The sequence below is a fragment of the Sturnira hondurensis genome, unplaced genomic scaffold, assembly GCF_014824575.4.
Source record: "Sturnira hondurensis isolate 20B ecotype Veracruz unplaced genomic scaffold, ASM1482457v3 Scaffold0025370, whole genome shotgun sequence".
NCBI lineage: Eukaryota > Metazoa > Chordata > Mammalia > Chiroptera > Phyllostomidae > Sturnira > Sturnira hondurensis.
In genome coordinates this window covers 10,640,309-10,712,397 of record NW_028098001.1, presented here as the reverse complement: position 1 = coordinate 10,712,397, position 72,089 = coordinate 10,640,309, and the positions used below count along the sequence as shown (strand labels likewise).

At 38.9% G+C, this 72,089-nt stretch overlaps 1 protein-coding gene across 1 annotated transcript; it reads left to right on the top strand.

Annotated features, from left to right (window-relative positions):
- Nucleotides 1–14,967: 14,967 nt before the first annotated feature.
- Nucleotides 14,968–58,923, top strand: LOC118982304 (uncharacterized). Its single transcript, XM_037039345.1, is given in 5 exon segments — nt 14,968–15,042; nt 25,969–26,485; nt 26,488–26,577; nt 26,580–26,762; nt 58,646–58,923. Coding segments are annotated over 5 exon segments (1,143 nt in total).
- Nucleotides 58,924–72,089: the final 13,166 nt, after the last annotated feature.

Below are 72,089 nucleotides of genomic sequence, written 5' to 3'. Positions count from 1 at the left end.
TTTTAAAAAAGAAAAATCATACAGTATGTGCTCTCAGACCACAATGAAATTAAACTAGAAATAAATCACAGAAAGATAGCTAGAAAACCCCTAAAATACTTGGAGGTTATATAGCACAGTTCCAAATAACAAATAGGTTAAAAAAGAAATCTCAAGGATATTTAAAAAATTTTGGAAGTAAATAAAAATAAAAATACAACTTATCAAAATTTGTGGAACATAGTGAAAGCAGTATTCAGTGGAAGATTTATAACACTGAATGCACATTTTATAAAAGAAGAAAGATCTAAAATCAATAATCTAAGCTTCTACCTTAGTAAACTAGGAAAAAAAGAGCAAATTAAGTCCAAAGTAAGCAGATGAAAAGAAATAATACAAATTTGAGCAGAAATCAATAACACTGAAAACAGGAAATCAATAAAGAAAAACAACAAAAACTGAAGCTTTGAAAAGATCCATAAAATTGATAAACCTCTAGCCAGACTAACTAAAGGGAAAAAAAGAGAGAAGATACAGATCACTAATACCAAATCTGAAACAGGGGACATCACTACAGATCCCATGAACATTAAAAGATAGTAAGGGAATATTTTTGTTATTATTTTTTATTTTTTATTTTTTGTCTTTTTTAGAGAGGAAGGAAAGGAGAGAAGGAGAGAAATATCAATGTATGGTTGCCCCTTGTGAGTCCCCCGCTGGGAACTGGCCTGCAACCAAGGCATGTGGCCCAACTGGGAATCAAACCTCGATCGTGTGGTTCACAGGCCCGCGCTCAATCCACTGAACTACACCAGCCAGGCCAAGGGAATATTTTTAAAAACACTACATCCACAAACTTGACAATTTAGATTAAATGAATTGATCCTTTGAAAGACACAATCTACCAAAACTCACATAAAAAGAAATAGACAATTTGAATACACCTATATCTACCAAAAAAAAATCAAATCAATAATTGCCATTCAAAGAAGAAAGTACCAGGACCAGATATGTTCACTAGCGAATTCTACCAGCACTTCAGGAAAACATTATTATCTAAAATCTCTAAAGTCTTTTCCAGAACATAGAAGTAGAGAAAATTCTTCTTCACTCATTCTATGAGGTCAGCTTTTTCTACTACCAAAACCAGACAAGGACATTATGAGAAAAGAAAACTACAGACCAATATTCCTCATGAACATAGATGTAAAATCCTCAACAAATAAAATGCAACAATATATTTTAAAACATGCACTATAATTAGAGGAGATTTATTTCAGGTGTGCGAGGCTGGTTTAACATTTGAAAATCAATTAATGTAATCCATCACACCAACCAACTAAAATAAATCACATGGCTATCAACAGATGCAGGAAAGATATTTGGCAAAATCTAACGCTCACTCATGATCAACTCTCTCAAAAAACTAAGACAGAAGGGAACTTCCTCAACTTAATAAAGAACAGCTATAAAAAAACCTATGGTAACCATCAGACATTAGATTTCCTGCTAAGATCAGGAAGAAGCAGTAATATCCCCTCTCACCACTACTTTTCAACATCACACTGGAAGTCCTAGTTAGTGCAATAAAAAAATGAAATATAAGGTATATAAATTAGAAAGGAAGAAATAAAACTCATTATTTACAGATACCAATGGTCTATGTAAAAAAATTGAAAGAAAAATATCTCCTGGAACCAATTAACAATAACAACAAAGTTGCAAAATACAAGATTAATGTACTATAGTCAACTGTTCTCCTATACAGTAGCAATGAAAAATTGGAATTTCAAATTAAAAACAAAATACCATTTCCATCAACATCTTCCACTCCAAAATAGGTATAAACCTAACAAAATGTATATAAGATCAACATGAAAGTAACTACAAAACTCAGAAGAAAGGAATAAAAGAAGAATTAAATGAGAGAATTAAATATGGAGAGATATTCCATATTCATGTACAGGAAGACTGACTATCGTTAAAATGTCAGTTTTTTTCCAACTTGATATATAGATTGTATACAATCCCAATCAAAATCCTAGCAAGTTATTTTGTGGGTAGCAACAAACTGATTCTGCAAAAGACCCAGAATAGCAACACGATATTGAAGAACAAAGTCAGAACTGATATTACTCAACTTTAAGACTTACTATAAGGCTACAGCAATCAGAACAGTGAAAGAATAAACAAATAGATCAATGGAACAGAGTACAGAACCCAGAAATAAATCCAAAATACAGTCAACTGATCTTTGACAAAGAAGCAAAGGATATTCATTGGAGAAAGGATAATCTTTCCAACAAATGGTGCTGAAATGGCTAGACTTTCACAAGCAAAAAACCATTAATCTAAACATAGCCTTATATCCTTCAAAAAACACTCAAAATGGATCATAGGCCTAACTGTGAAATGCCAAACTACAAAACTCTTACAAGATGACTGGAGAAAATATTGATGACCTTTGGTTTGGCAATAACTTTTTAGATATAATACCAAAGACGTGATCCATGAAAGAAAGAATTAATAAGCTGGACTTCTGTAAAATGTCTTCTTTGAAAAAACAAACAAACAAAAAACTTCTCTTCTGTAAAAGGCACTGTCAATAAATGAGAAAATGAGCCACCAACTGGGAGAAAACCTCCACAAAAGGCATATCTGATAAAAAACTATTACACAAAGTATACAAAAAACTCTTAAAACTCAACAATAAGAAAATGAACAACCTGATTTTTTTTAAATCGGCAAAATCTGTAAACAGACACCTCTTCAAAGAAGATATACAGATGCGGGTATGCATATAAAAAGATACTCAACACATTACATTATTAGGGATTATGATTTAAAGATACAATATAAACCTATCTGAATGGCTCAAATTTAAAACACTGACAACACCAAATGCTGACAAGAGCAACAGTAACCCTCATTCATTGCTGATGGGAATGCAAAATGGTAGAGCCACTCTGGAGAACAATTCGGCAGTTTCTTACAAAACTAAACATAATCTTTATTATATGACCCAAATGAGTTAAAAACTTATGTTTACACCAACATTCACAGAGATATTTATAGCAGCTCATAATCATCAAAACTTGGAAGCAACCGAGGCACCCTTCAGTAGGTAAATGGATAAACTTTGGTACATCCATATAATGGAATTAAATTTAGCACTAAAAATAAATGAGCCATCAAGCCATGATAGGACATGGAGGAACCTCAGATGCTATTACTAAATGGAAGAGACCAATATAAGAAGGCTACATACTGTATAATTATAACTACCTTACATTATGGAAAAGGCAGAACTATGGAGACAGTAAAAAACAAATCAACTGTTGCCACAGGTCAGAGGGACAAGCAGCACAGAAGATCTTTAGACAGTGCACTGTTCTATTATACTACTAGACACATGCCATCATACATTGGTCAAGACCCATAGAACATTAAATACCAAGAGTGAACCCTCACATAAACTGTGAACTTTTGGTGATTATAATGTGTTAGTGTTGGCTCATGGGTTGTAACAAATGTACCACTCTGGTGTTCAATATGGACAGGTGGGGAGGCTGTATATGTGAGGGGAGAAGAGGTATGCAGAAACTCAGCGTACTCTCTACTCAACTTTCCTACAAAACTAAGACTGTTTTGAAAAATAAAGTATATTGAGTGGGAGGGAAGGAAGGAAGGAGGGAGGCAGGGAGGCAGGGAGGGAGGGAGAACTGTCAGATCCTTGGAGGACTCCCTGAGATCCAGACAGTCACATCAGTGTATAGTGCCTTGGTTACCACTGCCTGGAGAGGAATGGGGCCAGGAGGAGTGATAAAGGGCACTAATCAGATACCTAAATTATATGACATGGAAAGAGACTCCATGTATCAAAACGAGTTAGAGGTCACTTCATATCTATGACCTCGATGAGTCACTGAGCTTCCATTCCCTTGTCCTTATGAGAGTTATCATGAGGATCAAGTCAGTAAGCAGTGAGGAAGTTCTCAGTAATACAAATCACCATTCTTACGGGAGACTGAGACCATAAATGGGGCCAGTGCAGAGATGGGTGAAACAATCCGAGTGTGTCAAGAAAAAGGGCCTGACAGGCCCAGGTGGTGGGAATGCCTATTGGAAGAAAGAGTCAACTAGTCTGGATGAGTGATTACTTAAGGAGCAGCTGGGAATAGGAATAAGTCAATGGTGACCTCTGGATTTTCTATTTATGGAAAAATACAGGAAAAAAGGAGGTGAATGTACCTCAGAAACAGAACAAGTTAAAAGGGGCAAGTAGTTTTTCATGGAAGATGATGAGTTAGTTACACAAGTTTTAGTCTACAAGTGGAAACATCCACTGAGTAATTTTAAGTGGGTGACAGAGACTCAGAAAAGAGATTAAGGCCAGAGACATGGAGATGGAAGCCGTGTGCTTTCAAGCTGATAGATGAAAACACAAGCACCAATGAGCTCAGGAGGCAGAGAGCAGAGAGAGAAAAGCAGGGGCCTGGGAAGAAACACCTTCCTGGCGGACGCTGCCTGGATGGCTCAGTCACCTGGATGGCTGGCGGGAGGGCTGTAAGACAGCAATGCAGGCCTTTAAATCTTCCTCCTCCAATTTCGATCTAAGGTAATTCGTCAAAGGAGATAAAAACATTCCGAGATTTGTTCTTTTTCTATACTAATCCTCTGTCCTCTCCAAGCTGTTCTCCAAAGTCTGCACTAAATGGTTTACTCAGCCTGCTTGGGGTTTTCACTAGCTGTCACCTTTGGTAAATGTCTGCCAAGGAAAGTCTTCAAGTGTGCGATGCCTAACAAGAGACTTAAAAGCAGTTACTGAAACAGGACCCATGGACACGACAGCTTGTGATAACTGCTCCAGAGTATTACAGCCACACATTTTAAGGCTTTTCCCCAGGTTTTCTTTTTAATTCTTGGACCACTGACCTCATTAGCTCTGAGTCTTCCCCCCGCATTGTCAGAGTTAACAATAGTCCTGGACTCTCTGGCCCGATTGTGTCAGGTTTTTCTGCCATGGATACATTCACAATCCTTTACGTTTCAAGAAAAACAAATGTCTACAATTTGACCACTCAGAGAGAAGTTTGGATTTTCTTTTATTAGTGATTCTTGTTCCTTAGAGCTTTGCTAATTTATACTCATATTGTGAGCTAACATGGCTTCTGGGATTTGATTTAGTTTGGTTTATTTGGCCTCTGCCTTGAGTGAATGAACAAAGCAAATTTCACCCACACTTCATTCCCCTGTGCTCAGGCTCACATCTACCAAAAGCATGTCTTGATGCCAGCTGCCCTGTACCTCCTCAGTAAAGAGGCATGGATGGGGGTGCTCAGAGGAATGGAATCAAGTGCTCCCATCACCCAGCAAGGCATCCACATGGGGTCCTTGGTTACATGCAGGCCCACAAGTGTGAACTTGGGAAAAGCTCTCATCCAGAAATAAATACCAGTTTCCAGTGTGCCCCCAGCAACACCCTTACACTTCCTATAAACTAAAAAGACGCCCCAAAAGAGGCTCAGGAGCATCATGTGAACTACAATCTTTATTTTAGATGACTCAGAATCCCTTTCTACTTTCTAAACATCGACTTATCCAAACACATTTAATAATTTCCTGTGTACAGAGCTCAGCTAGGCATTTTACAAAGCTAATTAAACAGACACTCTGCCTAATCTCTAGGCATTTATGATGTAAGGAAGATGATGACAGTGGAGACAGGAACTAATTCAGGACATAAAGGAAACTGAAGGAGTACCATACAACTGGGTTGACGAACTACAACAGTAAATGTGTTATTGGGTCTTTACTGGCAGCAACAACACTACCTAGCCTGCCTGGGGGCCCCAACAGTTTCTAAACTAAGTTTATTAAAGTTCATTGTGACTATTACTCATCTTTTCAGTCCTCTACACTCACTGATCGGAGCTAGTGGAGCCCAACAAAAGTGGATAACTGACAACAGATTCGTGCCCTTCCATTCTGCTGACAGAGCTCCCCAAGAGAGTTCTGATAACTTTAAAGGCAGGTCCTACACCTTCCTTCACATGCATAAGCCTAAGTTCTGTATGTCTTTGTTTACTTAGCTTTAGTTTGTTTTAATGATTCCAAGTTAAAATCCACTCTGTCTTCTCTAGACTTTCATCCTAGAATCATCTGCCTACCCACAGAGGACAAAGGCCAGATTTCTCTACTTCATTCCCAACAATGCACCTATTTCAGATGGGTAGTAGCTGAGCACAATAACTAAAATCAATGAAAGGGCTCGAGTCACCACAGTTAGCACTTAATACCAGGGTTCTAAGGTCCGCAGAGCACTGAGAATTGTATTTGGATGGAGTAGATTTAATTAATTTTGCAAAGTAGGTTAGGGGAAAAATGCTTTAGACCGGGGGCCTGAAAAAGAGTTCAAAAGTAGAGGGGAAAGTCCTTGTTACTGCTTTGCAGAAAAGCAGAGTTACTTGCTGTTATTAGTGGTCAGTTCTACTGTGACGGCCTGGGTCACTCTAAACTGGCAAACAGAGGGCAGGTGTCTGTGGCCACTGCTGGAAGTGACCCAACAGGACAAGGCAAAGACACAGGATATTACATGGGATCAAATCAACCAGAGGCCCTTACAGTTACTGGTCCAGTCTGCACTAGCTACTGCTTGATATACCCATTGTAGGGCCTATATGGTCCCTTCAGATCCAGCACGCCCCTGCTTATGCAGCTGTGTGGGTGACGGGCATCTAGGGTGAGGCTGAGAACGCCCCATCAGGGTTCAACCATGTGCTCCATGCTGCCTTCTCAGGTGCCGCCACAGAGCTGAATGCAAGTACTTGCTCTTTCTGGAACCTATGCCCAAATTCCACTAATTCCACATCCCTTTGTTGGAGCTTCTCAAAGGTCCAGTCCTCTATAGGACATAGACTTCCCATACACCTTGCATATCCCTTCAACGGGTTTAAACTTTTAAAAAATCAAGAAGCTGTATGTTCCAGAAAAATTTTGCTTTTTGACCCAGGAACATAAACCATCCCTAAAATATGAGGGCCACAAAGCTCTGACTACTTGCTTGAAATAGGGAAGAGGAAAAATATAAAAAGAAGAGTTGTGTTGCCCTAAGAGGCAGACCATGGGTGTAACGTGAACACAAAGGGCAGATGTCTAATCCATCTCCGGCAAAGGCCCAGAGATGGATTAACAGAGAAATAATTTTACCATGAGTCTGCGGGTATGTAAAATGTACTCTATAATTAACCTACAAGAATATATATGGGTTGGCCAAAAAGTTCATTTAGGGTTTTTTTTCAGTAAAATAAAAAGATACATTTAAAAATTTTTTCACCAATAGCTTTATTGATTTGGGTATTTTGAATACGTCAGCTATCTCCTGCATGGTATAACTTTGATTGTTCTCAGTTAATGTCTTGATTTGATTGCTATCCTCTGCAACTGTTCTACTGGACCACAGAGCATCATCCAGCAAGACATCTCCAGCATGGAACTTCGCAAACCGCTGTTGCCACATTCAATCAGTCACAGTACCTTCTCCATACACTGCACAAATTTTTTTGCACTTCAGTTGCATTTTTACCTTTCTTGAATAAAGCACAATGCAAAACTATTGCACATTTCTTCCATAGTCAAATGTTAAAATGGCTGCACAAAAATTCACCAATTTTGATAAGATTTTTAAAAATGCATGCTGTTATGACAACTGTCACAATACAATCTAGCAAAATTGTTTGAATGAAGTTCTAGAAGTTAAGCACTTCTAGAGCCATCTTATGGGGGGAAAAACAAAAGAACTTTTTGGCCAACACAGTATTTTGCAAATGAGGAAAAACCTGCATAAATTTTGTTTCTGATTCATAAATTGTACTCAAGTTGGTCAAGGAATGTAGTAAAAATCACATTTTTTTCACTGTGTGGTAGATTTTCTAGTAAGGGCAATAACAATAATGATTGCAATAAAAACACAATAGTATGAACTACTGAAATTTTTCTGATATCCAAGTATACATAGTTTTTAGGTTGGCCTGGAAGACTTGTGGAGATCAAGTTACCTTATTTTCCACTAGCCCTACTGCCCACTCCTAATTGTAACATGCACAGAGACTGACACGAGTTTGAGTGATCGAATGAAATCGGACATACCGAACTTCCCAGGTCCCATAATTAATATCTTGTCAACTAGGAGGACACTGGTGCACTCAAGGGGAAAAGCCCAGGAGTAATTATATTGTGGCCGGGTTAGGGCTCAGGAAGTGACACTGACTTATGGGCCCTGAGCTTCTGACATTGCCTGTTAAGATCAATTTATAGCAGAAATTACTCATCTACCCTTCTCATTCCGAGATCAAGTGTGCGTCCTCTGCTCAAGGGAGTCTAACTTTTTTTGGCAGATTGATAGAGTCAAAGTCTAATTAACATGATGATAAATCACATGGAAGCCATCGTCTATTACCTGATTCTCAGATAACCCAGTCCCTGTTCCACACTTTTATTTCCTGAGGCCCGGTGCCTATTACAGGATCAATACAGGGATGGCTCTGAACTAAATTACAATGTTTCTTGTTGGGGGATGTGGGAGGGCATGGGGTACAAAAACAAAAAACCAGTGTCTTTTGTAAAACAGAACATTGCAAAGAAGGAAAAAGGAAAACTAAGACATACATTGAGCATCTTTATATAACTAGGCTCTTTCTCCTACACGGCTGTGTATGTTTTTCACAAATCTGCATGATCCAACCAAAGAACCAGCCTACCAAGTAGAATCAGCCTAGGGCTGAGTTACCCAGGCTGAGAGTGCCCTAGGTTTGGCCAAAAAGGGGTTATGTCAAATATCTGAGGAATCTGTGGGGACTCCATGCCAGTGGTAAACAAGAAACTGCAATCCAGTAAACGCTGCAGAATTGGGAAACTCAGAAGTTGGCATGGCTGACCTACGCATTCCTGTTCTACGCTGTCCCAGCTGGCAGAACTGAGATCCATCACTTAACCTCTCTAAGCTTCAGTTTCCTCATTTCCAAGATAAGAAATTAAATAACAAGGTGTGATTGATAGAGACTAAGTGCTCGATAAAACGTTGGTTATCATCACCATCATCACTATATGGAGGGCCTCCACAGAAGTAAAATGAAAGAACAAGAGAGCCCACACTGGGAAGCCAAGGGCTATAATCTAAAACCAGGAAGTCGAGTGGTTTAAAACACATTTTTCATTAAATTTTCTAGAGCCAAAGAGATTTATGTCTTATGTAATGTTAGGACTAACTTCATTTTTCAAAACTTTAATTACACATTCTAAACCTTCATAAATTCCATTAAACAAGGTGTTTATAATACTTATTGGGTGAAGTCGTATTTCATATCCTGGTATTTTAAATATTACTCAGGACTTGATTTTATTGTGTTTTCTGAATGGCATTACATTTTTTTACAAAAGGGGTAAACATGTCAGTGCTTTCCATAACAAAGCTGAGCTTGTATAAAACAGCTCAGTCTTCAAATGCAGGATGAAACTTAATTCTATTTTGGCCAGGCAGCATCTTCTCCACATATCATTTCCCAGGAAAAAATGCAGAAATAATAGGATAAAATCGTATGACTTGGACTTTTGAAATAGTGTCTTCAGTCAGTCAAGATCTCAGAAGCATTCCTCAGTCAAAATATTAATTTCTATGGCTATGGAATTTCTGAGGCTTCAAAATACATGTATGGCTGAAGGAATGGGAAGTAGTTATGAAAACTAAAGAACTGTAATATGTCTGGATCCTGAAGATAACTGCCACACAGTGCAAACAATAACTCTTCTCTCAATTACTTATTAAGTCTCAAAAAACAAAAATGGAGGTGGGGGAAGGATTGGGTATATTAGGACTACATTTCTACTTACATGAAAACATAATTTTTGAAAAATTCTCCACTCTGTTTATACCTTCACAGGGGCCTCCTTGTCTCCAACAGCCTGAATATTTGGGTTTGGGGTGATGAGAGAAGAGAACAGGAGGGACATAAGAGGGTTGGTCACTCTGGGGTCATAGACTTAGAAGTGGAGGTTTGGGGATGAAACTCTTCAAAAGTAAATTCCACGAGTTGTGCTAATTCAGTGTTTCTGAACAGAATCTAAAGCACTGTGGATTCAGCATTGGCATAGTATTCTCTAGGGAAGACAGAAGGAAATAACCCCAGAGAGACAACCTAGCTTATATTCAGGCAGGTCACTGTCATCCCAGCCATTGTCATGGCTGCCACCACCGTGTGAGCAGAAAGCATCACCCCAGGAGTCTGATGTGAATACCTGGGGCTGTGCCCTTCACATCTCTCATTTTCACATGATAGCATCACAGGCAGGGAAGGAAGTTACATGTGATAATGGTCTCAGGTAAGAACATTCTGACTAAAGTACATAATCTAAAAGTCTCCCCAGTCCTAATAGTGAGAAAAGTTTGTCATGGGTGATGTAACTTTAATGCACCCCTAATTCACTCTGAGAAACATTCTTCTCTGCTCATACCATGAGACTCCACATGAAATACACACTGGCAAAGAAATCAGGAGCTCTGAATTCTCTCCCTGGTTCTTTCTCTACACCTTAAAAACTCACTTAACTAGGATGTGCCTCAGTTTCCATATCTGTTAAATATGTATGTCAATTCACTGACATTCATGAGAAAAAGATACCCAACCCAGAAATACAATACTAAAATAAGCTTACAAATTCCACTTTGGGTTATTAATCAGACAGTTTGTCTAAAATGACCTAATTAATAAGAAAATCTACATGCTATTGTGCTGTCCTATAACATACTTTAAAGTACTCAATGTATATGGTGTGAATATCACATCCATATTGCCTAGGGTAATCTCAGACCAAGTACCAATCAAGAATTCAAAGAGCAGGCTGTCTGCTGGGTGCTCTGTTTGGGAAGTCTGTCCCTAAAAGCAGCTGTCATAGTAACTGGAGTCATCCATACCGCAATCAACAAGTAACTCTGTGCTAATAACTGACTTAATAGATATCAGCAATGGGTTTTCATTGATTAAAATAGTAGTCTGTTGAATAGAATGGTAAATTTCAAGAAGAGCTCTTATTGATTGAAGATATTATAAGTATGTGTTCGTTTAAGTCATTTTGTAAGACAACTCCCCAACTCCTTTGCATGAATCCAGTGAGACCTAAGTCTTTGTGTTAAGGATGGCACCCAACTAAATAGTCCTGTGTTCAGCGATTAGTTTAGGAGGACTCTTAGTGGCCAATACTGCCTATATAAGGACAGGATTTTGCTGCTGGAATGTGATTGTGTTTGTCTCAAGTAAACTCTGCATGCAGGGTGGCGGTCAGAATATGCTGAAGGACAGAGCTGGGACTTCTTTGGGTTTGCATAGGTGGTTGTATTGTTACTTTATGCTGGCTTTCTGATTAATATTTGCTCAATAAATATCTGTATGTATGTATGAAAAATTTGATCTGAGACTTGCTTTCTTTATAAACTGTACTAAGGTTGTAGCAGATTATTTACCCTCATTAACTTCAAACTTCTTCAGTGGCTGCCTTTATCTACCAGAAAGAACCAATTGGCTTACAATGCACAGCTAGTAAGATTGTTATAATTAAGATTGTTATAAAAGATTCCATTTTTATCAGGAAAGCCCTGAATTTGATTTAACAACCTAATGTCTAAAAATTCTTTGTATCAAAATATGAATTTAAGTAAGAACTTGTCTTAGGTATCATTCAGGAGTATGCTACATTTACTGTTGCTTCTTCCTCTCATTTCATTCTCACTTTGGAAGGAAAAGACCCAACAAATATTAATTAGACAATTACTAAGTACAAGGCACTATGCTGGGAACTATGCAATGAGATATAATTTGATGTGTGAGCTTAAGAAACTTTTATGAAATGATGGAGTAAGATGGAAGTAAAATTGGACTAGGAATCAGAAACCCAGGCTCTAGTTCCAACCAGCCTGCTAGTACTTCCTTGGGAAAGCCCACCTCCCTCTCCGAATTCCATCTCTTCACAGCAGTAAAGAGGAGGGACTACATGGCCCTTCCATTGTAACTTTCTATGATTCTATTATCAAGGGCCAAGAACTTATTACTACAGTATACCAAGTACTTGTCTAGTTCTTAGGATTACAAAGATGAGGAAGATATGGTCTCTTCCCTAAGCAGTTCATACAATAACAGAAAAAAACAGAAGTGAATTCATCATATTAATAATGTTATTCTTATAGACAATTATTATCACCCAATTTCATTGAGAAATACTCAGAGACCTCAAACCAACACTGCTGCTTTTCCATTCACAGCTGGTGTGTGAAATCAATAGATCATCCAAGACTATAGGAAAGACAAAAACCATCCTAGTTGGTCCAAGTACTTCTGGCTCAGGTTATAAGGTTGGACTTTGATGTCACTCCCTTTTCATCAGCAATCACTTAAGGAATATAAGAAGGCTTTGCCTAAAAACATGAGTCCTTTTATTTTTCCTGAAATTCCTTCCATTAGGGTCACAACCATAAAGACTTGATAATTATACCCAAAAGGGAAAATGCACTGAGTCATTGGGAGCCTTTATTGCCATCACCATAGATGACGTTATCACATACACTAGATAGGTAAGTTTTATCAGCCTAAGAAAAGGATAAATAAACCTCTTGTTTAGCTCTCCTCCTTCAAACTGTCTGCATTAGGATGTGCTACCAGAACCTTCCGGTCAACATTTTAAAATCAAAGTTATTTCCTCCATGTCCACATTCACACTCCAACCACCCCAAGTCAATTATTTCCACCTGATTTCTCTCTCGCTATTAATGGGTCGTGTTTGTCTTAGTCACATAAGCTCAAAATCTTAACATCAACTTTGAGTCCTTCCTTTCGGTCCTCACCGTTCCAACCCTGTTCATGCTCTCTCTGCCACCTTTTTCTCTTTAAAACTGATGGGAAAAGATATAACATAACATTTACCACCTTAACCATTTTTAAGTATATAAGTTCCATAGTGTTGAGTATATGGACATTTTTTTGCAACCAATCTCAGTAACTCTTTTCATCTGGAAAAACTGAGACTCTAAACCCCTTAAACAATTTCCTATGCCCCGCCCCGTTGCCCCTGGCAACCACCAACCTACTTTCTGGCTCTACAGTTTGACCACCCTCTAGATACTTTACATAAGTGGAATCATTCATTCATTATTTGTCTTTGTTTTTGTGACTGGCTTACATCATTTATCATGATAGTTCTCAGGGTTTATCCATGTTGAAACATGTATTAGAATTTTCTTCCTTTTTAAAGGTAAAAATATTCCATTGTATGTATGCACCACATTGTTTATCCATTCATCCATCATTGGATACTTGAGTTGCTTCCACGTTTTGGGTAACATGAATAGTGCTGCAATGACTAGGGCACACAAATATCTCTTCAAGACCCTGCTTTCAATTGGGGTATATACCAAGGAGTTGAATTGCTGAGTCATACAATAATTCTGTCTTACACTTTTTAAGGACCCACCATACTGTTTTCCATGGTCTGCCACACCTGCTGCCCCACCCAACTCCCCTGCAGCCCCACCATGACCATCCTAATGCACCTCATCACCTCTCCCCTGCACAGCTGCAAAGCCCTCCAAACTCCTCCTGCTCCAATCCGCTGGACACACTATTGTCAGATTAATTTTCCTTTAAGTCTAATGTCATTTCTCTGCTAAAAAACAAAAACAAAACACCTTCAGTGGCCCTATTATCTGTCAACTGAAGCACTAACACTTAGACCAAATTTCCATGAGCAGTCAAAATTACTTCCGTACTCACACCAGGGCATGCTGTAGGGTGCCCTTCCCTCTTTCCTTTGCCCAGGCCCTCTTCCTTCCTGTCTGTATTTGCTTCTCCTACTAAAACACCCTCACCCCTTAGAAATGATTTCATTTGGCACTTATACTGAATAGTCAAAATGCCTTCATTTGAGTGTCTATCAGCCTATGATTTACCTACATAGGTCCCAAGCATCCAGGTAACCACCCTCAGAAACATTTGCCAAATTCAAAATTTCATGTTCAACATCTTCATTGCCACCAAATTGAAAACTTTAAGGACAGGGAGGGGGTCTATTTTATTTGCTGCTAAAATATTAATGCTCTACATTGCTAGTCATACAATAACCTGGGAACTGATCATTGTTAAATGTGGAAGGATTCATAGTTTCCTAAATATGAATTCTGGTCTCTTTTTTGAAATTGTAAACTCTTTAGTTCTTTAGTTCTTAAATAAGATCGTAAATGGGCCCTCTGGAGATGCTGAGGTGTCTTTATTCAGGGCCTAAATTACCCAGTTTGAAGTCTGTATCGATCAGATCGACAAGATAGTGACCAAATGTCTACCTCCCTTGGGGCAATATAGATTTGTCGCCACTGAATTTCATGTTAGACTTTCTGCAATTAGCTCTTTCTCTTAATTACAGTCATTGTCTTCCAAATGCTCTGCTAAGAAATAAAATAGGATTATCTAATATCGTAAGAGTCTCATAGAAATACATTCGAGGAATATTACTCAGTAAGTAGATTATCTTAGTAAGAAGTTTATACCTGATCTCATTTTTAATTGGCTTGTTTTATTATTTTTTTCCTGCTGTACTGGACAGAATGCAACTTAAAAAATCACAATTTTGCCAGAGGAAGACAATTTAAAAATAACTTAAAATAGGAGACAAATTTACATCTACAGTGCATTTTAAAGTAAAATTATAATACATAATAAAACTCAAAATGAGTTGCAGCTGTGCTTTAAAAATCTTAAATATATCATCGGAGAGAAAATTGACTAATAAACAATCTCCCACACAGTAACAAATCAGTGTACACAAGCGAATAAAATTAATCCATGCCATAAAAAGCTAAAAATACATTCATAAAACATACAATAAGCTGCCATTTTTCTAAAAACGGTTGCAGGAGTCAGAGGAGGTTCAGTCTTGTTGAACTTGGGAACAATGGACCAGCAGAGGAGGGTGAGATCAGCAGTCAAGGATGAGGAAGTTGGATGCAAAGCCAAGAAGTGCATCAAGGTGAGCTAGTGGGAAAAACCAGAAAGCCTGCCTGCGGCTAGATGGGAGGCGAGAACAGAGAAAGAGGTCTAGGCTCCTGAGTCAGAGCATTCAGTACTTCAGTCTGGGAACTCTGTATCACTCTGACTGTGCCCTGACACCTCTGACCAGGCCAGGAACAGCATCTTAAAGGAGCTGAACCACATTACACCCCTGTCTTTTCCTTGTTTTTGAGGCCAGAATCTGTCCTTGAGTCATATTTGCACACAGTACAATTTCAAGAACTTGCACAATATAATGCGCTTAGTGCATGTTTAAAAAATTAAGAACTGTGTGAAGTACTAAAATATCCTAGAGCCCACACTGAATTATTAATTGAGATTATTCTGCGCGCCCTCACCAAGGTCTCCACGTATTCCAACTTGCCAGAGGGAGCTCCAGCTCCCACCCACCATCCCAGGACAGTTCGCCTTTCACTCTCAAAATGCCCAGGCTTGGAAGGGAAAGTTCATGGCGATTACTGGTTATGAAAGTTTAAAAAAAGAGACTAAGCAAAATAAAGTTGCAAATACTATGATTCTCAATTACAGGTAAACAAATAAAGTTATCATTTGCTAATATTACACATTTTTCTAGAGAAATAAAAATCAATGAATACGTATAGCTACATAATTATTTCTAAAACTTATTTTTTTCCAATAGAATGTATAGTAGAAGTGTTACTATCTTCAACCTCTGGGATATCAATAGAATAAATCATTAAATGTGGAGCCACGGACATTCTGAAAATCACTTCTCTCCGTGTCTGTGCACACATACATTTGTGGAAACAGAAACTCACTTTGATGCTCTCAGAAATATGAGAATTTATATCTTGGTTTTCTTACTTGGCAATGACTCCATTATTAGATTTGTTTAAGAAGATAAATAAGGGATAATTTTTATCTATTGAAAACACTTTTAATTGTTTTCAATTAAAACAATTGAAAACAATTGTTGCAAGCACTGGCCCTGTCGTTTGTAGGAATTAGACAACAATCATCTGTGGATGGACCAAGTAGGACAAAGAGTCCCCTTCCCCAGCCGGGTGGGGGACTGGTCACAGGCTGGCCTTCACCCCTCACTCTGCCCCTGAATAGGGGTGGTGGCCCTGGCTGTGAAACTAATTTCCCCACTTTACAAAATAGATACAGTCATACAAAAGTTGCCTGTGAAGAAAATCATCATACTTTACATCCTATTTTTCCATTAAAACTTTTCCAAGGTATCCATCTGAGAGAGGGAAAGAAGCAAGTTTCATAATGTGTGTGTGTGGGCACAGAGATGGCATGCGGATTCTACCTCATAATTGTGGAAGGCATTCGAAATCTCATAATTTAAAAAGTGTAACAAACATTTGATAAGATCTTAAATATGCAATTCAAATAAGTTAAAACCTATGAATTAAAAATAGCAACAATGCTTTCATTTTCAGAATTTAATGTCAAAGACAAAGATGAAGAGCATAGACCAAACTGAGCTTAAAAATCTCTGGTTTTTACCTAAATCTCTAAAATACTAGAATCTGAAAACAGGCTGTTATCTTATATGAATCTCTGATCTAGCTTCTTAGCAGTTGTTAGAGGGAGGTAGTTAGAATCGTCATCATCATCATTACGATGAATATTAATAAATATTCAGTTGCAGGACTAAAAAGGAACAAAAGCATAAACATGTAATAGACTGTGAGTCAGAATGGGGCAGAAAGCAGCAAATGAAAAAGCTACTATGCAACAGTCACAGCTGGAACGCAGCTGGATGTTCACCAAAAATCTGTGGCCACGGACGCCTGGGATTCTGAAAGCCAGCCTTGGCAAAGTATAGCAGCTTGCCCCCCGGATCCCCCATCTGCGTGGATGCCCATTTCTGGGCATCCAGTACCCGGGTAAGGAGACACGCCGGTGGCTTCCAATTTTACCTCACGCCATGATTACAACATGAAGATAAACTGCCACACTGGCTTTGGGACGGATGTTGTAACTGGAATGGCGCTGTGTGAACAGTGTTTTCCTTATTCTGAACTGATCTGCCTGCCCTTAATTTCCTCTGAGTGGCCCTCAAATTTAAAAAAATTAATAAATGTTTAAAATGGTTTTGCATAATCAATACCATTTTAAGTGCTTATAGTTTCCTACAACAAGAAAAAACCATTCCAGATACTAATGCAACATCTTTACTGACTGGCAAACCATGTAACATCCACTGCATTCCTCTGCAAGGAACTTGGGGAGAGTGCAGTATATAAAGAAACATTACTGGTGGAATGAGAAAGAAATTCATGTCATAAATTGTTTTTATCATGGGATGTTTTTTTTTGACATCTGACTATTCCACGGGCATTCAACCTGAAATTTATTTACTCAATAGTATTTTGAATGGATTTGATAAGAAAATATAAATAAGCAGGTTGTTTACACTAGGAAGTCCCGATCTCTTCCCATCAAAGATTCTTTTCACATTTTAATATATCTTACAGTTGGCATTTACACTCTGTGTGTACATTCCATTTCCTTTGATGTCTCTTCATTCTAGGACTTTGAGACCTTATAACATATTTAAATACAGCTTTCCTTCCCACCTCCATATCTGCCATTATTTAGACAGCCACTGTGCCTAAACCTAGCAATTCGTGTGCTTTTTTTCCAAAAAAACCACTTCCGTTCAAATCATAAATCTTCAAGTTAAAACTAAGCCCCCAGCCCTTCAGCCCACTCAATGCCTCAGCACCCAGCCGGGGCTCAGGTTGTTCCTTGTTGTTCCTCGGAGGCATCTGCTAAGTGACGGGGACCCGTTCTCTGTGAAACAATTCCCACAGTGGCAGAAAGAGCACATTCTCAGACACACTGGCACATACAAATAGAGGAGATCAAGAGTACCTTTTAAGATGCGAGGAAAAAGTTCATAGCACAAAAATAAAATTAAGTACTAAAATTTTTTCTAATAAACCTATAGTCTGCTAGGAGTCTTGGGTAGAGACTAGAGCAAACAAGTGAAAGGGAAAGAAAGGGAACAGGAATATGTGCAAACACTGCTCTGTGCCTAGAACGTGCCCACACAGTCTGTCACTGCTCTTCGCAGGGACCGGGGTTGTCCACATTCTGAGCCCAGAGCAGCACAGCTACCCTTCAGCTTCCAGACCCTCTGATCTGAAATGCCTTCTTCACAAAGGAAACTGTTAAAATGTATAGGAAGCCAAACCAAACAAACAAACAAAAACAGTATTATTTATGAGACATAATCTTGACTTTCATCTTTTGTCTCAGGATGCTCCTTAAGTTGGTATGAGTGTGCAAAACCAAAGTGCCACTCCCTGAACCTACGATCCACCTTTTAAATCTAATTTTCATTGCAAGCAAAGTGTGTGTATTCAGTTGATCACTAAACCAAAACCTCTTTAAGAAAAACAACTCAGCCCTGGCCAGTCTGGCTCAGTAGGGTGATCATCCTGTAAACAAAAGGTTGTGGGTTCAATTCCCAGCCAAGGCACATACCTAGATTTTGGGTTCAATCCCTGGTCCAGGTGCATACAATCGCTGGTCTGGGCATATACAATCCCCTGTCCAGGTGTGTAAGGGAGGCAACCAATCAATGCTTCTCTCTTGCATAGATGTTTCTCTTTCCCCACTGCCTCTCTCCTTTCTCTCTCTAAAAGCAATGAAAAAGTGTCCTCAAGTGAGAACAATAAACAACAACAACAACAACAACAACAAAGCGTTCATGATTGCTACCATGTATGCCAGAACAATGAGTAAAGACATGAATGTCATTTTCCAAAAACTAGAATGACTGATACATAGTTGCTAAAAAAAACTAATAATAAAATAGCACCATTCACAGGGTGCACAGCTTGTGATAATTGCTCTGCTGAGGGTTCAACACAGAAACTTTCGTAATTCCCATGACAGTCCTGTGAGTTAGACCAGGGTGAGCCCTGTTTTTCAGAGGAGATCCCTGAGGCTCAAAAAGGTTAACTTACCTGCCCATATCATATAGTCAGTCAGTCAGAGCGGAGCTGTGATTACAACTGAGGTCTGTTTGATGTCAGAGCATGATCTACATGCCTTGAAAAAGCTTATTAATATGTATAATACAAATGAACCTTCTCCTCAGGAAAGTTATCATGTAAAGATGCGTAGAAAACTCTGGATGTTTGCATGTCATGACTCATCACTTATTAATTCATGTTTCATCGAAAGGGGTATGAGGTGAATTCCTTAGTGTAGGAGATACGCGCACACACAGGTAGATAGATACACATGCAGTCAGACCTAACAGCTTTGAGGATGAACGGGAGGGAAGCAATGCCGGTGAGAACGGAGACCTTGACAGAGGCTGGTCATAGAGAGCAAGTCGTGGCAAAAGTCAGAAGCCCTCTTACTTTTGATTTAATCCTCCTTTCCTTCCACACTGCAGTGAAGGGTAAGCCACTAAAAGTCCAAGCTGGGAGCCAATCTACCTGGATTCAGACTCTGCAGTTTCATGCCAATTTGTTAGCCCCTCCAGGTATCACTCTCGTCTTGTTTAAAAAGGAAGGGATGATAATCATAGTACTTTCCTCAAAGAGTTATAAATGAGAGAATCCTGTAAGTAAAGTTCCTTACACAGCCCTACCAGATAGGCACTCAAAAGGAAAGAGAAGAATTTTGGTAGCAGGAGATGTTACAAAATCATTGAGTAAAAGCAAGAAGACTTGTTTCAATCATCCATGTATTCTTCCCACACCTACTCCCTCAAAAGCAAATGCTCAGATTACAAAAGTTCAACCCAAGCAATGCTTCTTGACCGCTGAAATATCAACCACATTAGTGCTCTCCAAGAACCAACCTATTAAAGGCAGCAGAAGTAGGACAGCAAGGAACAGTGACAGGGTCCTGCAATAATAATGTCAACGATGCTGATGGAGAGTTAAGGCACTTACTAGGCACTCCTTTGGAAGACATTAGGAATGATTATTAAGAATAACAACAATTTCTTGAGTCCTGTGAGCGAGAGCCCCAGGCAATCCCTGAGCCTGCTAGAAAGACTGAGATGGTCAGGTCAACAGAGAGTCGGTTTGTATCCAGAAACCAGTCCATAGAAAATGATACGTTTATGTGATGTATGCTTGCCATCATGTTGTTCTGGGATTTCTTGGCAAATCTGGTTTATTAGTACAAGGATGAATAAAATTTAGTGAAACCAGGTTTACTGACAGAGCCCATGAGGAGAAAAGGTCCACTTCCTCCCCTGAGTATCCATGCATTTGTGCCATGGTTTTGTTTGTTTATTTTTGTAACTAGAAATGCTCTTCTAATGAACCACATGTGACTTATTATCTCTTGAAGTCATTGGTTTTACAAGCAACCTGTTATCTCCCCTTTATTAGTCTCAGTTATATTCTCTCACTGTGGAGACTTTCATATTGAGCTGTATTGGGAACCGTTAAGTTTGTCTAAACACCACAGGTGGTGAGGTTAACTTCCCTTCTAAAAGATTGCTTTGGACAGCCCTAGACACGAAGCAGAACTAAAAACATATTTGAGGTCACTAGTTTTAAGAACAGGGACATCTAATACAATTCATTAAGTATAATTGAAATAGAAATCCTACAACAAGAATGTAACAAGGAAGACTGTATAAATGGACTTTTTGAAGTATATCCTTCCCTCAGTGCACATATTTGGTTCCCATTAATTTTAATGGACATAACTTGCTCATATATCATCAGCTCAAGGACTTCCCCTGCTTCTGTGTAAAACTGGCTGCATGAAAGAAAACACATCCACAAAGAAAAACTGAGGCTGTTGCTCAGGTTCTCTAAATAATAGAGTCCAAGGGCATGATAATTAATTAAATATAATGTTGCATAGAATAATAAGAAATGATTATGATATTAAGCAAATTGGGTGGTTTTCTTTAAGAAGAAAGCAAACAGGCAAATAATATTGAGATCAAGCCCTGTGTATCCCGGCCTACTTTCTTACTCAAATCCCAGTGCTTCTACCAATGCGAACCGATTTGAATGATAAGCTGAAGGCAGAGACTATTTTGTGACTCCCCAGCACTGCACACACAGCTCAGACCAAGCACACAAAAGGCACCCTGCAGACACTTGTTAAGTTGAAATGGACGATCCCTTGTTTCTTAGATTCTCTTCAAATTTTCATACCTCTGGGCCTTGGCTCCCACTGATTCTTCTGCCTGGAACACCCTCTCACACAGCCAGCCCCAATCTTCACTTGCTAAATCCCCAGAAAATTCTAAAGATACTGTCAAATGTTAGGGGATCTTTCTTGATCCTCCCAGGTGAATGCTGGGAGATCAGGATAGTCTCAGAATCCCATTACTCTCTTTTAAGTTCTGTTTAGTTATTTTTATGTTTAAATCTATTTTAATTAAATTTATTGGGGTGACATGAGTCAATAAGGTCATTTACATTTCAAGTGCACATTTCCACGATACTTGATCCGAATATCTCATTATGAGCCCATTATCCTCCTAAAACACACTGAAGATCCCAAAGAGGTTTTGTTTAAATGAGTGATACCTATCAATACTTCCCATAATAAAAATTAACACTGAAAAACTAATTATTAGTTTATTAAAACTAACATAGTAAACTCAGTATGCATTGGCATAAATAATAGATTTTAATAAAAGATAAATATATTCCTCCCAAAATCACGACTACTTTGGCATTTCTTGACATTCTGCAGATCTCTTTACTGTCTGGTTTAGTAGCAGACAGGCAGCCAGATTCTCGTATCTGTTCCTGCAGAAAATGTGCTGCAATATACTGCTCTGACTGAAACATCTGAAAAACCAGCTTCGCATGATAGGTAGTTAGAAGAGAGAGAAGTATTTTGGCATTCTTTTCAGATAATTGTGGATATTCTTTTTTGATTTTATGCCAAAACTCTATCAGTGGGAGTTTCCTAAATGTTAGTTTCAATGTGAAATCTAAAACACTATTAATGAACTTTGTATACTGTGGGGGCAACTTTGCCAGCAAGTCCCCCCGTCCACCACGGATGAAAGTGAAACTACCAAGACATGATCTGCTTGGGGAGGAGAGGTGGTCAATCTCTCAGAGAAAGACCAAGAACCCCTTCTTCAAGGGCTTTTATTAGGTTATAAAACACAGGAATACAGGTAAAGCTCATCAATCAATGTCAGGTGGCAAGGAGCAAACAATAGATAACATTTCAAAGAAATCTGAGGGCTTAGTCTGAGTCAGTGTCTGTCAGGTAAGGGGGTTGCAAAAACTTTGGGAGACATACTCATTTCCTTCAGGGACCCTTATCATATGAATGAAAGCACTCTTAGCAAAGCAGGCTTCACAGGACCTTAGGAACTCTTTCTTATGCCTGATCACCCTGGAACCCACTCTAGCCGGCAAGGGGCGGCACCGCCTTCCCAGTCATAGGTTTTTAGGCTTAAGTGGATTAGAGCCAGGAACCGCTTCTCCCAGATGGAAATGGGGACTCAGGCTATGTCAGAATAGCCAGGGGCAAGGGTCCATCACTGCCTCTTTGCTGCAGCCCCCCAAGTCCTTCCTTGAAGGGCTCCCAAGTTATCGGGTCTGGCTTAGGTTCCCCCTACTCTAAGGGGTCTTACCCATCTCCGACTAACCAACCAAGAGTTGGGGGCAGGGGATGAAGCAGAAGCAGTGCTGCTGCCAGAGATAAACTGTCTCCTTAGTGGCTCACAGTGCGGAGGTCGCTCACTCAGCCTTAGCCATGAGGGGCAGTTACAACTCCTGAAACCAGTCAGAGTGATTCCCAACAGTTTACTGTTACATTAAATTATTGGTCTACTTTGCACTTGTATAAGTCTGTTTACTCATGCATGATTTTTTAACATTGTGCATTGATCATTTATAATATTGATTCATGGGGTTATACAGCTCTTCCAAATGTCATATTTGAGTATACAATATTTGTATATTTTTTATCCTCACTTGAGGACATTTTTTTCATCACTTTTTAGAGAGAGAGGGGGAGGAAGGGAGAAATGGAGAAAGAGAAACATCAATGCAAGAGAGAGCCACTGATTGGCTGCCTCCTATATGTTCCTGGATCAGGGACCACATGTGCTGGACCAGAGATCATATGTGCTTGGAGCAGGGATGGAACTGGGACCTTGGTAAGTGCCCCAACCAAGGATTAAACCCACCACTTTTCAGTTACGGGACAACCCTACAACTAACGGGGCCACACCAGCCAGATCTACAATCATTTTTAAACCACATTAATATCATTGCCAATGTCATCATAAAAGGCTTCAGCAATTGATGAGCTGTTAAACTCCTGGTAGATATTAAAAGTTTTCCAAAATTTCAATTTTCACTTGAAAGCTTGAGTTTTATCATTGGCAATAGATAGTGTCAGTTGTTTCCTTTGAAGCAATAAGCTCACTTAATTCACTTTGAGAAAATTTTTGCCAAATATCCAGGTCTTGATAATCAGCTTGTCTGTCAATCGCTCCTTTTAGTAAAACAACTGTGCCGTGATAAGCTGCTGGCCCAGCTCACAACGAGAACAACCGCACAAATGCCTTTCCTCAAGATGATCAGTGCACTGCAGTGTTCCATAGGAACTCCACTTCATTACCTGGGATAGTAAACACACATGGATTCACAGGCCAACATTTCATAAAATTAACCATTTTCACTGCTTAGCCAAAGATGGTTTTATGTGAAATGGCCATTTTGCTTTTTTACAAGTGTGTGGCTGTTAAGGAATACAGTGACTTCAATCACAGCTAGGAACCACTGTCTTGACTTTTGCTAAGCTACGAGAGTTTTATCCTTATTTCTTTTTTCCAGCATTGCAAATGTCAATACAGTGAAAGTGACAATAACATGTTAGCAGTATTTTGAAGTGGTTTTAACCACAATGACCCCTGAAAAGATCCTGGGGGAACCCCAAGGGACTGTGACCACATTTTGAGAACCACTGTGATAGAGTAAAAGAGATTTCAATAACTGGCCTTGAGCAAATTACTTGACCTTAACAGTAAAATGAAGATGCTAAGTCCCAGCACATTGGGTTATTGTGAGAGTGCAACTATGACATGTGTAAGGAACCCATATGGTGTCACCCATTCAGTACTGAATCAGTATCATTCTCTTGTCAGGCCCCCGAAAACTCACCGTATGACGACATTTAGATCATGACTTATAAAAACACGATCTTCTGTTTTATTTCCCTATTAAATTGTAAACTCCCTTCTGCACTTTACTCAAACTTTCTGTCCTAGATACCGAGAATCATTGGCCATGTGGAGAATCCGTGATGTACCAGAAAAATGAGCAAGGGCACCACACACGCACAGCATTTGCACAGAGCTGCCAACATGAAGGCCCTCTGAAGAGGACCAAAGGTTCCCCCAAGGAAGTGTTTTTCAAAAGTTGATCCTTGAAACATCTACTTTTAAAATCAATCTAAAATATTATTAAAAACAATGATTCCTGGGCCCCTCACAGAGCTTCAAAGTCTGGGCCTCTGATGGTCAAGCCAGGAACTACATTTTAATTGTTATCAAGGTGTTCCCTCTATTCTGTCAATTTGGATCTCTAAAGGGATCCAGAACCTGGATTAAGAAACCCTACTTTTTCCTGTTATTTTATATATAAAACAAAAAGAAAGAACTTTAATATTAGGGAAAAAAGAGGGAGGAAGGTGAAGCTAAGAAGAAGTAGATGAATCACTACTAATATCTACTACTTCGTGAGTGTCTAGTGTGTACACACATGCACACACTTACTTTTTTTCTGAATGATATATGTTGCAATACCTTTTTACCCACAGTGCTTTCATGTACATTTCTTAAAAACAAGGATGACACACTTATTAGAATGTCCAGAATCCAAAGCACTGACAATACCAAATGCTGTTGGGCATGTGGGGCGGCAGAAACGTATTGCTGGTGGGAGTGCAAATGGCACAGTCACTTTGGAAGACAGCGTCTGCAAAACTAAACACACTCTTACCATATAATCCAGCAATCACGCTGCTCAGTATTTGCAAGTTAAAAACATATGTCCACACAAAAAATATAAATAAAGCAACTACATGCTTTATTAATAATTGATAAAACTTGGAAGCAACAAAGATGTCCTTCAGCAGGTGGATGGATAAAGTACCTGTTGTACATTCAGACAATGGAATATTTTCCTGCTCTAAAAGGACATGCTCTATGAAGCCATGAAAAGACTCTGAGCAACATTAAATACATAGTACTAGGTGAAAGAGGACCTGGAAAAGGCTACATATTATGTGATTTCAACTACACAACATTCTAGAAAAGACAAAACTATGGAGCAAGTGAAAATATCAGAATAAATATTCACAACAGAGTGAATTTTATTGTATGTGAATTATGCATCAATAAAGCTATTACTTAAAAAAAGAATGATTCCTAATATAAACTGTGGACTCTGGGTAGTAATAGTATATCAGTGTAGATTCAGTGATTAGAACAAATGTACTGGTGTGCTGTGGGCTGTCAGTAGTTGGTACTGTTGTACATCTGTGGAGACTGAGGATATATAGAAACTTCCTGCTCAATTTTTCTATGAGCCTAAACATACTCTAAAAAATAAAATTGATTAATATCCTCACCCAAGGACATTTTTTCATTGCTGTTAGAGAGAGAGGAAGAGGGAGAGGGGAGGGAAGGGAGGGAGAGAAAGAGAAAGACATCAATTGGCTGCCTTCTCTTCCACGCCCAGACCAGGGAATGAACCTGCAACCTGGGTATGTGCCCTGACCAGGAATCGAACCCACAACTTTTTGATCTACAGGATGACATTCCAACCAACTGAGCCACAGCAGCCAGAGAAAAATTGATTAATTTTTGAAAAAGGCAAGGGTGGTCTTTTACCTAACAAGTTCTGTTATCAAAATCAATAACTTATTCATACAGAGTCTTAGCCGAGAGTCGCTGTGGTTTCCTGCTTCAACAGTGCTTGAAAGGAACCTGGAGCTCAACTCCCTCATCCCAGCCAGCTGCCCGGACCCATCCTTCTGCCACCTCCTCACAGGGTCCTCAGACCACCCCAAGGTCCCTGCCACCCCTCCAGCACCGCCAAGCCACCTGTCCTCAGCCACCATCACCACCACGTCCCTCTCACAGCTGCACCAGAACTACCACCAGGACTCGGAGGCCACCATCAACCACCAGGTCAACCTGGAGCTCTACACTTCCTACGTCTACCTGTCCATTTCTTACTACTTTGACCTCAATGATGTGGCTTTGAAGAACTTTGCCAAGTATTTTCTTCACCAAATTCAGGAGGAGAAGGAACACGCTGAGAAACTGATGAAGCTGCAGAACCAACGAGGTGGCCGGATCTTCCTCCAGGATATCAAAAAACCAGAACACAATGTCTGGGAGAATGGGCTGAATGCAATGGAGTGTGCATTACACTTGCAAAAAAGTGTGATTCACTACTGGACTTGCACAAACTGGCCACTAAAAAAAATGATCCTCATCTGTGTGACTTCATTGAGACTCACTACCTGGATGAGCAGGTGAATCCATCAAAGAGCTGGGTGACCATGTCACCAACTCCTGCAGGTTGCAGGCCCCTGGATCTGGCATGGCAGAGCATCTCTTTGACAAGCGCACTCTGGGAGGCAGTGAGGACAGCTCAGCCTTAGGCTGCCTTCCCACCGCCATAGGAGTGACTTCTCTGGTCACCAAAGCAGTGCGTGCATGTTGGAGTTACCTTTACATTTTCTATAACTTGTACCAATCATCCACTTATGTCTGTCATTTGTACCATTCCTTTAAATAAATTTGTTACCCCCCCAAAATATACAATAGTATTATTTATATAATACTATTATCTAACCTACAGAATTCAGTCAAATTTCACTAATTATTCCACTAATGTCATTGATAGCAAAAGAAAAAACACTTCTGGTCCAGACGTGTCACACATTACACTTAGTCGTCATGTCTCTTTATCGCCTTACAGTTCTTCAGTCTTTGTCTTACATGGCCTTGACCTTCAAGAACTGTGTGGGTCCTAAATCTGTTTGTATGATGTTGCCTCACGAATAGATTTATGTTATACATTTGGAGGAGGATTACCACAGAAGTAATGTGCATTACTGCCTAATGACAGGGGACATGGGACATCCGTGCATCTCCTCGTTAGTGATGTTTATCTTGATCACCTCGTTAAGGCGGTTCCTGCCATGTTTCTCCATTGTAAATCTATATTCTTTCTTTGTCATTAATAAATACCTTCCAGGGAGCTGCTTTGAGGCAATGTAAATATCTGTTCCTCGTCAAGTTTTCAGCCACTAGCTTTAGGTTTCCTTCTTGATTTTTGCCTAAAAATATTATTACTGTGGCAGCTGTCAAATGATGGCATGTCTACTTTTTCATGCCCTTGAAGCACTTTTTTGTTCATTAGCAACACCAAATATTTCTATTATTCTGAAAATCACGTAACACTAACTAAGCAGCAGCGTTGCTTAATTATATTTTCAGAGCTGATCAAATCCTAATCAATGCAATTAGGTTGGCATCATTCTATGCCTTCTGGGGCTTCGCTAACATGGCTGCCATCAAGCAGATATCTGGAAAATTCCTGGTTGGCATGTCTCTTCTGACCTCACTAAAGATTTCCCGCTATTGTTTCCCAGAGATAAAAAGCATGTAAGCTCCCCCAATTTTTCTGACCTTCAAAGTCCTTTTTTCAGAAAAATAGTGCATTCTTGGGTTTCTTGAAATGGTCATTGGTCCCCTGTCATTTTGGGGGCTCAAACTATGAACTATATAGTCAAGTGATTTCGCTGAATTTAAATGATCTGTCTTCAAAATAGACTGACTCTTCTTTCTGCTTTTAAGCCAATACAATGGACTTTAAAGACATTAGATAATATATTTTTTCAGTTTCAGAATTTTATGGGTCTTTTTATAATATTTATTTATTTTGATAAGATTTACTAACTTTTAATTCATTATATGAGCATATTTTTCTTTATATACTTGAATATGGGTTTAATTGACTTCCTCAAAATCTTTATCTGCTCATTTTAATATCTCAGTGAACTCAAGAGTCAGTTTCTGGTGACTGACTTTTTTCAGGAGAAAGGTCAAAGTTTCTTGTTTCTTTTATATGTCAGTACTTTTGGATTATATTGTAAACACTGTTAATGATATATTATACAGACTCTGAACTCTGTAATGTTCCTTTGAAGAATATTGATTTTGTTTTTACTTAAGATGACTGAACTCAAACTGAATACTGTCTGAATCAGACAGAATCTGCATTTTTATGATTTCCAGATGACTCCCATGAATATGAGACTATTCTAGAAGTTCAGAAGAGTGACTCCCTGTAGAAAGTTTTGGGGAGATTTCACATGAATATGAGATTTCAGATTCTAACTGGTCAATCCAGAAAACAGAGGTAGCGAATATAGGAAGAAGATGAGAGTAAATTAAAATCAAGTAGTTAAAAATGACCTTAGGGCCAAAAAAAAAAAGAGTTGAGACTTGTACCAACTAGAACACTTTCATTTGCAAATTAGAGAAAATCCAGCCAAAAGAAGCTTATACAATACAGGCATCTATCATTTCATAAAACTAAAATTCTGACGGTAGGTCTATTCTAGGGATGACTAATCTAGTTCAACAATGTCATTAAAATATGTTCCAAAATAGACCACCTAAATACTATATCTATTAAAGAAACTGAATCAAAAATTAATTTCCTTCCAAAACAGAAAGCACCATGTCCAGATAGATTCACTAGCATATTCTACTAGGCATTTATGGAAGAAATTTACCAACTCTTTGCAATCTATTTCAGAATATAAAAAGAGAGGGAATACTTCTTCACTCATTTTATGAGGCAAGCATTACTCTAATACCAAAACCAGACAAAGACATTGCAAAAAAAAAGAAAAAGAAAACTAGACACCAATGTCTCTCATGAACACAGAAGCAAAAATCCTCAACAAAACATCGGCAAATTGAATTCAACAATGTATAAAAAAGAATTATACACCGTGACCAAGTAGTATTTGTACTAATTATGTAAGGCTTGTTTAACATTTAAAAAATCAATTCATGTAATCCATTACATCAGCCAGCTAAAAAAATGGAAAAAGTCACCTTATTATATCAATAGATGAAGAAAAAGCATTTGACAAAACCCAACACCCTTCATCACAGAGACTCTCAGTAAACCAGAAACAGAGGGCAACTTCATCTTGATGAAGAATACCTACAGGGCACATAGGCATATGAAAGGGTACTTAACATCACTAGCTATCAGTGAGATGCAATTAAAACCCAGTGAGATACCACCTCACACCATCAGAATGGCAATGATTAACAAATCAACAAACTAGTGCAGGTGAGGTTGTGTCAAAAAGGGAACCCTAATGCACTGTTGGTAGTAATGCAGACTGTTGCAGGCACTGTGGAAAACAGCATGAAATTTCCTCAGAAAACTAAAAATGGAACTGCCTTTTGACCCAGCAATTCCACTGCTGGGATTATACCCTAGGAATCTTCAATCAACAATTCAAAAGAACCTATGCACCCCAATCAGCATAGCAGCATACTTTACCAGCCAAGTACTGGAGACAGCCTAAGTGCCCATCAGTAAATGAGTGGGTCAAAAAACTGTGGTACATTTACACGATGGTATACCATGCAGCAGAAAGGAAGGAGCTCCTACCCTTTAGGACAACATGGATGGAACTGGAGATTGTTATGCACAGTGAAATAAGCCAGGTGGTGAAAGACACATTCCATATGATTTCAACTACAAGAGGAACCTAAAGAACAAAATGAATGAACTAGCAAAATAGAACCAGAGGCATGGAAATAAGGAACAGAGTGATAGTGACCAGAGGACAGGGGGAAGGGGGATAAAGGGGAGTAGAAGAAGAAGGGTCTAGTCAAGGAACAGGTATAAATGACCCATAGACATGGACAACATGGTGTGTATTGACTGCGGGAGTGGGGTGGGTGGGCAGGGCGTGAGAGAATAACAGGGGAAATTGGGACAACTATAATAGAGCAACAATTAAAAAATAAATAAATAAATAAATAAATAAATAAATAAATAAAATTTGAGCCTAGTTAGTCACCAGGAGCCCTTCTTAGTAGGTATTTTTTCTCAGGGTTCACATGACTAACAGATTATTTTGTGGTAGAGAAAAGAAGGTGCTAATGTTATTAACACCACTGATTCACACACTTAATAATGGTAAAAATGGTGTATTTTATGTGATATATACTTTACCACAAAATTTTAAATGAACAATGTAATGTACAAAAAACATCAAATTGTTACTTTCGATAGGTAAAGTGTACGGTATGTGAATTATATCTGAATAAAGCTGTAAAAAAAGAATATCTACACAAACCCACAGCTATTATCATACATAATGATAAGAAACTTGAAGTTTTCCCACTAGGATGAGGGACAAAGCTTTGATGTCCCCTCGCAGCATACCTTTCAACATCATATTTGATGTCCTAGCTAGTGCAATGAGACAAGTAAGGCAATAAAGGGTGCATAGATTTGGAGAAGAAGTAATAATATTACCTTTGTTTTTAGATGACATGATTGTCTATGTAGAAAATCCAAAAGAATAAAAAAACCCTCCTGGAACTAATAAACAATTACAGCAGGTTGCAGTGTATAAGGTTAATATGTTAAAATTGGATGCTTTCCTACAATGAACAAGTGGACTTTGAAATTACAAGCACAATGCCATATATAAAAATACTCCCCCAAACTGAAATATTTAGCTATAAATCTAATAAAATACATATCAAATCTATTTAGGGAAAACTATAAAACTCTGATGAATTCAAAAAACTAAACACATGGAAAAACATTCCATGATCATGAATACAAAGACTTATTATTGTCAAAAATATCAGTCCTTCCCAATTTGATGTTTGATTCAATGCCACGCCAATAAAAATTCCCAGGAAATTATTTTGTAGATATTGATGAACTGATTCTAAAGTTTACATGGGAAAACAAAAAACCTAGAATAGCTAACATAATATTGAAGAAGAGCAAAGTGGAAGAACTGGTACTGCCTGACTTCAAGACTTACTGTAAAGCTACAGTAATTGAGACAGTGTGGTATCAGTGAAGGAACAGATCAATGGAACAGAACTGAGAGCTGAGAAATGGACCCACAGAAATGGAGTCAACTAGTTTTTGATAAAGGAATGACGGCAATACAGTAAAACAAGCACAGTCTTTTCAACAAATGATGCTGGAACAACTGAACATCCACATGCAAAAGCATGAATCTAGAGAGAGATTTTACACTTTTCACAAAAAATTAATTCAAAATGAATCAAATATCTAAATGTAAAATGTAAAACTATAAAGTTCCTGGAAAATAACATAGGAGAAAATCTAAATGACCTTGGGTATGGTAGTGACTTTTAAGTGGGACTTCAGGAGAATGGTAGGACAAGCCACAAAGGGGGTGAAAATGTTTGCAAAAGGTTTATATGGTGATAGACTATTATCCAAAATATACAAAGAATTCTTCAAACTCAATGATAAAAAAATCTGGTTTTCAAAAGTGGGCCAAAAACTTTAGACATTTCACCAAAGAAGATATACAGAAGGCAAATAGCATATAGAAAAAAATATTTACATCATACATCATCAGTATAATGCAAATTAAACAACAATGAAATACCACTATGCATCTATTAGAATAGCCAAATTCCAGAGCACTGTCAACACCAACTACTGGTGAGGATGTGAAGCAACATGAACTTTCAGTCATTGCTAGTGGTAATGTAAAATGTTAAAGTCATTTTGGAAGATAGTATCTTGTACACTAAACACACTCTTACCATATAATCCAGCAATTGTGTTGCTTAGCATTTCCCCAAAGGAGTTGCAAACCTATGTCCACCTGAAACCCTGCGTATAGATGTTTATAGTAGCTTTATTCATAATTGTCAAAACTTGAAAGCAACAAACATGGATAAATTAACTGTGGTACATCCAAACAATGGGATAGTATTCAGCAATAAAAGAAATGATCTATTAAGCCATGAAAAGACATGGAGGAAAGTTAAATGTATATTACTAAGTGAAAGAAGCCGACTGAAATGGCTACACTATATTGTTCCAACTATATGACATCTGGAAAAGAAAAAGCTATAGAGCAAGTGAAAGTATCAGGGGTTCCAAGGAACCGAGGTGGGATAGGAAGGGTTTAATAGGCAAAGCACAGAGAAGTTTTAGGGCAATGAAACTATATGAAACTATAATGGTAGATATATGTCATTATCTATTTTTCCAAACCCATAGAATGTACAACACCAAGAGTGAATCCTAAAGTAAATTATGGACTTTGGGTGATTACGATGTATCAGTGTAGGTTTATTAGTTGTAACAAATGGACCAGTCTACTGGGGGAAGTTGATAATTGGGGAGGCTATGCCTGTGTGGGAATGTGGGGATATGGGAAATTACTATACCTTCTGTTCGATTTTGCTGTAAATCAAAAACTATTCTAAAAATAAAGTCTATTAATAAAAGGAAAAAGTTAAATAGCAAAAAAAAATTAGCTCGAGGTGTCTGCTTTACTTTCAAGTATTCCATGCGGCACTAAACACATACTCTGTCTTTTGTCTTTTTTTAACAGTGAAGGGGGAAAAAACCCTCAAAAGTCCTGGGTAGATATCCCCTCACATGTCATTGGTCAGAGAGCTTTGTTCCAAGCACACTTTTAAACCAATTCCTTGGGAAAGTGAGTAAGATCACTATAATTGGCTTAGAGCAATCAAGAATCATCTCCTTGGCTGGGAAAGAGCCCAGTCATCCTCAAAGGAAACACTCATAGGAGAATGAACAGAAATCAAGTTTCTATTTTCAAAGAAGGGACATGGCTGTTGATCAAAGTTACAGCGCCAGCCACCTTTCAACTTTCTGTCCTTAGTGAGTCTTCCTTTGTAATCGACCTCCTTTGTTTGAAGAAAAAGTTACGTTAGGAACAAACTTGAGCCAATAAATCAGCAGATAAACACATAGAAAGATGAAAAATATGATGAGTCACTGAGGGCACTACTCGTCTGACTCATAAGAAACCCTTTTCTACCCCACATTTTAAAAGAATTTTTCAATTTTACCTTCAAAAGCATCATTATCATAAAAACTCAAAACGATGCCAAATTAATAATTTTAAAATTCAAATCCTTTTTCATTGGTTTACATTGGCTTTTCTGATACAGAGAATAACACTTAAGATTTATTGAGTGACATCTGGTTAATTAAATGCCTATTTCCTCCTGCCTGTTAAAGAGATCATAACACAGAAACACAACATTGGGAGAATAATTAAAGTGCGCCCAAAAAGCAGGACTAACCTTGTAATTCACTGTAATTAAAAATAAAACAAGAGCAATATGCTGAGAGAATTGCCTGTCTTCATCAGAACACCTGCCTGTACATTTGAAATTTTATTCTGGAAGTCTCCATCTTGCTTCTCTCTATTTTTGTATGCAACTGAAAATTCCACTTTCTACAGACCTCCCTTTGGCAAATATTTCTACATTCAGTCTTCAGGAAATTCACCTCTTAAAAGACCAAACAATACTTTTTTTCTTGCTATCCTTCCTTTATTTTTTAAATATATTTTATTGATTATGCCATTACAGTTGTCCCATTCCCCCCTTCACTCCCCTCCACCCTACACACCCCTCCCCCCACATTCCCCCCCTTTAGTTTATGTCCACGTGTCTCAAGTTCTTTAGATTCTATATTTCCCATACCATTCTTGCCCTCCACCTGTCTATTTTCTACCTACCGTCTATGCTACTTATTCTCTGTACCTTCCCCCCCTTCCTCCACCCACTCCCCTGTTGCTAACCCTCCATGTGATCTCCATTTCTGTGGCTCTGCTCCTGATCTAGCTTTTAATCTGTGTCTCCACAAGGATAAATGACCCTATGCGTCAGCAGTGAAGGAGCAGTAACGGGGGTCAGCCAGAAGGGGGTCCCTTGCCTGACAGCAGTTGTTGGTGGGGGAGGGCAGTGATCCTAGGTCTTGGAACCCTTCAGACAGCTGTGCGCAAGGTTGCAGATGACAGCCTAGAAATGACCTCTTAAGAGAGAATAAACTAATAGGAGTGGTTAACATAATACTCTTCCACATGTTAATAATCGCATATACTTTGTGTGTTAGGAGAGAGCTTAAGCCTCCTAATCTTTCCAAATAGCCTATAAGCCAAATATTAAAGAAAATGCCATGCAAATGTGTCCCCAAAACGTTCCTTAGAAAGAAGGAAGCGTAGTTTAAAAGGACTGGAGGGATCTCACACCTTCACCCCCAGTCACAGGCTGTTACACCTCCATTCCAGAGTGGCGGTGTGGACCCACAGCTCGGCACGCCGTATCTGGGCCCTGAGTTCACCATTTTCTAAATATGTGTCACTAGCCACATCATTTGCCCCCAGAATCATCTTCCTCATAGTGATAATCATGCCAGTGGGGCTAATCTGTTTTGTGGGGATTAAATGAAATAATATACACTAAATGCATGCCTCCTGGCAACGGCATCTACTATGGGCTCAACCGTGTCTGTCCCTGATTCACGTGCTGAAATTCCAACCCCCAATGCCTCACTCAGAATGTAACCATATTGGAGAGACAGCTTTCAAGAGGGAATTAGGATTAAACATGGTAATGCATACAAGTAGATTCTAACCCAGTAATAGTGCCCTTCTAGTAAGAGGGAGAGACGCAAGGGACGTGTGTGCACAGAGAAAGCCCAGTTGAGGACACAGCAAGAAGACAGCTCTCTACAATCCAAGGAGAGAGGACCCAGGAGAAACTATCCTGCCAACACTTTAACCTTGGACCTCTAGCCTCCAAAACTGTGAGAATATTAATTTCTGTGATTCAAGCCACTCAGTCTGTGGTATTTTTTATGGCAGCTCTAGCAAACCAGTACACACAGTATAGAAAAAAGTCTCAGATCTCACCTTCTAGCATACACGAAAAAAGGTCACCTGCATATTTTTTTCTATTAGCATTTCAAGTGATTAAAAGAAACCCCCAAGAGTCATAAGAGTCATCACCATCTGTGTCATTGTTCTGTTTTGTGTTCTGTTTCATAAGCATCGGCCTGGAAATAAGACGGGCTCTAATCTGATTGTTTCAACAAACCCCAAGGTTTATGGGCTACATTTAACCTCTCTGGACCAGAGTTTCCTGAGAAAATTGGATGAGACAACCCAGATTATAAGAGCATCTAGTTTATGTCATTCACTGATAAAATGGTGATTTACAGTTATTTTTGGCAGAAAAGAGAGCTCAATTCATTACAACATTCTCAACTCAAATACCTTTGTTTCTCCCTAGGACTGATTAAACTTCATATCTTTAAATTCTACCTATTCTTCAAAATTTATGTCATACTTACTACCTCCATGAAGCCTTTCCCAATCCTAGCAACTCAGTGCTCTGTTATCTTCCTTTGAAATCCCACGGCACATTGCTTCAGTTTTCTAGCAACAGCCCTAGCTGGTGTGGCTCAGTGGATTGAGTGTAGGCCTGCAAACCAAAGGGTCGCGGGTTCAATTCCCAGTCAGGGCACATGCCTGGGCTGCAGGCCAGGTCCCCAGTACAGGGCATGAGAGAGGCAACCCAAATTGATGTTTCTCTTCTTCTCTGTCTCCCTCCCTTCCCTTCTCTCTAAAATTAAATAAATCTTAAAAAAAGTTTTTCTAGTATCAAGTTTGACTTAGTGCCATCGTTTCTTTTGTCTTGACTCTCCCTCACCCCCAAAGCTGCTCACTGAACTGCTTCTATTTTTTGTGTAGTTATTGCTCCCTGAAAGCAAGGAGTGGGTGGACACATAATGCCTCCTTCGGCACCCAGCACAGCACCCTCCACCCTGTGTGCATGCAATCACTAATGGCTGGATTTCATAGCATTAAATCAAAAGTTTTCTTTAATGAAAATTACTCCTACAATGAGTATTCATCGTACTGTTAATAAGTTTCTATGTCATTAAAATGGCACTTTGCCCTAAAGCTAAAACTATAACAGTACAACAGGCATTGGGATTTAAAGATGCACTTTCTGAATAGATAAAATATTAATGAAATACCTTAAAGAGTTGTTTTCTTCTGGAATCTCCAAGAAAATGGTTTTTTTAATATTACATTTCTTCTGTTTGGGTAATTCCAGTTGAAATAATGATTGTGCAAATGTTTTATAAAAGGTAAATTATATAAGCATCATATTTCGGAAGGACCCAGCACTGAAATAATATAGAACATCATTTTCTTGACTTATAACTATAAAACACAGAGATTTTGCTGAGGATAAAGAGATAAAATCTATTTTTGTACTTACCCAATTTGACAGATTTATGGCACATCAATAAGGAATATTTGGTGAACATTTTTTAAACAAACATGAACCATACCTTGTAGAAGATTCAGTTTTTAATATCTGGAAAGGGCATTGCAGTATTTTTATTTTTGTGATGTTTTTGTGATGCCCCAGGCGATGAATAGACCAGTAAGAACAGATGCTCACTCAGCCTGAGAAACACACTGACTGAAACCATCCCACCGGTTTCACCAAGTCAGGCAGTTCTTGGCTATCCACACTTTTGTATGCAGTGAAAACTGCTTAGGGTTCAACAGCATATCAAATGTTTCAAGGATATGCCACAAACAAAATAACCTTTCTAAATTTCCCTGTATGATTCCCTAGCTTCTCCCTTTAATCTACCTCATGTAATCTCCGATTTGATTTAATTTATTTCAGCTCACACAGTTTCCTTCTCAAAGCCTCTTTGCACTGATGTCTGGGTTTATAAGTACCCACCCCCTTAAATATTGTGATATGACAAAAACTAGGCACTGGATGTATCCCCAGGAGAAAAGAGAGAACTGGAAGTACAGCCAAGACCCCTTTTGAAAGTTAATGTTGTTGTTTATAATTTCCCAACATATTTTACCAACCTAGGAATAGCTAGCTATTGACTAATTGCAGCAATAGGCAATGGGTTGAATCTTTCTGAGAATTCTGTGGAATTATATCATCACAGTCTGGCCTCACACACCATAGTGCATCAACACTTTACATTGATTGTGAACTTTACAGGTCTTCTTTGGTCTTTTTCAATGGTTTTCTGGTGTTAGTACTACTCTTCCATCTCTCTGCAATAAAAGTTGCTTCGCATTCTCCCTCTAGTGCAGTTACAGCACCCAGAGCAAAGCTCACAATGAAAAACATGATCAATTCTTCCAACAGCACTTGCTCTCCCATAGGTATGGTCATTATTTCAGCTGCCTCCATCTAATGATATGAAAAATTTTTTATAATGTTTGCATTAGCATTTTTCAAAAAACCCTGAAATTTATTTTACTAGAGAAAGACATTAAGCTGGTTCTGTTTTCAAATAACTATTAATGCAATAGTTCAATATATCCCAAACTCATCTCATTTTATAATTTAATTCCCTAAATATCAGTCACCTTGATATTACCTTTTTGTTACTCCCAAAGGGTAAAATTTCATTTGTGCAACTGTACAAAATATACTTGTATAAAAATATTTTTTTGCAACCAAGTAATGAGTATAGCTAAAGCTCCCCAGTGGGCTTCTATTGTACTCAAAACAAAATTTTTACTCCTAATACATCGAATGACTAAACTCTATATTTACCAGTTTAACCACTTGCTTTCACAAATTCTTCCAGGTCTGATACCCCTAATTACCACTGATAGCATCTCAGGTATCAACAGATATGTTATCTGCTAATGTGTACTTATCTATTTCAGTGAAAAAATGCTGAGAAGTTTATTTTTCATTTGGCCACGTGTGCTTTGCTGCCTACACCCTTATTTAGAAAGAACTAAAAGTTTACAAAGGGTCTTTCTACCTGAAATTGCACCCCAAGATCTCTTTTGAATCCATGATAGAGACTGCGGAGACAAAAAAAATCTTATAATGGGATTGAAAAAATGAGTAACCGGATAGTGGCTGGTGGGATCTAGATTTCTCACTGTTGAGAAGTTATAGGTAAACAAGATAGAAGCCAGAAAGAACCATGTGGTGCAGAATTAGAGTCAGAAATATCATTGTGAATTCACATTTACCTTAAAATAGATACAGAAATGATTTTTGTTTATTTGTGAACATATGGGTTAGTATACAGATATGTATTTCCTAGCTCTGCCCACCGAGAGGACCTAGAAACAATGGCATCTCAAGAACAATAAGCACATGCGATGCCCAGATCTTGGTTTCTATTACCACTCTGCAACAAAAGGGACCAGGATCCTTGGAGAAATGGCTGGTTCTGGGACTCGGGCAGGGGATATTACAAGGTGAGTCTAGAGGGCCGTGCAGTGCCAGGGAGTAGCGAAATGCTCAATAAACAAAATAATGGAGGTACATGAAAGAGATGCATGAGCCAACCTGAAAGTATTCCTTCCCAAAAGCCAAAAATAAAATAATCTGAGCAGCAAAATGAATACGGTAGCAGTATATTACAACCTAAAGCACAAACTTTATATCTGTGAGCCCATAGATATGGGCCCATAAATACATGGAGAGAAGAGACAAATCTCCAGCATGAAGAATTCCAAATAATTTATGTAGATACTGCCCCCTCAAAGAAGAGAATTTCAACTCCTCACAGCTTGAACGTGGGCTGCACTTACTGACTTGCTTTCAAGTATGCAAAAGATGGGGGTAAATTTAGGATGGAGAAACTTGGAAAATATTAGGTTGACCAGGTGATCAAACGTAACGTCATCATTGACAAGTGAAGTCAACAGTGTGTGCCCTTGAGGTAAGGTGAGAAAGGCACTTTACCTCCGAGGTATTATTTCCAAAATCTCCTAAATTCAGACTGATCAGGAGAAGAAAACAACAGATAAACCCATACGGAAGAACATCTACAAAATATCCAACTAGCATTCCTCAAAACCTCAAAGTCATTCAAACAAAGACAATCTGAGAAATTTTCACAGCTAGGGAGAGCCAAATGAGCCATGATAACTAAATGTTTTCCTGTGGCAATGAGGTCCTGGAACAGAAGAATTAGCGTTAGAAAAAAACTAGTTAAACCCAGATAAAGTAGGGAGTTTAGCCCTTCGTACCATACCACTGTTGATTCCTCAGTTGTGACAAATGAACCAGAGTAATGGAAGATGTTGGCAACTGGGGAAACTTGGTGACATGCACATGGGAACTCCCTAATACCTCGGCAAGTTTTCTGTAAATCTAAAACTATCCTAGAAGAAAAGTTTTCTTAATTTTTTTTTTAAATGTGAAAGCAAGTTTTAGTCTGTTTCCTAAAACAAGGAGCTCTGAATTAAAATAGTTTTTGTTCTGGGACAACCAATAGACATTTGAGTTATGAAAATATAAAAGCAAGTGCACATCTTTTGTTCTTAAGGACAACCCAAATGGCAGATATTTCAGGAGAAGCTGAGCAGTCTGTTTAGTTAGATGAAATGCCCATGTTAAGTTTGGAGGACTTATGACTATGCAGACAGTTTTCCACATTAGGAAAAAATCATGAATGAATGGTTTAAATTACTGGCTGCTCAAAGAGGCCATAGAAGTTGAGCTGGAGAGGACATCGGGAAGGACATGCAAGCAAATATTTACAGGTCACCTGAAAGAGACCAAGCCATGACAGACTGAAGTAGTTAGTGCAGGGTGTGGCCACTCCGTAGGCAATCTGAGTACACTGTCACTTAACTCATTCCCATCTGCACAATTGGGAAGAGGCACAGCTCCTGCTTTTTCATTCATATTTCACCTCGAAGCCAAGCAAAACAGACCCTGTCCTTAAACGTGGGTACAGAAAACGGAAAAGGCCATCAGAAAAACATGGCTAAATTTATTAGGTGGTCTTTTGGGGAACAGACAGTGTAATTATTTACTCTAAAAGAAACATGTTTTGGCTAACATGACAGTTTAATTATTTACTCTAAAAGAAACATGTTTCGGCTAACCTGACCCTTGATAATACTATAGCCTCGAAATTCTAAACCACCAGTTACAAATTGAAATGTCTACTGGGTTCAAGTAAGTAGCATACAAGCAGAAACAAAGGAAAGCAGGAATCAAGTTTAAAGGGATTCTATCTAAAAGGGGTAACCACCACTTGGCACCAACTGACTGCGAGCGACCCTGTGGAAATAGAAACCTAGTGTTAATAAGAATTTGTAATAAAAAGCAGAGAAGCTTCATTTTGGTTTGAAGGTTTTTAATTTTCTCTGTGGAATGGATTTGGACTGAAAGCCATCCATTTGTAACTTCTGGCATAGGTACATTATTTTAACTCTGGAGTTTTGTTGTTATTGAACTTTTGGGGGGACATTCAGATATACAATTAAAAATATGTGTCTTCATCATAATGAAAGAATCCATTTTTAAAAGGTTGTTATAGAATGATGACCTGCAAGGAAATAGGCACAGTCCTTTTGGGAAAAGAGGGTGTTGGGGGAAGGGGTGGTAAATTCCTGACTGTAAAAATTAGTAGATTTCAGAAGATGTTAAATACAAAAGAAATTCTAGAATCTAATTTACTACCAATTTTATTTCATTTAGCAATTTTAATAACAGGTTAGATTGTTCAGTCTGTCAAACTCAACTGGAACCATGGCCAAGTCAGTCTGAAGGTCAGATGCAGCTACAGGGAGAGCTGGAAGTTCAGTGACGAGTTGAAGGGCAATTAGCAAGTTCACAATTAAGTCCAGAAAAGTTAAAAAGTAATCAGCAATGCCAACCACAGAAGAATGGACCTGATGGTGATGAATTGTGGCAGAAATCTTAAAAGACAATAAATGGTCATCTCAAACAGGGATTACACTTGATTATCATTGCAAAGACCAATAGCCCAAATCAGTTTCCACTCTCACGGTCTTCTCCATGAATTTTTCTGCAAAATGCTGTTCCATTCTATCTCGCTGCCTTCTAATCAGCCTCCCTTCACATTGTTCTCCAGTGGTACTTTAGTGGCATACCAGTGGCGATGGGAATGGTCCACCTGAGTGCTGGCAATAAGACGGCAAAACTACTGAGAATTTTGAAAAGTAATAAAACTGACTAAAAGTCAGTCTGCTTATTATAAATAATATCCCTGAGTCAGCGAGTCTAAATAATGTCAGTGACAAACCACTCCCACCAAAAAATTTCTAAATAATTACCGTGATTATCATTGAGTTTTAGAATTATCTACATGAGCATCAAATTACTACATTGTAAATTGCATATCCTTTAGTAAACATTTTTACATGGAAATTAATTCAGAGAATTTTTTAAAGATTTTATTTATTTATCTTTAGAGAGGAAGGAAAGGAGGAGAGAAATATCAATGTATGGTTGCCTCTCATGAGCCCCCTGACGGGAACTGGCCTGCAACCCAGGCATGTGCCCTGACTGGGAATCGAACCGTGATCGTGTGGTTCGCAGGCCCTCGCTCAATCCACTGAGCTACACCAGCCAGGGCAAATTCAGAGAACTTCTAGTTATACAGTCAACCCCCCAAATGTGTTTATCTCATGAGTAAGTTTATAATAATTCGATATAGTTCAAGTTTACTTCAGGAGCAGTTAGTATCTCCTGACACCTGTGGTATTACACATTGTCCCATTTCAATACAGGCAGTCCTTGCGTTGCATGGCATTATGAGACTAAAAATGACCTTGCAAGCAGAAACCATGCAAAACAATCTTCATAATCAATGGGGAAGAGTATGATTCTTGTATGACTTTTAAACTTTTTAGTTGAAACATTAAAACCTGTCATACTATCTATTATAAATTAATTAGAAAATAAAAGTGATGTTTATTTAGTATACTGTAACTTAAAATAATAGAAATATTATGAATTAAAGGGACTTTATTCCTTTATTAAAAAAAACAACTTCTCAAGAGCAGTTGAAAGGCATTTGCCACCTTCTTATTCTAGAACTTATCATATGGACTGAGCATTGTTTTCTGTGCCTTGATAAATTGTCATACTCTTTCCTAAGTCTGGATAAGCATCCAAAATCTTATCCTTTGCTTTTTAAATATCATCAAATATCTTCAAGAGTTCCTTTAATGTGAAGTTTTTGCCGGTGTCATTTCCTCAGGGACATCACTTTATTTTTCATCAAAACCAACCAGCCTTATTAATGTCAGTAAATTTACAACCTTCACTGATTTACTCTGACTATATCTAGTCAAACAAAGCAGTGCCAACAATCACATGGTCAGCTATTTCTCTTATAACTTCAGTCATATTAAACTTGAATTTTATTTCCAGCATTATCACTTCTGGGGGGGTTTGTTGCACTTTCTCCTTAGTTGGCCAATTTACTCTTTCAATTATGCACTTTTGTAAAATATCATGTGGATTTCCACTGGGCAACAAGGATGTAACATAACTATACACTTTCTTCTCTGTGCATAATGGTTCACAATGACCAAGCCCCGAAGACTGTTAAAGAGATGTTGTGATTGGTCAATTACCAGGACCCACATCTATTGTTTAGGCAGTCACTTGTCAGCAGAGGAACTGGTATTGTGAGTTTTACCTTGTGAAACTACTCACAGTTAATAAACTAAACTAGCAGCTGAAATTTGAACCTCCTTGTTTAATGAGGATGCAGTGACTGGCATTTGTGTCCCCTCAGAACCGTGCAAAGCAAGGACTGTCTGTAGGAGACTCGCAACAATAATAGGATAGTGACTATAAAAATGAATAAATTGAACTGGTGTTACTTCAAATTTGTCATCCTTTGTGGCCAGGTGTTGCTTTTATTTGTGTTTAATATCTAAACAGTAAAAACAGTGCAAAAAACAGTGTTGCTTTAGTAAGTGTAAATTTTATTTCTTTATTAAATTTGAATATCTCTAAAATTAAAATTTGTTTTTTAGATTCTTAATTAAAAAAACAAAGAATCAAAAACATTTATTACACTATTACTAAGAATAGTTTTGTCAAATAGAGGAGGAACGTGTTTTTTAAAATAATGCAAATATGCTAGCATGGAATTGAATTGCTCTAAAAAGCAGATCTGATCTTATAACTTCCCTGATCAATATTTATCAGTCTCTTGTTACCGCCTATATCAGTAATTCTTCACCAGTATCACCTGCTAATCTTTTCAACACTCAGATGCCCAGGTTCCACATACAGATTCCAATGCAGTAAATAGATCTAGGCTGGGGACTGCGAAACTGCACAGCCCGTAGGTGATTCACGCAGGTGCCGACTCACTGACCCACCAGTTTAGTTCTAAGTTCCTTCACATGGAAAATAAGGGCCTTTAGGGTCTGTTGCCTGCTTCCTACAGACTCATCTCCTACTACTAATTGTCTCTCCATATTTTACAAGTTATAACTTACAGCTTCTGAACTAGCCATGAGTCTTTGTACATGTTCTGCCAACTTTCATAACTGTCTAGGTCCACTTAGAAAAAAAAAAACCTTCATTCCTGTTTAAGAGTTAACGCAGAGCTCATGTGTTTTAGGCACCCCTCCTGTATACCCTCCTCTACTGTAGCAATATATCACCACACTGTAATTAATAACTGAGCAGTTCTGTACCAAACTTCTTGAATAAGACCATGTCTTTTAATCTCACAACAACCCTATGAAGTTCCATTTTACTGGTGAGGAAATCAAAGCACAGAAAGTTCAATTAATTGCCCACAATCAAGTACATAATTAATGGCAAATCCACAAGCAAATTCAGCTAGTCAGACTCTGCAGTCTGACTCCAGATTATTATGAAGGACTGCTTCCTTCCTGACTAGGCTGTTCTCATTGAGAAATATGCACTTGAAAAGATCCTTGGAGAAGGTAGTAATATCTCATCACTAATGCTGCACCACAGATCAAATTTAAAATTCAGAGTGTTTTATCATGCCAGCAGTTGCGTACCAAAGGTAAGACACAGACCATTAACATCCAGCCGGCTACGTTGACCTCCTTGGAGTCTCCTAGGGGCTACAACTTGAGAGAAAGGTCTTGAGAGAAAGACTGCCCCAGGGGAAAGAGTCTGGTTGGGACCATAAGCAAACATATAAACCTTGTACAGAAGGACACTGCAACCACTTAAAGCCTGATGGCAAAGCAGGATCAGCATTATTATTCATCAGCGCCAGTTAGACATGCATAGTCATTGGCTTTGAAGTGAGAGTAGAGAATACTAAACTCACTTAATGTTCATTTTCCAGTGCTTCCCAAATTTAGTTGAGCAGATAAACTTTTTTTGATGTAGCCTCCTTTGTGCCCAGTGTTCCATGGAATATATTTGGAAAATTTTGCTAATGAAAGACAGCAAGTTTTGGCCAATGGACAAAAAAAAAAAAAAAGGAACTAGCACAATAAAGAGGTCTCAGCTCCCGGGCTGCCCGTCCAGGGGGCCTGCCGCTCCAGAAGGTGCAGCACAGGAGAGAAGGCACCTCCAGCTTGTCTGTCACTCACACCACAGACAGAACAGAAACGCCTCTGTCAAGACGTACAAATAGTCACTACTTTTAACTTAGCATTTATTATAGATAAGACACCATGACAAGCACTTTACATACCTTAAATATTTTACAGTTTAAGCATCTGTATCATTTATAGATGTATGGAGGATATTTTTTTTGGAAATAGAACACTTAGTAAATAATATAACTTCAAGAAGTCTCTTTAAGTTGAATTCGTTGATTAAAACTTGGAGGGTGGGAACAGGGACTCATACGAAGTAACGAAGTGACGTCCTTAATATGATCTGCTTAATGGAATTGTGGCAAACACCCTGCCCAAGAAAGGAACTTGCTATCTTTAATTTTTTAGTAATTTTAGATTTAAAATCCAAGAATATTCATTTCTGCCACGGAATTTTCTCTGGATCTCTATTGAGAAGAGAACCTTGATTAGTAAACTCAGCTATTTATAGTCCTTGGAAGAAACAAGTTACCAAAAACAGGGGAAAAATGAAAGATGGTACCTTTAAGAAATGAACAAAAAAAAAGAAGATAGGTTCCTAACCACAAGGAGCAAATGAAAGGAAATAATTGCTTCAGAATATTAATACTATCACTGCAAATTGGTTTTAATATAAGTAATTAATCAACTTTTGTCATTTTTGTGCCACATTATGAACATTCTATGTGAGGTCCATCCTTCACAGTTCTACTTCAAGTTTAAAAGCCTGAGGCTTTTAAAACTTGCCTTCTGACATTACCAAGGCCCTTTTTATAGACTAATTAACATGCCAAGAATTTCAAACCAACAAAAGATACAGTGGTACGATTTTTCAGTTTTCAAGAACTTTTTCCATGCACGCTTCAATGCCCTGTTACACTTCAGCCCTTTCTGCTCAAATAATGCCCAGCATGCTGGAGTGACCGGCTGTAACCTTCACCCAGAGTGCCATCCCTCCTAGGACCAGTGATGAGGGGGATAATGACATCATATTATGTAAGTTTCCCAATATAAAACCTCTCCGTGTAAAGCCTGTTTGGTGGAATTAACAGGAAAAGACAAATCTTGCTGAGACCAAATTCAATATTTAAGCAAAGGGCCATGACGCTGGATTGGAAGAAATGGAACAGGTCTTTGTATGCATCCTAAGTCCCCAGCAAGAACAAATGCTGCTAGTCACACTGTCCACACAAGGGTTTGGGGACCCAGAACTCTTAGTTCTGACTTCAAAATATCACTGCTACTAAAATGCTACCTTTTCTATTAAAGCTTAAGTTCCAATATATCAATACCAAGAAACCTACACTCACGAGCTGTAACTTCTGTTCAAAGGGATGTTTACAAACAATAGGATTTCCTGTTTATTGAACCTAACTTAGCAGCAGGACAGAGTCTCACCTAGAAGTAAAAATTTTAACCCAATTAGTGAATTTTGACCACATATACTACTAACTATGTCTGGGAAAAGAGGCTCCCACACTTGTCCTCTGAGAGCTAATGCTGTCTGAGAGCCAACACCTCATCCCACCAGTGTGGAAACCGAACTGGGGGCCTCACAGCCAATCAGAGCAGCAGAAGGGTTGAAGACCGTATTAATCAGAGAAAGTGAAGCTAACCACCAGCTCTTTCTCCTTTGCTTCTCAAAGCATCTGTTACCACTTCTTTGCCCAGAGACAGTCTTCCCTCCCTCACCTTTGGTGGTCCATCTCCTCCATTGAGTTCTCCTATGCTCCCCTGAAGTGCACACTCAGGGCCTCACACTGCTTCACAGCCAACCACTAAATTAGTGCACCCTGGGCCTTTGTGGTTTTCCCAGGCAAATCCTCCAAGGCCACCTGTGTCAAATGGAAAGTTCTGTACAAATAAATTCTAAAGTCCTTCCTTCCTGCACAATAACCTCACAGAGATTTCTCTTTTCATAAACAGGGAAACATAAACCTTTCTGCAACCACTGGTGAAGTATTCTTGCCTTAGTGAACAAAACTTTTTTCTTTTTCTTTTTCTTTCCTCTTCACATGTTACAATGCACATGTTGATCGTGTCTCTCCATCTCACAACTGAGTTGAGCCTCTGGCTAGATAATACACTAAGGCTCTGAAACCCTCCCATTTGGACAAAGGATCCTTTCATTCTGTTCAGTTTTGTTCTCCATAAACTACCAACCCAAGGACAATGCAAATTAGTTTAGAATGTGGGCAGTTGTACTCCTCCTTCTATGTTTTCTGGAAATCCTATTGTACTATATGTGGTATCATCTGTTCAACAACCCAACATAATTTTTTCACAAGGCCATTTATTCATTAAGGCAAGAATCCCCCAAGTGTGATCATCTTCACCGCATTACTCACAAATTAATTAAACTTTGAATGAAAAATAAAATTTCAGTGTTAACATACATTTTAACATGAAATGGGTTGAAATTCTTCTTCAAGAGACTAATTTAAGCCCTGGCCAACGTGGCTTAGTTAGTTGGGTGTCGTCCCGCAAAGCAAAAGGTCACAGGTCCAATTCCTGGTCAGAGCGTGTGCCTGGATTGCAGGGTCAGTCCCAGGTTGGGGTCGTGGCACATAAGTGAGGCAACCAATCAATGTTCCTCTCTCTCTTTAATGTTTCTCTCCCTCTCTTTCTCCCTTCCTTTCCTTCTCTCTAAAAATAAATAAAAATTCAAAAGATTAAAAAAAGAGACTAACTTAAAAATGAATGGTGCGAACATGAACAAGTAGTATTTGAAATGAGAAAACACATAATGAATAATTATGGGAAAATAGGTTGAACCTCATTAATAATCAGTTTCTGATTATTTTGTTCTTGGATATGAGAACAAAACATAAATGTTTTTGCTTATCTAACTAGAAAAAGTTTTTTTTTCAATTGTATGCTCGGTGTCAGTATTACCTAGAATGTGGGGAAAACTGCTAGTCTAAATACATTACTGGTGGGAGTAGATTGCTGAAAATAATCTCCCAAATATAAAGTTGGAAATTTGTATGAACAGTGGAAGCCTCACCTGATCTCTGACCCAGAGGCCTCTACTCCCAGGTCCCAAGCCCACTGAACTTGACTCCTATCTCCAGATGGCGGAATGGTTGTCATTGTGGTTTGGGCCATTCTCTGCAGCCACCACTCCGGCCCAAGGTGGAGGAAAAAAACATATCTGAGAGTCACATGCCTCTGAATATCCCTGACCACAATCCCTGTCCACGTGTGCACATACAGTGTGAAGAAAGCAAAACAACGGCATCAAAACTGCATCAATACAATTTGATTGATAGATTGTTGTATCCACCTCACAGAAGCAACGGCCCCTACACAAACGGCTGGGATGCTGAGACCGGTGATGCCACATACAGACCAAGAGGATTTCCAGAAACATAGAAGGAGCAATTCAACTGCCCACATTCTAAATTAATTGGCCTTGTCCTTGGGTTGGTAACTTATGGAAGAAAAAACTGAACAAAATTAAAGGACCCTTTGTGCAAACATAAGAGCTGCAGAGCCTTAGTCTGTGATCTAACCACATGCTCAATCTAGATGTGAGATGAACAGACATGAACAACATGTACATCAAAACAAGCAAAGAGGGAGAGAAAAGTTTTTACTAAGGCAACTATACTTCACCCAAATCACCGAAAACATTGGTGAATTTTCCTGAAAATGTGTAAGAAAATCAGCTTACCATGCTCCATGGAAGGAACTTAAGATTTTGATTAGAACTGAGTTGAGGGAAAGGGTTTTCAGGAACTACTATAAAGGACACATGGACAAAACCAGGAAGGGGATGAAAGCGGGGGAGGAAGGTGGGTTTGGCTGGGGTGGGGGGGAAGTGATGGGGGAGTAAGTGGAGACAACTGTAATTGAACAATAAAATAATTTTTAAAAAATAACAAAAAAATTGCATTGAAACTATAGATCAATGGGAGAATTGATCTATACAATACTGAATCTTCTTACCCATGAGCAATTTATCTGCTACCCGGACCTTCATTTAGTGTCCTATGTATAGTGTTCACTGTACATGTCATTTTATAGTTTCCCCTAGAGATCTCACATGTCTTTTAGTTGATATATTCCTGAATACTTGATATTTCTGATACTTTCCAGGTATTTGCTACTGGTGTAAGGAAATACAGTTAAGTTTTAGCTCCATCCACCTCGTTTAACTCTTCTATCATTTCTTTTTTTATTTTTATATTAAATCATTTTTTATTTTTCAATTACAGCTGATACAAAGTATTCAGTAAGATGAAAAATTTACAATTCAGATTTATGTGTACACACACACACACACACACCCCTATTATTTTCTCTATAGCTGATCTGGCCTTGCTCATGAAGGCCATCTATTGAGTTGCTGGGAAGGAACAAATTGCTTGGTGCCACCCAATAATCTCTAATAACTTAAAATGTGTCCATAAGGAATTTATACTTGACATATAACTCAGGAAAGTGAAGAGTCTTTCAGAGCTCTTTCCTCCTCCATTACAAAATGACATCTGGGTCTGGGGACAACGGAGGATGCCTCAGATAACCCTGTGGCCTCAGTTGTAAAGGAACACCTGGCCCCCTGCCCATGTATTTCAAGTATGAATTGGTTGCAGAGGCTGCTGTGGTGAAGCTGGTCTGGTTTTACTTTCTTTCGCATTCTGTTTTTTTCTTCACTCTGAGCTAAGCCAAAGGCCCCAGCCCTAGCATCCATGAATTTTGCCCCACAGAGTCAGCCTTACCTTGGCCCTCATTAGCATGTCATTTCTCATGTCTGGCCATGTTTTCCACTAGTCCCTTGTTCAAGGGTCACTTCACACCATTATTCATTCAATTCACCTTGATATGGGAGTTCTCTTGGATGACTCTTCAGCCAGACTCTTGGCTACTCTGAGATCCCACCCACACACAAGGGAACCAGGAGACTCAATAAACCTAAACACCAAAGCCTCCCTCTACTGGAATGGCAGGGTTTGCTTTGATGCAGGTGTCTAGTGTGATACTGAGCAGGTAGTTGTGTTCAGACTTTTTAGTAAACAGAAATGAAGAAAACATATATTTTTAAAGTAAAGCTATATTATGATTAGGTACTGGTCATTCCACTTCAAGTCTGATCCATATGTTTGTATTTAATCTCACTAGTCTGATAAATATATTTCTTTCTCCTGCACCAAAAATCTCATTTCTCAATAACACTATACTATCTATACAATGTAGGCACATCAGACCCAGAATAAAAATACAAAGTCACCAGCAACAATATAATTATTGAAAAGTTTTTTTTTCATTTTAAGTTCTTTTTGTCCTTTGAATATAGTCTTCTATGGTATATAATGAAATTACTGAGTTTTATCATTACTTGAATTAGTTTCTGTCCATTATGCCAAAAACTCCAAAAACAGGTTCTTTTGATTTCAATTTTTGAGAATGCTTTCCTAATATTTTCTTTTATAATTATGTGAAATATTTACATGGTTCCAAATCCAATTCTACAAACTAAAGTTTAATAAAAGAAGTCCAGTTTTCCCCCCTTTACCTCCACTCTGTTTCTTGCCAGCTTGCCTTCTTTTTTAGCTGTTTATCTTCCCATTTTTAATATGTTCATACCCTAAAAACATTCTTAAACAAAAGGGAGCATACTATTTTGTTTGTACCTTAGACTGAACATTTTAAATACTCTTGTACTTAGCATTTTGGGTCAGGAAGTCCCTTCACAGATTACATAGTCAAACCCCTAATCCTAAAGGGGAAACCGAAGACTTACGTTAAATTACTTGCCAAAGGCACCCAGCTAACTGCTGGAGCCAGGACGCCAATTCCTGTCTCTCAGCTCTCTTCCTTGTGTACTTCATTTTCAATGAGTAGTTACAGACAAGCATAGTGATTTCTACATAAATTGACAAATCATCACGAGAAAAATTTCTTAAAGAAATGAACACCTAGACTCAACCAGAGGATTCATTTTCTCCTCTTGTTTTTTATGTGGCTCAGCTCAAATACTGACCCTTTAGTAAACATAAGAGGACCATTCACCCTATCTTTTTCTTAGAACCACCAGTGCCTTCCAAAAATGAGACTGCCAAATGCTGTATGCTTTAGCAGCTGGAACATCGAAGCCCCTGCACCCTTTCTTCTGCTTTTTCTCATCAAAAATGTATTATCATGATTTCCCTACTTAGCCCTAGCATTCCCCACCTAATAGCCTAAAGAGGAATTTGCATTCCTGTCCTGCATTACTTGATAGCCCCTGCAAGAAGGGATTAAGCAAACCGTGGAGCCCAGTGATGAGTTCTGTACTGCCAGAAAACAGTCTCTGGGTCTTTGCTAGCTGAGAGCACAGGTTGGTGAACACTGCCACCTGTTTTCTGCTGCCTATAAACTATGAATTTTTTTTTACATTTTTAAATGTGAGAAATAGAAATATTTGTTGAAACACAGCTGTGTTTATTCATTTATGCATCATCCATGGCTGCTTTTACTCTAAAACAGAACTGAGAGGTTGCAACAGAGGCCAACCGACCTGCCTAAAGTTGCAAACACTTGGCCAACCCAGGCCCTGCTTTACAGGATTCCTCTTCCTGTCCCTTTTATTACTTTGTGACCTATACACAATCATTTCTCTTTGCCAACTCACTCTGAGGATCAGTCTCTTCCATACAACAACTTCTTTTTAAAAAGACTGATATTAAAAAATTCTGCAGAACCCACGTGAAAGTTTTAAGAGCTTTATTTAGTTCAACTAAATGTCATATGTCCATATTTCTCATTTTTACCTGTTATAACATCATCCATTGTTATATCAGTATACTTTTATGGATTCAGCAAATATTAATTGAGCACTTAATATGTGCTCATTGTGTATCTAAGGACTCCAGCTTTCCTTATTCTGCCCTGGAATGCATTGCTTCAGAACTCTTGTTACCACCTGTCAGGAGACCACAACTCCAGAACTGGCTCCCCACTGCTCCCCCCCTCCAACCACAGACAGGGCCTGAATAGACCACCCACAGCTAACTCCATACCAATCCTATTTATGACTTTCAAGGCCCATAGCTGGCTGCGGATTTACCATTCTTCGTGAAAACTGAAAGAAAATGTTTCTTTTCATGTTACACCGATTCTTGTTATACCCAGATCGAAACTGCCTAGACCCTAGCATCATAACTTCTAGTATTATAGTCCTTAACTAAAATCCATTTCCACAAAGGCGTGTCTGTCTGATTGACAATGATGATTGGGTCAAATATGTTTCCTGGATTAAACAGTCCTCTCTACATCTTTCTTTCTTTTTTAATTTTTAAAAATCTTTGTTGTATTTTTTTATATTATCTGTTAGTCTCTTTATATGGCCCTCCCCAAGTAACCACCAGGCTGTTGTCCATGTCCCTGTGTCCTTTTTCCTTTTTGCTCAATCCCTCCACCCCTTAAATTCCTCTCTCCCACTAGCTATCATCCTGTTCCCTATCAATGAGTCTGTCCCCGTTTCCTTGTTAGTTCAGTTTGTTCATTAGATTCCACATGTGAGTGAAATCATATGGTATTTGTCTGACTGGCTTATCTCACTTAGCATAATGTTCTCCAGGTCCATCCACACAAGTGCAAAGGGTAAAATTTTCTTCTTTTTTACGCTGAATAGAATTCCACTGTGTAAATATGCCATAGTTGCTTTATCCACTAATCTATTAATGGACACTTGGGCTGCTTCCATATCCTGGTGATTATAAATAACACTGTTATGAACATAGGGGTGCTTATATTCTTTCAAATTAGTGTTTTGGGCTCCTTCAGATATAGTCCCAGAAGTTGGCTCACTGGGTCACAAGGCAGACCCAATTTTAATTTTTTGAGGTATCTTCATATTGCTTTCTACCGTGACTACACCAGTCTGCATTCCCACGAACAGTGCAAAGGGTTCTCCACATCCTCACCAGCACTTGTTGTTTGTACTTTATTGATGATAGCCATTCTGACAGGTGTGAGGTGATAATCACATTGTGGTCTTAATTTGCATTTCTCTGATGCTCAGTGACATTGACACATGTCTATTCATGTCTTTGTCCACTTTTTAATTGAGTTCTTTTTGGTGTTGGTGTTGAGTTTTATAAGTACTTTGTAAATTTTGGATACTAACCCTTTATCAAATGTATCAGAAAATATGTTCTTCCATTACGTGGGCTGTCTTTTTATTTTGTTGTTGATTTCCTTTGCTGTGAAAAAAAAAATTTAGTTTAATGTAGTCCCATTTGTTTACTTTTTCTTCTATTTCCCTTGCCTGGGGAAATGTATCCAATAAAAAATTTCTACAAGCAATGTCTGAGACTTTGCTGACTATGTTTTCTTCTAGGATTTTTACGGTTTCTGGTACAACATATAAGTCTCTGATTCATTTTGAATTTATTCTTGTTTATAGTGTAAGGAGGTAATCTAGTTTAATTTTTCTGCATGAATCTGTCCAATTTTCCCAATGTCATTTATTGAATAAACTATCTTTAGCCCATTGCATGTGTGTATTTCCTTTGTCGAGTATTAATTGACTAGAACGGTATGGGTTTCTTTCTGGGCCCTCTACTATCTTCCATTGATCTGTGTGTCTGTTTTTATGCCAGTACCATGAGTTTTGATTTCTATGGCCTTATAGTTCAGTTTGATATTAGGTAATGTGATTCCTCCAACTTTGTTCTTTCTCAGGATTGTTGTTGCTATGCAAGGCCTTTAATGGTTTTACATAAATTTTTGAAATATTTGTTCTAGTTCTGTGAAATATGTCGATGGGATCTTGATAGGAATTGCATTGAATCTATAGATTGCTTTGGGTAGTATGGACATTTTAATGATGTTAATTATTCCTATCCATGAACATGGTATGTGCTTCCACTTATTTGTGTCTTCTTCAATTTCTTTCTTCAGAGTCTTATAATTTTCTGAGTACAGATCTTTTACATCCTTGGTTAGGCTTATTACTAGATATTTTATTCTTTTTGAAGCATTGTGAACGGGATTGTTTTCATAATTTCCCTGTTTGTTTTTGGCACATAAAAATGCAACTGATTTCTGGATATTAATTTTGTACCTTGCTCCTTTGCTGAATTCACTTATCAGTTCTAGTAGTTTTTTGGTGGAATCTTTGGGGTGGCTTTATGTACAGAATTAATTTCATCTGTGAATAAAGGCAGCTTAACTACTTCCTTTCCAATGCAAACACCTTTTATTTCTTCTTCATGTCTCATTGCTGTGGCTACCACTTCCAGTACTATGTTGAATAAGAGAGGTGAAAGTGAACATCCTGTCTCATTCCCAATATTAAGGGGAACGCTTGTAGTTTTTACCCATTGAGTATGATGGTGGCAGTGAGCTTGTCATACATGGTCTTTATTATGTCTAGGTATGCTCCCTCTGTTACTACTTTGCTGAGAGTTTTGATCATAAATGGGTGCTGAATTTTATCAAGTGATGTTTCTGAACCTATGATATGATCATGTAGATTTTATCCTTTATTTAATCTATATGATGAACCACATTTATTAATTTGCGAATGTCATACCAATCTTGCATTCCCATAATAAATTCCACTTGATCAAAGTGTGTGAACTTTTTGATGCATTGCTATATTCAGTTTGCTAATATGTTATCAAGGATCTTAGTGTCTATGTTCATCAGGAATATTGACCTATAATTTCTTTCTTTGCTGGGTAATGACTCAGTACAGGGATCCTGATGGCTATCCTTCAGTTCTCTCCCCAGAGCCACCAATTCCAGACTCTCTTCAAGTGTCTCTAGTTCACTCTGTCCTCCCTCTTCTGTATCCCAGGGTATGTGACTGCAAATGAAATTTTGTGCCTTGGCCCTTTAAAAGGCTCTCTCAGTCTCTAGCCTTTTCTCTCTGGCAGACAGAAACCCTACTGCTTTTCACAGCTGGATATTACCTGGTTTCTCTCTGGCTCTGATGCCATATAGGCTTAAGAGCCCATCTATAATATTGTTTAGATCCCACACTTCTCAGGGGAACCCCCTGCTGCTAAATTATATCTATGGATCTTCAGCTGCTCCCCCCAGGGAGCCCAGCCAACCCTCTCATGTGTCTGTACTCCCTACCAGTCTTATTGTGGTGAAATTGTTTCTTCTGTTGTCCTTGGTTATAAGGCTTCTCTCCAAACTATTTTTCAATTGGTTACTCAGGATGCTTTCTCTACAATGTTGTTGCAATTCCAGATTGGTTCTGGGGGGAGGTCATTGTAGCTTCCACACACTGCCCCACCATCTTGGATCTCCACCTTCTGGGGTTTTAGACTCCCTTCTGTGATCTGGCTTCAGTGGAACCTTTCTTCAGTCTACTAGATATGCTTTAATAATTTTAAATCTCAAAGGCAAGAAACTAGATTGCTTTACCTATGTAAATTTAGAGATAATTGTGAAATACTTCTTAATCCTACCCATCAACAGAATATAAATCTTAAGGCACCTATAAGCCACAATATTCCCCAAGAACAGGTAGGGCTTTGCCCAACCAAGATGATTTATTTGTTCAGGGAGAAGAATGGAAGAATGGTCTACCCCAAAGTTCTATATTAATTTTTGTTCTAAAGGTAAAATTTTTAAAAACATTTTACTTTTATTTATTTACTTTTAGAGAGCTGGAAAGGAAGAGAGAAAGAGAGGGAGAGAATCATCAATGTGTGGTTGCCTCTCACGTGTCCCCTAATGGGGTCCTGGACCACAACTCAGGCATGTGCCCTGACTGGGAATCAAACCAGTGACCCTTTAGTTCTCAGATTGGCACTCAATCCACTGAGACACACCAGCTAGAGCAAGGCAAAACTTTTTACAGTCTCTAAAAGGGTAGGTCTTCATTAAAAAATCTTAAAGTCTATTTTCCCTGGATGCCATACTTTACAGTTAAGTTTTCACTGATACTTAACAAGTAGTTAATTATTAGAAGACTAATAACAGACTAAGCTGTTTTAAAAGAGTTTTAATAGAAAAAGTATAAGACATTAGAAAAAGCAAAGATATATTTTACTTAACATAAATCTCTGTGTAGAAGCACAATTCAATTGAGTCTGATGACAATTTTCAGTTTCTTCTCAATAAGAACCTTGCATAGATCCTTAACTATACAAAGGACCTCAAACTTTAACATGTAAAGATTTGCCTGGGGAATTTGTTTAAAAATACAGATTTCTGATCCTGACCATCAGAGATTCCAATTCATTAGGTTCACAATGTGACTTAGTAATGAGTTTTTTAAACATCCCCCAAAACACAGATACATACACACACACAAATGCACAAACACCATCTACACCTGCACTAGCACTGCCACTTACACACACTGGGAGGTTCTGACACAGAAAGAAGAGGACCAGTCTTTCGGAACACAGTAATCAAGAGGGTTGCCTTTTTAATCTCCCCACTGTTCACCTCACTCTATGCATGCCTCCAACCTTCCCCGACACAAGAAAGACAAGCTCATACTAAAAGCACTTTCTTTTCTTTAGATGGTTCTGGCCCGGCTCACTGACAGTTTTATAATTAGAAGAAAGAGCCTAGTTATTCAAGCAGAAGAGCCGGAGAGCAATTTTCAGTCTCCTAGGTCCAGTGTACTGATGTGGGAACTCGGCATACTGATCTCGTAAACGTAGCATCACTGCTCTGCAGCTGTACCCTTGGGTTCCCAAGCAAATAGGAAAACAAATAGATAGCCAGAGCCTTGCCCCCACAGGATTCGGGATCCATAGAAAAACACAAATGGTCTGAGGCAGCGCTGTCCAATATGCGAGTCACTTTCTATGACAATGTTCTGTCTGCCTTGTGCAATATGGTCGTCACTAGCTACAGTGAGTTCGTGCGATGCAGTCAATATAGACTGAATTTTCAATTCTATTTAATTCTAATCAATTTAAGTTTACATGTTCGTATGGGCTAGTGACTACTTTATTGGGCAGCTCATATCTAAGGTCATTCAGTCATAGATTTCATATATAAATAAAGATGATAATACAGGTTCTGATGATAGATCCACTGTTTTTAAATTTGTTTACTTCCTTTGGAAGTTCACTCAGAGTCAAAAGTGTTTCTTGGTCATTTTTAACTTCCTCAGAGCAACCACATCTCACAAGTTTTCATCTATTGTATGCTCAACAATTATCTAGAGCAATCATTCTCTACCTCAGGCACGTACGCAGTTTAAGAAGTCCAACAGACCTAAACAAAAAATACCTTGCACTGAATTAATCTTCTAATTCCTCTCCCAGGCAATCGCTTTCACTTCTACCAGTTTTTTTCTATCATTTACCTCCTTGTTTGTAAGTAATAATGTATATAACTATCTCTTAATTCATAATATTATATATACTTATTGACGTCCTACTAAGGTAGGTGGGGTTTCTAGCTCTTTCATAATGCCCATTTGCTACTTCATATGCCTAACAGTTATACTACAGTTTTTAGTTAAATCCCTACTTAAGATTTTCATTATTATAGTTTTGTAAAATCTAAGTATATAAATATCATTCACTGCTGAGCCACGACTATGTACTATGTACTATGATGTACTATGATGTACTATAATGTACTATGATTATATTTCTTCTTTTGTGCTGTTTTCCCCTGGAATTAAGTGCTTCCTCTCCTTCCTCCCCCTCTACCCCCTTCTCATCCTCTTCCTTCTTCCTCCTCCTCCTCCTGTGCTTGCCTTTATTTTAAACTAGGCTACATTTCATACACCCTCCAACAACTCCGTCAATGCAATTTTCTCAATGGTCAAACCTGGCAGAGGAACCAGGAACCACCTTCCCGGAGCTCTCCATCTTCCTGTTTCAGTCCAGTCCGTCTGTTCTCCAGGCTGGACGCTCTGCTAGAGCCCTGGAAATTACCCCTGCTTCTCTCCTGGATCACATTTCATAAAATTCTGTCTACTCTTCACTTAGTGGATCAAGCCCTTCAGAAATTGGTGGGGGAAACATTGCACGGTAGTTAATTTTTTTGTATGGATTCATAGGTCTGAAACAACTATCCTCTCCTCACATTTAAATAATTTAACTGGGTCAAGAAGTGTCAGAGTTTGGGGGTGGGGCACAGATATGAATCTGTAAATATGGAGGGAATACTTTTCTCCCAGAATTTTGAAGATTTTATTCCTGATTGCAGTGTTGTTGCAAGAGCTGATACCACCCTGATTCATAATCCTTTATATGTGTGTTTTTTTTTCTTTATAGAAGCTTTTTAGAGTTATAGCTTTATCCCTATTATTCTGAAAGTTCACAAAAATGTCCTCAATGTGAATTTACATTTTTTTTATTCATTGTGCTTTCTATGTGATGGACTCTTATTCTAGAGATCCATATCCAATAAAATTTTTTATTATTACTTTAAAAATGTCCTCTTCAGCATTTTGTTTTTATGAAATTCCTATTTGTTAGATTACTGGACCTCCTAGATTAAGCCTCTTATTGTCTTAGCTTTTCTCCCTTACTATCTATTTATTATTGTTTCTTGTCTATGTTTTAAGTGAGGATAGAAAATTATTCTCTTCTAATTAGAAAAAGCCTGTCATATTTATATTTATTCATATTCTCACCTAAATGATTTCCTTCTGTAGATGCCTAACACACAGGGAGTCAGAAGGCTATGTAGTTTTCTTTCTCCCTTCAACAATTTGGGTTTCATATATTATCCCTGTTTGATAAGAAAGCGAGACACTGAGACAACATATAAAGCCAAAGGGTTGGAGGAGATAATGTCAAGAGAAGAGTAGATGCTTTCAACCCCAGTTTGCTTTCTGGAGCACCAGAGGAAAATGATGAAGAAATAAAAACATTAGGATTTAGTGAGACTGAGTCTAAACTTTACCAAGTTATTTATTCTTCACGATATTTTTGATGGGCTATTGTAGGAACAAAAGAGTGCGTGTCTTCCTCTGGGTAAGCAGGAGCCTATTTGACACCAACAGCTCTCACCCCCGCCCACCACCACCTTCTTTCTAATTGTATCAAGTCCACATCTCTTCATTTGGCTGCCATTCTCACCTGAACCCCCTTCCAGTCTTCCTTTGCCTGAGAAAGTGCCCAAGCTGGGAGTCCAGTGGAGAGGCAGAACTGTCTCCCACTGTCCAGGCTAAGACTGTAAGTTCTCACATTCCCAAGACAACCTTGCAGGTAGGGCACTGGCCAGCGTCGGACCAAACCAGACGCACCTGCTCCTGCTAGCAACGTTCAGCAGCAAGGATCATCGCCGAGAGGGGAAGTCTGCTTCAGCAGTGGCAGCTGTGACAGTGAGATCCGGTTCCCAGGAGACAGCAGTACCAGCAGCGTGCAGAGCTCTGGGCCAGCAGGGTCCACTTAGGCAACCTATGAGCAGCACCTCACCTTCCTCCTATGGCACCAAGGTCCTCAAGGACACAGAGCCTGATCCAGATCCTCCCAACTTCTGGTGATTCTCTTTGTGAACCATTATCCTTCTAATAAATTCCCTTTCTGCTCAAATCAGCTGGAACTAAGACTGACTGATACGTGCAGGCTTCATATTTTGACAGTTGAAATAACTATGCAAATAAAAAGAAATAAAAGTGCAAATCTTGATCTAGGAAATGACAACTAATACTATAGACAGGGAGGTATACCTGTCTATATTAACACTATACATAGGTCAGTATTTCCTTTGGTATCCACAGGCTTTGTATTAGTTTGAACAATATAAGTGTGTGCTTTTAGAGTGCAACTCAAAAAACAAAAAAACAAAAAAACGCTGCCAGTATTTCTCTCATCCTGCAGCTTTTAGGGACCTGACTCAGGGTTCTTGTGGGCTCCACTCGAAGCTGGGACACCTGAGACAGAAAAGAAGCAAGTCAGCTAGCCTGCCTCCTCTCCCTAACCGCCTAGATGCGTTCCCCAAACCCAGCCTGTCCAAGACCCTCCTGCAGCTCTGCACATGCCCATCCCAGTGCATATGTAGACGAGAGTGAGGAGAGAGCAAGGGGAGAGCGCGAACGCGAGGAGGTAGCTAATATCTGTGGGAGTCATATTTGGGTACTTTTAATTAAGCAAAGCTAATGAGGGTCAGTGTCCTTATTAAAAAAAGAGAGAGAGAGAGAGAAAATCAGTATCCAGGTGGTGGCTTAGGTATCTCTACTATAAATAAAGGGAGTGTAAGCTTCAGGAAATCAGAAGTAAATTCCTGAGAGAATTTGATTTTCTATTTAGAATTTAAATAGCCCCTTAAAAATAAGAAACAGGCAAAGGAGAATTATTTCAATAATAAACAAATAGGTATGTTATATAAATAAGTCCAAATAAAATGTTGAGGATTAACTTAGTACAATGCAACAAATACTCTCAAAGGCCAAGACATGTGGATGATATGACATCAGCAGCTGAAGATTAGAGATAAACAGGGCTCTGGGCCCACCCTTACCCCAAGTTAACTACCCGAGTGACAGTAGAGAAGTGGAAGATATATGTGAAAACAAGAAGACATACAAGCATGATAAAAGGCAGAATGTTATAAGCCAAAGGAGATATCAGAAAAATATTTTTCATTTGTTTTCCAATGTCTCTATTTTCCATTCCCAACCAAACATGCCCGCCTACAGCTCTCCACACAGTGAGGCTGAAGTGCTTGTTGTTTTCAGGGTGAGGGTAGGATCTGCCTAAAATAAAGTAGTCACAGCCACACTATGATTTTATTAATTTAGAGGGTTTACAATTTACATGAAAATTTACATGAAAATTTCTAGCTTTCAACTGCAAGAGCTAGACTCTTAAAAGACAAAGCTTTTTTTCTCTCTTTTTATCAGAAATCTCAAAGATGGCCTTTGAAATACCAATTGGTCGACCCTAAAGGGCTAGATTGTGGGGTTTTAACTGAAACCTAGAGAGGGAGATGCAGGGTAGGAATAGGGCAGGGGTTTGGGAAAAGCCTGTCCTGAGGTTGGGGTAGGAAGGTTGAGAAAGGGAGAAAGGGCCAGAGAATTCAGATGCTACTGTTTGGGGCCCCTCTGGGGCTAAAAACTTTGGGTGGGAAGGAAAGATGCAGCAGCAGGTAGGCTGAGAATCCCAGAGTGCTGGAGGACTGAGCATCACTTTGTTCCAGAACTCTTGGAGGAGATTCCTTACCTGGTGAACTGAGACAAGCTGGGATGTTAGGGTAGAACTGGTAGCAAGTATTTAGGCGGAGAGAGTCTGAGATGTACACCCACCCTCTAGCATAAAGTGAAACCAACCCAGAAAATCTGTGGAGTCCTTTCAGAGGGGTAGAAAGGCATCTGAGAGTGAAGAACCTTAGCATATGAATAGTTTTCGAGCTGACCCGACAATGTTGTGTCATGGGGTAAAGGGACCCTTCCCAAGGCCAGGGGACTATGGGTCACCAGTAAGCCTCAGAGGATCAGCAGCACTAGTGGGAGAAGACTGAGAGAGAATACAGTGGCAAGAGACCATGACCATACCAAGAGAAGAGATGAGGAGCAACATCAGCCAGCCAGCTCCAAAACAGACACAGTGAGACTCCACAGAAGGCCACCAGGCACACTCACCGGCCTTATGCCATGAGTGTGCATTCTGGACACTGGAATGGAAAAAAGAGAACACTCAAGAGAGGACACCAACCCCAGTAGGGGGCGCAAACCTTAACTGACTGAATTTAATACGATCGGCTAGTGACTGAGTAAACTTGAAGTGGCAATATCAAGGGTCTTCTACAGCTGATGGGTGGCTGGTGAGTAAATTAGGTTCTTTTATTGGAAACCATGTTTATTTCTACACATGAGGTAGTGTGTACACAAGACCCACACAAATGTCATCAAGAAACTGAATGAAGGAAGGAGACACCGTTTGATACGGGGACGGCAGAGTGTTTTAACAGGCATTTTAAACTGTGCCCTAGTGACTTCATGGATTCTTTTTAACAAGTAGAAATGAGGTGGAGGCACTCCAGATGGCAGAAGGAGGTTGATCAAAGTCTAGGAAATGGGAGGAGGTGGAAAAATGTTCTGGAAAAACTGATGATCCAATCCGGGCGGAACCTAAGGTCCTCTTCAACGCCGCACACGCTCTGCCAGAGCCCTGGGCTTTGGACCTCGGCGCCAGGAAGAGTTCTGTAAATACTGATGTATGCAATGTAATCTCAGATAAGTGCTGGCTGGAAACTTACAGCCAATCCTTGGGAGCCCTGATGTCTCTGCCTGCTCCCTGCCCCTTCCTGCAAACGCAGTATGCCGACTTGCACCAAATCATCGCCGCTAGCCAGGAACACTCTTGCTCGGTGTTCAGCCCTAGCCCACAGAGAACGAAACTTCCATCAGTAAGCTACCCTTTCACCAGATGCTAGGAAAGCTGTCACCCTTCAGGTCACTCCTATTCCTTGGCTGGCGGCACAGCTAATACCAGGAAGGCAGTGGTTTGATGGGTTCAGGGAGGGTCCAGGCATCTTTATTTTAACAACTCTCCTGAGGTGATCTTGAGATACAATACTGACCTCCATTTTTTTCTTATTTTCCTTGCCTTCATTCCCTAATAGCAATTTAGAACACTACCTGGTACACATTTGGTGTCGATAAAAATTTGTTGATTGAATGAATGAACTGACAAACCCATCATTTTTCAGTCTTTAGCATACAATGGAATCATCTGGAATGCTTGCTAAACCAGAGATTGCTCGGTTCCACCTGAAGAGTTTCAATTCAGTAGGTTTGGGGTAGAAGCTGAAAATGTACACTTCTAACAATCCCCAGGTAAACCAAAGCTTTGGCTGAGGAAGGAGGATATACATTGAGAACTACTGGTCTAGACCAGAATGGAAATCCCCTAAATACTTGGACTACAACTCAAAACGGACTGATATCTTTGAACGTTTTGCCTACCATTTTCCCGGAAGCTTTTAGAAAAAGATGTTTTCCTGTTGTTGTTGTTTTACATTAAGTTATAAAGGTGACTTAATAGCATAAATTACAAACGTTGAAAATTATTCCTGGAAGATATGAAACCTTCATTTGAAATTCCAGGAATCAGAGACTTCCGAATAAAGTGTGAATTATTTTTCATTCAAGGGTTGACATTTTAATGATACAATAAGATCAAAAAGCCTTAGGGCTTCTACTATGTCACCTGAAAATGGCCTCCTTTAACATCGCAACAAAGCAAAAAGCAGGCCACCCCTTCTGAAGTGACTGAAAACCAGGTAAAGAGGAGTCTATTATCTGGATGAAAATCCATTTTGAGAATCTGAAACTGCCTTGTTACCTTTTTACCTTTCCAGGAAAAACAAAGCAAAATAACATAACAATGTTTTCTCATTGTGTCAAGGATACACAAAGGGCCAGGTTTTTTTCTTTGTTTCCTAGGAACTTAAAAAGACTAGAATTGCTTAACTAAACAAATCTTCTGTAAAAATATGAAATTTACTACTTTTAAACATTAATGTTTAATATTCACATTGGACCATATCTTCCCTTGGAAAGATTTTTCCTGAACTTTCCTAATCTGAATTTCCAATTCTGTTAGGTCTCTGTACAGGCAAAGACACCCAGATTTTGTCGCATTTGTTTCTTTAAAAAAGGGGAGGGGTTACTTTATAATGGTGCATATTCTGTTTACCATGTTGGACTCTCACTACTTAGAAATGCAAATGGTCAGATGCCCTTGTTTCTGCAAGCTCTCTGAGAGCCATTAATTCCAATTATGCCTAACTGAACATATATTATGACACTCAGATAAACAATATCTGAGCTACAAAAAACATATGCCTTTTCCTCTCCCAGAGCCAGACTGCACACGGAATTCCCAATAAACTGACACAGCTCTGAACTACACAGGTCCTCAAATTTATCCACAAGCCTGATTTGATGCAGTCCTACCTTGGACAGAAACGATGCTCGTAAGGGGAGAGACCATCAGTTAGTCTGCAGACGTGTTCATTTATCTGGCCTTTTTCTTAAAATCTCACTTATCCAAAGACTGATGTTTATTAAGCCTGACAACTTCTTCCAGACCTGAGACTTCAGCTTCTAATTTATTTTCCTTGCTGTATTTTACAGGACATGGAAAATTAATTACTCTATATGCAACTATTATTGCTTGAAATTGCAAGTTGTATTTTGCATGCCAACTGCCTCTCGCTGCCCGGGTGCTCTATGGGCACACAGGGCGGGCAAGTGCAGCCTCACAGTTGTTCGTACGGAAGATGATACAATAACCAACCAGTAATAATACAAGAATAAACTCGGTTTCATGTACCCCAAACCATAAACCTACTTTTGCCCCACCCTGTATAATGTAATTTTACATTATACTCTAATTACACAGGAGAGAATCTTCTGTTTACCTGCCAATGGGTTATTTTACCAAAATGCAGGCAGGCATAGATATCAAAGGCTTTCTCATAGGAAGAGCAAAAACAGAGCTTGACTTGAATCACTTTTAGGAAAGGAAAACGAACCCTTTTTCACATAATTTGGCAGAAATTTATAATGTGATCTCCTGAGTGAATGGAGGGTAGCTAGCAGAGGTGGGCAGAGGTCAAGAGGAGCTGTGGAGCTCAGGCTTGAGAAGGGAGAGAATCAGAACAGATGAACATCACACCGGCATGGAAGATGTTGGCAAGTGAGCAATAGGAGCAAGAATGGCAAAGTAAGGTGGTCAACTTGGGACGCAAGAGTGTAGGATGAGTGGCAGGACCAGGGGAGTCAGGGTAACAGGTGAGCGTGCCAAGGGCCATGGCAGACTTATGCAAGGGAGAAATGGGTGGATCTAGGTAGAAGGAAAGTAAAGTCAGAGTCAAAGATTGACAGCCGAGGCTCTGACTGTAAAACAAATGCAGAAGCACAAATGTGAAGATGGAAGAAAAACAGTACATTTCAACTGTCCTGAGGAGTCTTAACAACGGCTTTGGCCAAAACCTCCCATGACAGCACACAGCAAGCTCCAGAGCAGCTGGCAGAAACTGCCAGGACGCAGATCAGCTGTTCGCAACCTACAGGGCTCGAGTTCTCCACTGCATGAATGAATGGTCAAAGGTATGAGTCTGAATTCACTAACACCTGAATGGCATGCAAACAATAATAATAATAAAGCAGCACCTCCCCACTTAGCATCAGTGCTTCTCAGAAGCTCCTCTGGTGACCGTACAAGGTTGGGAACTCCTCTCCTTTGTGGAAGAGACCTCAACGAGGAAAACACAACTCTGTAACACAACATCAAAGGACATTCTAGGACAGCGATTTTTAACCTTTTTTATCCCATGGCACACATAAACTAATCACTAAAATTCTGTAGCACACCAAAAAATATATTTTCTGCTGATCTGACAAAACACAGGTATAATTTTTATTCATTTATACTGGATGGCTATCTTGTTGGCTCTTGTCATTTTTTATTTGACAATCCAAGGGGGAAAAGGTCAGTGCCTTTAAAAAAATACTCCGGTATTGCATGTTTTAACAATTCCTGCAGCATCAATTGAAATCAGCATGTTAGGGTGCAGCTAGGACTTCTCAGGACCTCATGTGACCCAAGTTTCTACTTCCTCATGAAAAGCAGGCACATGGTGACCACGGCCAGTATGACTGATATGGCTCTCCTACTCAGATCTCTATGCCTCTTCTTCTTTCAAGAAAAATAAATAAGAGGGACTTCTGCCAAGATGGAGGGATAGGTGGAAACACTGTGCCTTCTCCCACAACCAAGTTTGAATACACAAAGGTTTGGAGAACAAAGACACACCCAAAGACCAGAAAATTGAATTATACGGAAGTCCGACTACATCTAACTGTTCAGCGGGGATGGTAAGAGGGGCGGAGCCAGCAGCGGAGCAGGGTCAGGCAGGACAGATCCCCCGACCTAGGCGAGCAGGCAGCCCAGAACCAGTTGGGGTGTGGGGTAGACTGACCGCGGTCGCACATTCACGCACAGTGAGATGGACCATGCAGGCCCCAGGGGGCGAACCCAGTGGTGGAGGGCTGATGGCGGTGGCACACTCGCGTGCAGTGGAACAAAACGCGTGGGCCCAGTGACGGTGGCGGCTTCGGCGCCAGTGGGGGCCGTGGTGGCAGGCGGCAGACGGGACGCCATTGCTCCTAGTTGACCCTGCCCCCACATACAACGTCACAACCCAGTGACTGAGTTGCCCTGCTCTGGTGAACACCTAGGGCTCTGATCCTGCTATGTAACAGGCACGAACAGCCCGAAAGATGGTGCAAGAAGAACTCAAAGTCCCAGAGCAGATAACTCTCAGCAACCGAGAAATTGCCAGCCTCTCAGAAGCATAATTCAAGACACTGTTTATCAGGATGCTAACAGAACTGGTTGATTATAGTCACAAATTAGAGGAACAAATGAAGGCTAAACTAAATGAAATGAAGGGAGATGTCCAGGATAGCAATGGAAAGAAAACTGGGACTCAAATCAATGGAATGGACCAGAAGGAAGAACAAAACATCCCACCAGAAAGGAATGAAGAAATGAGAATTCAAAAAAATGAGGAGAGGCTTAGGAACCTCCAGGACATCTTTAAACGTTCCAACATCCAGATTATAGGGGTATCAGAAGGGGTAAAGAAACAGCCACAAGTGGAAAACTTATTTGAACAAATAATAAAGGAGAACTTCCCCAGTCTGGCAAAGGAAATAGACTTCCAGGAAATCCAGGAAGCTCAGAGAGTCCCAAAGAAGTTGGACCCAAGAAGGAACACACCAAGGCACATCATAATTACATTAGCCAAGACTAAAATGAAGGAGAGAATCCTAGAAGCAGCAAGAGATAAGGGGACAGTCACCTACAAAGGAGTACCCATCAGACTGTCAGCGGATTTCTCAAAAGAGACCTTACAGGCAAGAAGGGGCTGGAAAGAAGTATTCCAAGTCATGAAATCCAAAGACCTACAGCCAAGATTGCTTTATCCAGCAAAACTTTCATTTAGAATGGAAGGACAGATAAAGTGCTTCTCAGATAAGGTCAAGTTCAAGGAGTTCATCATCACCAAGCCCTTATTATATGAAATGCTAAAGGGACTTATATAAGAAAAAGAAGATGAAAAATATGAACAGTGAAAGGACAGCAAACACACAGTTATTAACCACACCTAAAACAAAAGCAAACCAAGAGGACAGCTAGATCAGGAGCAGAACCATAGAAATGAAGAACACATGGAGGGTTAGAAACAGGGGGGTGGGAGGGGGAGAAGGGGGGAGAAGGCACAGAAAATAGAATAGATGGTATGTAGAAAATAGATAGGGGGGAGGGCGAGAATAGTGGGGGAAATATAGAATCTAAAGAACTTGAGACACGTGGTTATAAACTAAGGGGGGGAGAATAGTGGGGGAGGGAGTGTGGGGAATAAAGGGGGGGAATAGACCAACTGTAATGGTATAATCAATAAAATATATTTTTAAAAAAAGAAAAATAAATAAGAACTTGTTGCTTAATTATATTTTATGAATATACCTAATGAGTTTAAAACCTTTGTGGGCTAGTACTGACGAGTGCTGATTCTCTTCTGTTCATTTTGAGTTGTACAGCCCAATTTACCCCTTCCACTTTTGAGCATATTCCAAATGCTTTGAAGTGACAGAAAGGGGGCACATGTCCATATTTCTGGTAGGGACTTAAAGCAGCAGGATAGCTTACCCAAGGCAATTATTAAGAAGCAGGGAAATGGGTTCACACCCAAGAGAAATAGATATTACATCAAAAGAATGCTTTCTAAAAGGTAATATTAGGACATAAAGATAAACACAAACTTTTGCACACTCAAGAAAGTCATTCTGATATAGCAACAGTGTCTAATTTAGAAATCATTGGTTAATAATAAAACATATATGTTTATAAGTATGGCTAGAAACTCAACTAACTTCGAGGTCATGTGTGCTTATTAATTGGTTGATGAATAGTCATGGCCTGTACATTTAAACAGAAATAAGAATCCTGTCAAACATTAGATACAAATTAGTCTTAACTCCTGTGAAACAGCACAGGCTATATGAGGAGAGCTGTAGCATACTGTTAGCATGAATACCATTCATTTTGACTTTGCAATAAAATTGTCTCCAGGTCCCAAGATCATATACCAAAGAGACAGAGTATCTAAACTTTTCTAAGGTGTAAGACTCTCCTTCTAATGAAAAGTCCTCCGAGAAACCACAGTGAGTTAAAGCCTTCCCTGGCTGAAACCACGCCGTGAGCCAGAGCTCTTCATTCACCTTGCTCTTGGCCCCTTCAGGCACTGGCCCACTGACCTAAAGCCAGACTTTTACTGCCATCTCTCCCTCTTGTAAATTCAGTTCTTTCACGTTAGGTTCTTTGGTTTGATGAAGTAAACCTCCACCAATCCCTCTAGAATCTTAGGGAAGAAATAATTTAGATTTAACCTGGGGATCCTGTTACTCGAGATATTTTTTAAATATTAGTATTTGGCAACAAGGTTACAATACTATTTAAAAAGAAAATTGTTAAACAACAGGCAGTAGAAATTTAATGGGAAGTAACTCAATAACAAACACCACACTGAAATTTGATTGCCGAAAACAAAGGAGGTAGAAAAGGGTTACAACCAACTGCCAGACAGTATGCTGACCTGTCATGCACACCCACTGAGTGAATTCTTCTGGCAAAAGCAACTGTTTCCTCCTTGATACAAATGAGGAAACTGATGTTTAAAGAAGTGTGATGACGCTTAAACTGATGTTCGCCCACCAGTTTCCACAACTGGTACGTGGAAGAAGCAGAATTTGAATCTAGGAACATCTGACTTCCAAACTCCATGCCCTTCTCCTCCGTCATACCAGCAAACAGTGTGTCTCCTGGGAATCATATTTGGAAAATGACTTTTGAACTTAAAACCCCATGGAATTCATATATGAACAATATTAATTATCTACAATGAAGAAAAATTTTCAAATATTAAAGAAACACTTCTAACCAATCATTCTGCTTCCTGGGATTCATATGCTAAAATATTTCATTCAGTATTAAAGTAAATAACAAGAGAAGATCCAGTAAGGATATAAGCCTGAGTATTTAGTGAAATTGTATAATACCCATTACAAACAGCAAAAGTCACAATAAAGAGCTTTGAATTTCACCAATGAAATCAGCCTGGTAAGGTGTTACAATAACCTCATCAGCCACATTACTTCTAGATAAGCACACTTTAGAAGGCTTAAGTTATAAGACATACTTGGATAAGAAACCCCTAATAAAGCTCTCCAATGACATTTTTGAATGAACCAAATCTGACATACAATGGCCAAGGAAAAGCCTTAGCCAGTGATATTACATCACAAATAGTCTAAGAAATTCAGAGAAGCTCCCAGTATAATCTAAGGACACAATTTGCAGGAAACAGAAGGGCCCACTATAGAATAGTTGGAGTTCATTGAGAAATACCAATCTTGCTAAAAAAAAAAAGTGGAGTCAAGAGTTTGAGATGCCTATTGGATATCCAAGTCAACAAGCTGAGGGAGTTATTTATATGATTCTGGAGTTACAAGAAGTTTGAGCTGGACCCATACATTTAGAAGTGAATGAAGGACAACGTAGGCCAAAATAATGAGGATAGCCTTACATTACTACAGCCCTTGTGGACTGGGAAAAGGAGGAGGATCTAGAAAAGAAACCTGAGTGGTGAGAAAGGCAGGAAGAAAAAGCCAAACGAAGAAAATGTTTTAATAAAGGAGTAATGATATATGTCAAATGCTACCAAGAGCTCAGTTGAGATGCCTCTTTCCTATCCCCCAAAACTTGTTCCTTACCTCATATTCATTGGCTTGGTAAATAGCAGGAACATTTACTCAAATACACCAAAACACTTAGAGTTAGTCTTAACTCCTCTCTTTCTTGCAACCTCCACATCTAACCTACAGCAAACATTACCGACTTGAGCTTCACAATACATGTCAAATTGACCATGTTTTATACTCTCTGCTTCTACATCCTAGTTCAACCCATAACCATCTCTCCCCTGCACCACTGCAAAAGCCTCTAGAACAGTTAGTTCCCTGTCCCTTTATGGCTTCCATTCATCACATAGCAGCCAGAATGATCATTTTAAGACACAAAAATAGAGACAGATCACATACTACATAAGGTTACCTGGCCAAGACTGGGAGTCATAGCAGATCTACCTAATACATAGAAACAAACAAAAAGGAACAGCCNAGTTCCCTGTCCCTTTATGGCTTCCATTCATCACATAGCAGCCAGAATGATCTTTTTTTTTAAGATTTTATTTTTATTTATTTATCTTTTTAGAGGGGAAGGAGAGAGGGAGAGAAACATCAATGTATGGTTGCCTTTTGTGCATCCCCTGCTGGGAGTTGGCCTGCAGGGAACTGGACTGCAACCCAGTTCAGTCGAACTGGGAATCGAACCGCGATCCTCTGGTTCTCAGGCCCGCACTCAATCCACTGAGCTACACCAGCCAGGGCTAGAATGATCATTTTAAGACACAAAAATAGAGACAGATCACATACTACATAAGGTTACCTGGCCAAGACTGGGAGTCATAGCAGATCTAACTAATACATAGAAACAAACAAAAAGGAACAGCCAGGATGGGGAGACAAAGAAACATGCACCAAATAAAAGAATAGGAGAAATCTCCAGGAAAAGAGCTAAATGAAATGGAGGCAAGAAAATGATCAGATACAGAGTTTTAAAAATGGTTATAATTATGCTCAAAAATTTAGAACTATAACAGCATGAAAAAGGACATAGAAACTGAATATTCAACCAACAATTAACACTTATCCTCCTCAAACTATTCTAAAAAATTCTAGAGGAGAGAATACTACCTAACTCATTTTACAAGGCCAGTATTATCCTAATTCCAGAGCCTCTAGACACTACAAAGAAAGATAATTGTAGGTCAATGTCCCTGATAAACATAGATGACAAAATTGTCAACAAAATACTAGCAAACCAGGTCCAGCAATTTATTTAAAAAATCATACACCATCATCAAGTGGGATTTATTCTGGAGATGCAAGTTTGGTATATTATCTGCAAATCAATAAACATGATATCCCACATAAACAAAATGAAGGATTAAAAACCACAAGATCATACCAATAGATGCTAAAAAAAAAGCATTTGATAAAATCCAGCACCCCTTTGTGATCAAAACTCTCAGCAAATTGGGAAGAGAGGAAACACGCCTCAATGTAACAAAGGCCATATTAAGACAAACTCACAATGAACATCATACTCAACAGGCAAAAACTGCAAACATTTCCCTTAAAGTCAGAAACAAGACAGGAATGTGCACTTTCACCTCTCTTATTCAACATGGTACTGGAAGTCCTGGCCACAACAATCAGACAAGAAGTAGAAATAAAAGGCACCCAAATTAGAAAGGAAAAAATAAAACTGTCATTATTTTCAGATGACATAATACTATATATAAAAAACCCTAAATATTCTGCCAAAATGACTACTAGAAGTGACAAATGACTTCAGTAGAGTAGCAGGTCACAAAATAAATACCAAGAATTCAGTTGCATTTTCACACCAATAATAAACTATCAGAAAAGGAAACTAAGAACACAATCCCTTTCACAATTTCACCAAAAAGACCTAGGAACAAATACCTAGGAACAAATAAAACAAATAAAACAAATAAAATACCTAGGAACAAATTTGAGCAAGGATGTAAAAGGCATGTTTTGGAAAGTTATGACACTGAAGAAAGAAACGGAAAAACATACAAATAAGCAGAAGCATATAGTATGTTCGTGAATAGGAAGAATTAACATCATTAAAATGTCTGTACTACTTAAAGCAATCTATAGATTCAATGAAATTTCTATCAAGATACCAATGGCATATTTTACAGAACTAAAACAAATATTCCAAAAAGTTATATGGAAACAGGAAAAACCCTGCATAGCTACAGCAATCTTGAGAAAGAAGAATAAAGTTGGAGGAATCACTGATCTCAAACTATACGACGAGGCCATAATAATCAAAACAGCATGATACTAGCATATAAACAAACATATAGATGAATGAAAAAGAATAGAAAGCCCAGAAATAAACCCACACCTTTATAGTAAATTAGTATTTGATAAAGGAGGCAAAAACATACAATGGTATAAAGATAATATATTCAATAAATGGTTTTGAAAAAACTGAAGAGATATGTGCTTTAAAAAAATGAAACCAGACCACCAACTTATATCCTACACAAAAATAAACTCAGAATCAATTAAAGACTTAAATGTTAGACTTAAAACCATAAAAATCCTAGAAGAAAACATAGGCAGTAAAATCTTGGACATCTCAGTGCAGTTGCCAATATATTTTTCCAGGTAAGGGAAACGAAAGAAAAAATAAATGAATGGAATGTTAATGGAATGTATTTAAGAAAAAGAATATCAAGACTATGAACACTAAAATGGCAATAAATACATAACTATCAACAATTGAATCTAAAAAAATAAACTAAGCAAACAAGCAATCAGAATCAGAATCATAGATTTGGAGAACATTGGGATGGTGGCCAGTGGGGAGGGACATCTGGGAGAATGGGGGAAAAGGTGAAGGGATTAAGAAGTACAAATTGGTAGGTATAGAATAGGCAGGGGATGTTAAGAGTAAGTATAGGAAACAGAGT